Genomic DNA, 60,948 nt, shown 5'->3' with positions numbered 1-60,948 from the left:
AAAGAAAGACATATTCTAAATGCCTGTTTGCTGCAGTTGAGTTGTATTTATTTCCTTTCACTTCAAACATCAAGAAAATATGTAATTTCTTCAAGTAATTGCAAAAAACCTTGCTCTGTGTCCTCAAACACTTGATTTATAGACGAGAAAACTCCAATTAAAACTATGAATGAAACTTAGAACTGACTGTATTTAAAGTCTGTTCAGGTTCAAAATGGATGTTTGTTGTATTTTTTAAAAAAGGACAAACACCACAGGACAAAGACCAGAGAGAGAAAATATTATTTAATATTTCAGTACTAGCTGATAATGATGCAACACTGCCACCATCTGGTGAACTCAGGGACTGCACAGGTCTGGATGATGACACTGTTACATCTGTTTTGCTGAAGTACTTTTACATTACTTGAGTATTATGTTTTCTATAAATACTTATTACAGTTACTGTAACTTAACTGTTACTCATTGAACATCATATAAAGATGTTAAAATGAGCTCAACTCACAACATTATCAAGCTGCTTTCATGTTTATGCATCAGAGATAAAACTCCAATATCATAATTACACTGGTAATGATACATAAAGCTCATTACTTATGATATGCTAATATAATAAAAGACTTCGTTGATTGTCATGTTAAAGAAGCACAAAGAGAAATAGAACAATTCAAATGAAGATTTAAAAATAAGTTCAATAGAGACAACATTTTAATAAGGAATAGACAACAGTACCTGTGTCATATTAATGGAGTATATCTCTTTGTTTTATTGGTGTTTTTATATAAGAGATGTAACTATTTATTTTTGCAAAGCAACAACCTCTAGTGTTTTCATTTTATTCTACAATTCAACATCTTTCCCAAAAAGTTAATTATCAGTAGAGAAAGGAGAACTGGTGAATTTAACCAGAACTTAAATATCTTTTTTTAGTTGTTGTAATGTTCATTGTCCCTGAGGAAAACAGAAGAGAAGAGGAAAATGTGACTCTTCAATGTTCAGTTTTTGAACAAGGACTGAACTTTATGAACTTTATTTTTATTAAAACGAGACACAACAGGTTCTGGTCAAGTTTGCGATATTTTGAGCCTTTTTACTCGTCATCTTTCAGAGTAGAAAGAAAACATCCAACACTCATGTTCAGGTGTTTAACTACAGTTTGTCTGTTTGCTTCTGTAGGTTTCAACTACAGCTCAAATATTTAAAAATCATTTTCTCCAAATAAGTTTTTCTCACATTCTGACTCAGAAATCTTCACCTCAGTAAAGCTTACCTTCACCAAACTCTCCAGTTTTACTCCTGTTTTATTACCTCAGGCGAAAAGTAGGAAATTACTTAACTGGTGGAAATATTTTTTTTTTTCCACTGAAATCTTTATTTCTTCATTTAAAAAAAAAAAAATCAACAGTCAGCATCAGTGCTTCCTGTTTTTAGTGTAGTTTTCTTGCTGGGAGACAGAAATATTTTGAACTCTGTGCAGAGAAATGTGGGTTACCTGTTGTAAAACCTATACTGCTTCAAACACAAACAATGACCAACAAATTATGCAAAATGACGACAATGAAATTTATTTGGATAAAGGATTAAGTGGTTGATATGAGACGAAATTCAGTCACATATAAGCTTGGTGGAGTTTTTTCTGTTGGGGGGAGAGCAGTATTTTAGTCCTTTTTGTCTTTGTGTTACACCATTGTGCATTTTCGTTTATGGTGTCCATTTGATGACTTAGTGGTTCTGTATCAGGTTTGTTTGAGCATGAGGATTGGTTGCCTTCCTGAATGTTGGGGTCATGTGGTCCGGGTTTGGGCCTTGACACACAACTGTCTTGTGCACTGTCTCTTGTGTTTGCTCTCTCTCCCCTCTGGCTTCCACCTTGTTTGGTTTTGTTGTATTTTGTTGGCGTATACGTTGTTTTTCTTTTCAGTTATGTTAGTCAGTCTTGTTTTTTAGTCATATCTTGTGTGTCCCTCCCTCCTTTGTCCAGCCTTGAGCCAGGCTGTGACAGACTTAACAACAGTTCCCACCATGAACGGGACAGTGGAGAGGAATTCTCCCTTCTAACAGGAAGAAACCTCTGACAGAACCAGTCTCCGGGTGGGTGGGTCATCTGCCTTGACCAGTTGGATTGGAGAAATACTGGAAGAACTGGGAGGACGACTACTTTTAAATAATGAAATTATGGAACCAAGCGTATTCCATGTATATTCCACTCTTCTTCTAAAAGGACTCTAAAAAATCTGAAAAGCACCTGATTCCAACCACAAGGGGAGATGCGTCTTGTTATGTTGTGAATGAAATACATAACTCTTGCGAACACTCTGATAAGAGCTCTTCTAGCCATTAAATAATAAGGTCTCAGTGTTGCTTTGAGCATGGAAACAAAAAGTCTGACCAGGCCATTGAGCTGTTCATATCTTGCCTTTGCCTCAGAAAGACAAGTTGCCGTTACTTCTTGGGCCACAGAAAGAGCACCTGCAATTTGTGATTGAGCCCAAGAGCTAGCAGCTACAATTTTTGTCCACGCTGTAGAAAAATAAGCTGCACAGTTGGATTGTTCTGTAGAGCAAGTAGCTAAGATTCTTGATCCTGCCACAGAGGAAACACACTGTGGCTGAACAGCAGGAATTTCTGAGAAAATACCTGTGATTCTTACTCTGAACCAGGATGCAATAGCTGTAAATGCTGCTTTGGACAAAGAAAGAACACTTGAAAGTCCTGTTTGGATCCTGGAGATTCCTTCTCGGAGGTGAGAAAATACAGCAGGGCACATGTCAGATAGAGCCCTAACCAGGGAGGAAAGAGCAACACCTCCATGTATCGTAGACAGAGCCAGTGAGCCTACTAGTTGTCCAGATGACAAAATAGCTGCCCGGGCCTTAGGACTAACAGCTATGACTCCAACAACAGCAACTCCTGCTACAACAACAATAGTACCTGTTTGCACCCTGAAAAACAGTTGGTGAGATGAGGCACCGCGAGGGACAATCAGTCCTATATCATTTGACTGTGCAGCTACTGGATCAGCTGCAGTCGGGGGTCTTCGCTGGGTGTCGTCCTCCTTTCTGTCCTCCTGAGGGTGAACCACAGAGTAACACTGACTCATTTGGACAGGCAGAGGTTCGGACACAATCTTGTCTTGTTCTTTATCAGCGGTCATGTTTACCTCCAATGGGCTGCACACAGCAGAGAGACCCACTTCTTTTTGAGGTTTGTCACTCTGGCTTGTTGTCTGACCGTCTGTCTCGGCTTCAGGTGATGGACTGGGGTCTTCTTCCAGGACTGGTTCAGGAGAAAAAGGTACTGGGGAGTCAACTCCTGCTACAGCAACAGTACCTTTTGGGGTGTCGCAGGGGACAGTCAGTCCTTTAGTATTTGACTGTGCAGCCATTGGTTCAGCTGCAGTCAGGGGTCTTTGCTGGATGTCATCCTTCTTTCTGTCCTCCTCAGCATGAACCACAGGGCTTCGCTGTCTCATTTCGACAGACAGATGTCTGAACACAACCCTGTTTTGTATTTGATAAGCGGTCATATCAAGCTGAGACAGGGCGCAGACAGCAGCGAGACCCACTTCTTTGGGTTCTGCACTCTGGCTTGTTGTCTGACTGTAAGGCGATGGATCCAGGGTTTTCTTCCTGGACTGGTTCAGGAGAAACAGGTCTTGGAGGCTCATCCGGGGTTATCACTCTCGCCGAAGTGAGGAGGCTCCGTACCGCCGTGGTGATCAAGTTACCAACGACGGAACCCAAAAAGAGTATCGGCATTTTGGCGTAGGATGAATTTGAAGATAATGAAAAAATACGTGATTGTTTTGTTTCAGTCCACAACTGAAAACAGAGAGATTAAGTTCATCTGTCAGTACTGAGAAATGAGATGAGTTTTCAGTGCGGGAGTCTCTGTGGCTAATATAAGATCTGATCATTCTGATGCCTTTGTGTCGTCATAGCATCGATTGTGACGTTGGTTTATTGCGCCACTCTAATTGGAATGTCTTGTGACGTCATCTAGCTCGTGACATCATCTGACGTTCCATTCCTTTGGAGACGCAGCGACGTCGAACGCCGCTGAAGAGCCGTTTGACGTAACTGCGCTCAAGTTCGTCCCCGGGGAAGGTGTCACGTGGTGCAGTGACGCTAGACGAAAATGACCGAGAATCTCCGAAGAAAAACAAACAAAAAACGAGTGTGTGTGATTGTGGCTATACTATTAGGCTGTGTCCGTTTTTACCCACTTCTCAAGAACATTAAGGTTTATCTGAGTTCACGAATAACACATAAATGCCGTGATTCAGAATCAGAAACTTTATTCGCCAAGTACATGTCAAAAAGTGATTTGTTCAGGTGCACATCAGTTTATCAAAATAAAATTTTAAAAAGGTGAATAGAAATAGAATTTTGTGTCCTACAGGGTCCTGTACGCAGAGAGTCTGTGTTTCCATTTGCCATAATTGCTATAATTTGACAGTTAAGAAACTGGCTCAAGGGCGCCGTCTCTTGGATAAAGTGGGTAAATGCTCCCGGTAACTGTGAGGGGTTGCTGTACTTCTTTAAGAGCTAAATGTTCGAGTAACGGCTAAATTCACTCACGGAACTAGCTAGTTAGCCTCCATGCTAAAATAAGTAACTGTTGTTTGTAGCGTGCTGTGTGTGAGCTGCGTGTAACGAGCCGACTGTTCGACTGACCGGGACATTGTGTTCCTGTTCAGAGGATAAATGAGGATTATTAAAAACAAGAAAGTTTAACTGAGCTTCTCTCCAGCGATGCTCCGTTTTGAGGAAACGGTTTAGCAAAACCGTTTAAAGGATCAGCAGCCGCGTGTGTTAACTGTTAAGACACGGGTTATTTGTAACTTATAAATAACAACTTGACACACTTTTTCACACTATGGGTGAAAACGGATTTATATTTACCAAAGAAAAACTTTATCATCAGTCCAAAACATTTTAAACACTGTTGCTAAATTGTGGATCTTGAATGCAGCCCATGAAATCTCTTTTTTCTGTCTCTCTGCAGAGCAGCTGGAGTCTCCTCGGTGAAAAGGGGAAAAAAACAAATCTGAGGCGCAGAAGATCCACAGACTTTGAAAACAGCGTTCACTAAAATCTGTGTGGCTCCAGTGAACTGTAAAAGGACCTGATACAACAGTTCAGGACTCTGGATGTCCGCAGCGGGGGATGTGGTGTACAGCTTCGCGGAGGAGCAGGACTTCCAGCAGGTCCAGACTTGTACTATTTCAGTTTACATTTCCCTACCTTAAAGGATAATCCCAGTTGATTACAGCTCTGGTCTTATGAAGCAGTAACAACTGTGTGCACAAAGATAATAAACCTTTTAGCCTCATGACCTGAACATGGCTTCAACTGAAAAGAACTTTTCAGTGAATCATAGTCAGCCTCTTTTAATGCACATCAGATTTAAAAACACATTTAAGTCTCCTTGAGCTAAAGCTGCTGTGTTGACAGCTGTTAGTGTGTTCATGATGCAGGTCCTGAACATCTGCAGCAGTGATGACTTCAATGGGTTGGACTACATGGCTGTTACCTTTCACCGCTGGCTGAAGGAGCCTGGACGACTCGTCTTCCTCGCCAGAATGAACAACAGAGTGGTGAGGACGTCACTTTAAATTTAGTAAAATACAACTTAAAAGCTTACAACTCCAACATAAGAGCAGAAACTATTCCAAAGCCAAAGTGTCAAAGCTCACCTGGGTGTGCACCTGTAGGTGGCGCTGGAGTCTACGCTGCTCGTGGACGGTGGTCAGACAGTCGTGTTTCAGGGTCGCAGGGTGGTATCTGATCTGAGAGGTAGTGGCATCGCTGGTGCCCTCCAGAGGCATGTGACTGACTACATCCGCCGCCATTACCCAGAAGTCTCTGCTGTCAGGCTGAGCCGAGGAGACCAGCCTTCACCGCAAACACTGGCCAAGTACAGATTGATAGCTAAAGAGGTGCGTTGACGGCTGTGGTGACAGTGCTGGATAGATATAGGATACCTTTAGGTAACCCAGACAACCAGACTGCTCAGTTCTTCACTGCCAACTCTGAACTTCTGATGTTGACTGTGTCGCCCTCTGCAGGCCATCTTGTCTCTTTGCTGTGAGGCAACCGACCTTGGCTCCTTCATCAATGAGATGAAGTCCAAACTCTCCAGCCAGGCCGACTCTTCCCAAACTCCAGTGATTCTGAACCAGCAGCAGGCGGAGACTCTGGTCCTGTCCAACCATGTGGTTTCCAACTTGTTGCCTGGCAAAACCATCATCAACGACTGGGAGCCTCTGAAGCCAATGGAGGCTAATCTGGAGGTGCTGCGCCGCAGGGGGTTGACATGGATTGTAGATAATGAGTTTGAGCCCTCTGCCATCAGCCTGTGCACCCCACCGTACCCCGTCCCCTACCGCCATGACGCCCTGCACTTCAACATCAACATCTTTGGTCGTAGTTTGGCTTCAGTCTGCGCCGTGTTTCTGGCTCAGCTTGAAGCTTTGTTACCAAGTCTCCAAGGTTACCTGATCTTCCACACCTATGTGGACCCTGGGGTTTGGCCAGGGTTCCGCCAGTTCTGCCACAACAACGCCAAGGTGTCATTCTTCAAGGACTACTGGGAGGAGCTCATACTGGAGACAGACCTCTGAATTGTCTCAGCAGCGCTGCTTGAGATTGAGCATTGTACAAATATTTAATGGATTTTTAGGCTTTTTGAGATAGTTTTTTCCAGTGATTCCTCAGCAGGTTCAAAGGATCCTTTAGGGGTTCCAGATGTACTTGCTAGGGTTTCTTTGGGTCTCTGAGACCCAGGGTTTACAGCAAGTTTATGTTGTAGATTCTGGGGATCCTTGATTGGGCTCCAGTTGTTCATTAAGGGCTTGAGAAAGGCTCAGTTTCTTGGCTAAAAACGTTACGTAGACTGATAATTTTTGATGTTGATCAAGTCTTCAAAGTTACCTGATCTTCCACACCTACATGGACTCTGCCATTAGACAAGGATTACATGAGTTCTGACAGGCAGATGGCCGACCACCCTGAGTCCTGTTCTGCTTGAGGTTTCTGCCTCTTAAAAGGAAGTTTTTCCTTGCCACAGTTGCCACTATATAAATAAAATTGACTCGACTGACAGAGTAACTCCAAGATTTCTTTTTTCAAGGACTACTGGGAGGAACTCATAGTGGAGACAGACCTCTGAACGTAAGGTTTTTTGTGAGTGTTTTTCCATTGATTTTTCAGTAGGTTATACCAGAGATGGCAGCAGCAAGTTCACATATTACATGAATCAGCTTTGGCATTTACAGTAATCCTTCAATATAAATTAATCCAGCAGGTGTCACTGTTTAAATATCAGATGAATGAATGAATCAGCACATGCACACATGCTTCAAAGTTGATCAGGTTCATCTTTAAGCACTTTGCCTTGAAGAAGATTTTCAGGTTACAGATTAACAATGGATGGCAGTGGATGCAATAAATTGTAGGCAATAGAAAACCAGCAGAGAGTGTTTAAAAGGATGCGTTCAGAATCCCCTGTAAAGAATCTGTTTAGAGTTACCTGCTCCAGAAGAGTTGAATAATGCCTCCTATGCTCATTGTAAAGCCTTGGTTTGGAAGACAGTTGTAATGATAGTGTTCTCAATCATAAACACAAGAACAGACAGAAAAACATCAATTATGAAATGTCAGTTGCAAACTATAATTCTTAAACACTAAGCAACAGGATGTAGTAATATTTAATTATAGAGTCTAAGATGAATGAACTCTGCTAAAAAAGATTTCAGGAGTTTTTAACAGATGGTGATGAAAACTGATTATTAGTTTTTCATGTATTAGGCATCCATTTTTTAACGCAGCTGTTGTGGATCTTGAATGCAGCCCACAGTTTCCTTTCTTTTTTTCTTTTTATAATCATCTGACCATGACTTCCTAAACTGGAGTCCACAGTCCACAGTGACAAACATTTAAAATCACATCTAGAGGAAAAGAAACAGCGGGTACTTTTTCAGACTCAGGAGATTCAAAGACTTTGAAAACAACTTTGCACCTCAGGTCAGTCTGTAAAACCAGAATCGGATCAGCTGGTTTAGTTGAAAACAGGATCTGGATGTCTGCAGCAGGGCACACCTGGGATTTGGAGTACAGTTTTGCAGAGGAGCAGGACTTCCAGCAGGTCCAAACATTTCCTTCTTGTTGTCAATATACAGTTTATTAAGTGATTTCGTAACAGTTCTTGATGCTATTAGCAGCTATTTTTGTGTTAATGTGAATGGTAACCTCACAAAAACACAAAATATTAAGGCTATGCAAACACATGCTAGTTTTTATGTTGGCTTTAGCTTGTGATATGAGCATTACATGCTAAACATTAGCATATTGACTATTACTGGTTTAAAAAAGTAAAAAAAAAAAAAACTTAAGTCTCCTTGAGCTAAAGCTGTTTTTGTGATGCAGGTCCTGAACATCTGCAGCAAAGATGACTACAACGGGTTGGACTATATGGCTGCTGCCTTTCACCGCTGGCTGAAGGAGCCTGGACGCCTCGTCTTCCTCGCCAGGTTGAACAACAGAGTGGTGAGGACTGATCAAATGTGCCTGTTACAGCAGGTGTTCTCTTACTCGTGTCTTCAAAGCTCACCTGGGTGTGCACCTGTAGGTGGCGCTGGAGTCTACACTGCTGGTGGATGGTGGTCAGACAGTCGTGTTTCAGGGTCGCAGGGTGGTACCTGATCTCAGAGGTAGTGGCATCGCTGGCGCCATCCAGAAACATGTGACTGACTACATCCGCCGCCATTACCCAGAAGTCTCTGCATCTAGGCTGAGCCGAGGAGACCAGCCTTCACCACAAACACTGGCCAAGTACAGACTCATAGCTAAAGAGGTGGGTCGTACTGTTTACATAATACATTGTGGGAACTCTTCATATATTATAGCATAAAGACTTTTTGATTAGGGTACAGGTATGTTGATTGAAATACCCTGTAGGAGTTTTATGTAAACAAACAACAGTCATTGAATATTTACTTTCAGTATTTCTCACCAGAACTTAAGATACATCTTTTTAAGGCTTGGCCAGCACGTCGAACACATTTCTCTGTCATAAAACTTTTGCAAACCTGATTCATGTGTGCTAAACTTCAGTACATTTTTCTGCCTTTTCTGGCACATAGAGTGGTGCAGGAGTGAGTCCTCAGGTTAGTAAGTTAGCATTTTATCACTTCAGGGTCCCTTGTCCCAAAGTCGATAGTTTTTTGTTTAGATGCCTGAAATAAGGACTATTGCGAGGCTTCTTTTCACGTTATCACTGCCAACCATGTTGACTGTGTCGCCCTCTGCAGGCCATCTTGTCTCTTTGCTGTGAGGCAACCGACCTTGGCTCCTTCATCAATGAGATGAAGTCCAAACTCTCCAGCCAGGCCGACTCTTCGCAAGCTCCAGTGATTCTGAACCAGCAGCAGGCGGAGACTCTGGTCCTGTCCAACCATGTGGTTTCCAACTTGTTGCCTGGCAAAACCATCATCAACGACTGGGAGCCTCTGAAGCCAATGGAGGCTAATCTGGAGGTGCTGCGCCGCAGGGGGTTGACATGGATTGTAGATAATGAGTTTGAGCCCTCTGCCATCAGCCCGTGCACCCCACCGTACCCCGTCCCCTACCGCCATGACGCCCTGCGCATCAACATCAACATCTTTGGTCGCAGTTTGGCTTCAGTCTGTGCCGTGTTTCTGGCTCAACTTGAAGCTTTGTTACCAAGTCTCCAAGGTTACCTGATCTTCCACACCTATGTGGACCCTGGGGTTTGGCCAGGGTTCCGCCAGTTCTGCCACAACAACGCCAAGGTGTCATTCTTCAAGGACTACTGGGAGGAGCTCATACTGGAGACAGACCTCTGAATTGTCTCAGCAGCGCTGCTTATACACATTTGAGATTGAGCTATATACAAAAATTAGGTTGATTTTTAGTTTTTTTGTGATTGTCCTCTCTGGGGAATCAGATTCAAAGGATCCTTTAGGGATTTCAGAAGTTCTTGCTAGAGTTTCTATGGGTCTCCAATGAATCCCAGGGATTGCAATAAGTTTCTGGTTCCCTGTGTAGATTCTGGGAATCCTTGATTCGATTCCAGTTGTTCTTTAAGGGCTCGAGAAAGAAAAAAAATTTGATGCTGATCTGCTTTATAAATAAAGTGTATTGTTATTACTACAGTTGAAATAAATCAGTCGTGTGCAAATTTGACATTTGGGATGTGTTCTCTCTCCCTAATTTAACTCTTAGTAAAGATAATATCAGAGATGACAGCTGCAAGTTATCATGTATTTTGAGTCAGGTTTTGCATTGACTGTTATCCCTCCATATAAATGCAGTACCAGGATAAGACCAGCAGATGTCACTGTTTAGACTCTAACAGACAATGAATCGTAGATGGAAAAACAGGGGTGTTCTAAATCTGTTTTAAGACCAGTGGTGTGGGAGCAACATCACAAGAAGGCTTGACCGTAACATCGAGGCTGTGCAAACAATATTTTCACATGCTAGTGCTTGTGCCATACATGGGATGTCAACACAGGTAAGGAGCAGGCAAAAGCTTCTGTACAAGGCAGACGAGTTACAGGAATGGCTGGAAATCTCGACTAACAGGTTGTATAAAAACAATAAACTGAAAGGGGGAGAGCAGATACACAGAGGATTGATTGGCTAAGAGACTGTGATCTGTGGATGACACTAAGATGAAACACTGAACGCCAGGTTGTTTCTTTAAATATATGTCAGGCTTAAAACACATTTAAGATTTTTTTAAAGTCTCCTTGAGCTAAATCTGCTGTGTTGACAGCTGTCAGTGTATTCATGATGCAGGTCCTGAACATCTGCAGCCATGACTTTGACTGGATCGACTACATGGCTGCTGCCTTTTACCGCTGGCTGAAGGAGCCTGAACGCCTCGTCTTCCTCACCATGGAGGAACAACAGAGTGGTGAGGACTGAGCACATTAAAAAGACTGATTTCCATTTTGTTTCAAGGACTGTCAGGGTTTCGTGAGGTTTCTTGATCTGAGTTCTTATGGTGTTGAGGGTCAACCTTTTGAGTTTTCTGACAGTAGTTGTTCCTCCTGGATCCTGGAGGATCCTCTGCAGTCTTTAAGAGGTTGTCAAGAGTCTTAATTGGTTTCCAGACACCTTTTAGGTTCTATTTAGAGTCCCAGGCCTTCATGAAGGGGTTTCCTTGATCTTTTATGCACCGTTCTTCCAATCCTGTAAAAATCTCCGAGTTCTCAGAAAGTCAAAATAAAGGATTATATAATTTAATTGGTGACATGAGACAAGACAGAACAAATGTAAAACACTGCTGCACAGACAGACTTACTGTTCTTACTGTACTGTACATTGACCTTTGGCCCCAGACCCACACACACACCCATAAAACATAAACATAAGAAGATAAAGATCACCTTCATCATCAGTTATTCTACGTTAACTGGTGTTTAAATGATCCGTGAGGCCAAAGACACCTGTCATACACCTGTAAATGTTTCCACACAGTCTGGTTTGTGTTGTCAGTTTCCCGGTCCTCAGTCCTCCATTAGACTGGATGTCAGGGTTTTTGACCTCCGGCTGTTTGACAGTAATGAGTGATGAAAAGTGACTTTGTGCTGGAACAGCAACAGTTCCAGGATTCCTGATCAGCTGGTCGGTCCTCCTCCAGGCTGCAACACCATCAAGTTACACACAACACGACCGGATAGAAGGGTTTACTATCAAAATAAAAGCATGAGGAAAATCCCAGTCACCACTGCCCCTTTTAAAACTAACTGTAATATTCATATTGATTTATACTTTATTTACACAGAGAAAAATTATATTTCCATAACACCGCTAAAGGTGTGACACTTTATTTTATTTTGGAATGAACTGGTAACCCTTCACTTTGTTTGGCATTTAAAAACTATATTTAAACACTGGGTTATAATGTAGCTGTGAACAGACCTAAGTGTTTATAAGTGGACACCCATGAGCGGAAACAAATACAGACTGACACCATCACATCTGTAATAATATAAAATATGTTTTCATAGGATAAATTATAAATTAACAAATACTGCTCATTAATAGACACTTGAAAAATGTCCTTTTAGCTTTAAAGACATTATAATGACTTTTAAACCATTTAGAAAATGTTCCAAAGAATTAAATCTAACTAATTCGTAGTTGCAAAAATAAGAAACATGTTTACAGGTAAACCTACCATCCTATATATGTCAGGAATAATTTTACCAAAGATAAAATCACAATAAAATCATATTTGCTTGGGTTTACGTAAATCTCATAAACTGAACAGAAATATAACCAGAATCAATAAGAGTCTCTGTCTGCATAAATAAAACAAAATTACAAACGATTTGAGGACATTTCTTAGGAAATTACGAGGAAACTCCCTAAAGGCTTTTATTCTGTAAACAGGAAGCGCGTCGTGTTGTTGTGTTGAACTTGACAGCAGCTTCGACATAAGACGAGATCAGCTGATGGGAACTGACTCACCACTTCCCGGACAACATGCAGAAACTCATCGAGCCGTTTTCACCGTGAAAAGATTAAAACTGGATTTTACTCGTCTGACTTCAGTAGAATCCGTTTCTACTGAGGAGGATCAGTCGGAGCCGTTTGACCCGGAACCAGGTAGGACTGAAGACCTGATACCCGAGCGGAGAACACATTAAAAAAAACACTGAAGTTTCACCAAAGTTTCCACGTTTATTGAAATCACATGCGGTGATTTCTGTTTCCTTCATCACTTTATTTCCTCTGATGTGAGTTTCTAGTTTCCTGTTGTTTTATTTGTTGATTGTCAGAGTTTGATTTCTCACCGTCCTGTTAGAAAAGTCAGAGGTTAAAAATAAACAGAAACACTCGTCTGATTCATCTCAACATGTATCCTGTGACTGAACGTTTTTATGGGAATATTCACATTTTCATAGATTTAAAATTCATCATTTTTCTGTTTGTTTAGTTTCTAAACATAAAAAGACAGATTACTATGATTATCACTAAAGCCACACAGAACTACTACATTATGGATTATCAGAAAAGTAACAACTATAATTGAATAAATTAATACATAATATTGCTCATTAAATAATTAGAATGAAGTAGAAAATTAATATGAAGCTTAAAATGCGTTTTTCCCCTTTACCAGTTAATTTTCTAATTATCTTTTTTCATTTCTGTCTCGCCTGATGAACTTTAGACTCCCCTAGATAAAGTCAATGTACAGACGGTGACAAATTAAAGGAAAATTTCACTGAGCAACAACAACAACAACAACAAAAAGTACTTTCACAAAACTTGGGAGATTGTGTGAAATTTTCTGGAGATCTTGAGAAACCTGTCAAGAAATCTGTGCAAAAGTTTTGTGAAATCTCCAGAATCAATTTTCTGACCATTTGGGAATCCGCTAAAAAGAGGAAAAGGATATCGTGCACATGCAAAGAGACCAGGTGTGCAGAGAAGTTACAGAGTCCAAGAGGGGACATAAAGTTAAACAAAATAATAATAACGATAATCTGACAGTTGAAAAAGATATTTGCAAGATTTCTGCAAGATCTTCCATAAGTTTCTTGAGATCTCGCAAAACTGCCAGGTTTAAAAACAAATTCCACGTAACCACCTGAACGCTGTTTGAATGAACCATCACAAAGATTCTGAAGCTGATATTTTAAGGTCAAACAGTTTATTTGTATTTTCGAACATACTGCTCAGTATATTTAGCTTTTTAACTTGTTCCGGTGTCTGTCTCCTGTTGCCATCTCTGTCTCTGGTCTGTTTCTTTTTAAAAACTAAACACATGTCAACATTTCCATGGAGCATCAAACAGATTCATAGTGTGATAGCTGATTGGACTCCTGAGGGTTTCAGTATCTTTGCTTGATGTTTTGGTTGTTTCTTTATGTGGAAACAGCTGCAGTGACTGTGTTACTGTGGACCATGAATCTGTTCTGTATTTTCTGTTTCTGACAGACTCATCTCCCGTGTGAGTCCATGGTGGGTGTTTGAGATCTCCTCCCCCGGCTGCCTGACTCAGAAGTGACCGAGGAGGTGCAGAGGAACCAGATTAACGATGACTTTCGGAGGTAGACCGTCCTCCCCCGTCCTCTACTCTCCGGGGAGGGAAACCGCGGCGCTGCAGGTCAACCCGGCTGACGTCCCCGCCCTGGAAATCAAACTGGGAGCAGCTGGTGGTTCTGTTGTCCGTCACGCTGCTGTTTGGGATGGCCCCACTCTGCATCGTACGGGGGGCCGGGCGCTGCAGCGTGGACCCAGGTGAGGAACCAGGGGAAACTTGTCTTTGAAGAGGAGAGAGTTTCAGGGAAACTAAAGAACCAGAACCAGTTGGGTCTTGAGCCTGTTGACCAAGATCTTCCATGTTGAAATCGCAAATGTGCATCTACAAGTTGTCTCAAAAACACATAACACAGGTCCAGGTGTTGATCACGCAACATAACTTTGAGTACTTACTCACAAAGGTTATTTCTTGCACCTGCTGCCTGCACATAACTGCACTATGCTTTATTTGTTCACATCAGTTAACAGTCTTGGAACTTTTTGATTGCACCTGGTATAAACCAGGGGAAAATAGAAATAAAGTGTCTCTACTAATGACCTGTACCTACTGTTCATACTCGTAGATCAGCTGCAGTGAGTCTGCAGGAGGTGTTAGGTTGATCCCAGGTCTTGGTTTTGCAGATTTGCGGCGCCGGATGCTGAGTTTGATCAGCTGCTTCGCCGGAGGAGTTTTTCTGGCCACCTGCCTGTTGGACCTGCTGCCGGACTACCTGCAGAGCATCAACGAGGCCTTCAGCAACGCTGGGATCACAGTAAGACCACACAAGTCCAGACACCAGGCCGTTAAGTCTTGTCAGTACATATTCAGCAACATGAACACGGGGACCATCATTCACATGTCAGACAGCTATAACTAACACAAAGCTGAGCTGACAGAAAGAAAGTCATGAAGTCAGCAAATGGACTCAGAAATGTCAGTTATGCAACAGTATATAAAGTTAACATGAGATATTGGTCATACCAGATGATGTAAAGCTGAAGCAATCAAACCTCAGAGAGAAATACATTCAGTAAACGTTTGTTTTATTGCTTGTGAATCCAGCTTCTCTTTTCTTGGAGGAGGATAGTGTTATTTCCTCTTTCAAAAGTCAAATAGTTTGGCTTTAAAGTTCAGTAGGACACTGTCAGGAGCCACGTGAAATAAAGTACCATTTTCCATCTTCTGTACCAGACTCCATTGATAAAAATAGTAATTATAGCTAGCAGGGTTGCTGGTACACTGTTGCCTCCATTTGTTGGTTTGTTTGTGTTATTGTGTGACTTTCAGTGTTGGAAGAAGTAATCCGACTTGTTACATAATGAAAATATCACACACTAACACAAACAAACAGATGGAGGCAGTGGTATTCCAGCAGCTCCTGTGTTCTGCTCGGTAAAATTCCCATTTTTGTCGATGGAGTCTGGTATTGTCATATAAGGACATTTTAGATTAAATAAAAAGGTCTTTCCCTGTAGGAATCCTATGCATAATGTTAAATTATGTTGAAATAACTTGTAATTCACATGGAAAAGCAAAGATAAGAGGCAGGTCTAGAGAGAGAAAAGTATATTTATATGCAGCAGAAAGATGATTTTCCTGCCTTCCCGTTTGGTTGTTAATGCTATAACCCCTCAGATTTATCTTTATTTGAGATTTTGACCTGATGATGGTACTAGATGAAATGTTATGAGATCTCTGGTGATTCCTTTGAGTCACACTCAGACTAAAAATGTGATTTAATGTGGAGTTTGTGCAAACTGGGATGATTTTTCGGAGGCGGGTGGCTGAAGGTCAAAGCTAAAAAGAGATACTGCTGGGAAACCTGCAGAGTGTGTGTGTGTGTGTGTGTGTGTGTGTTTGTGTGAATAGAGGGGGTGTGTTTAACGGGAATCACTCTCCTCCCTCCCAAAACAAACTGTCGGATGAAATCTCCAGCAGCTTCAGTGCTTCCAAAAGAAAAAGTTAGAGATTGTATTAACACTCTGTGTGTGTGTGTGTGTGTGTGTGTGTGTGTGAAATCCTCTCCCTCCCTTTTCTTCCCGCACTTCCTGCCTTAAACCACATTGTATTTAATGTGTTTTTATGCTGCCTTCAGGCGCTTGTCGTCTTTCAGGAGGTTGTAAATCAGCTTGTCAGGCATTAAATTCATCTAATTTGGAAAAACAGCAGAATTTATGGAGCTTTTAATTAGTTTTATGCTTTTTTAAAACTCATAAATCATTTATTTAAGGTCTTTAAATATTCATGCGCGAATATTTTTTATAATAACAGTCGTCTTTAATCCTTGAGCAGCTAAAGAGGCCGATATTTCCCTCAGGAGGAGGTGAAGACCAAAATCCGAGCTAAAACAGAGGGAATCATGTTGCTCTCAACTTTCTAATGTAATAATACAGAGGTTTTGGTTTGTTGGCTTGTTGTGGAGTTTTTCTGGCCAAACATCATTAATGCAGCTTTAATAAATTCATTAGAAAACAGTTCAAACAAAAGTAAAGTTTGGATTTAAGGAATAAATAAAACTGTGTTCGTCGACCTCCTCGTGTCTGTTCAGGGCGTTAATTCATGTTTTTAAGACACAGATTAAACTGACTGTTTCTATCTGCGAGGAGTTTTTCTTCATCCTTATCTCTGATCTGAATCTTGTCTACATCCGCTGGTTTTCAGTCCTCAGCAGTTTGTCGTCCTGTGTCGACAGATGATGTGACAACAGTTTGATCTTTGTAACTTTACAACACATCGTAGAATCAGATGATTTAGAAAAACCACAGTGTACTATGTTTCTATCAGCATGGGCGTGTGTCGTAATGCAGACGGCTCTGTTGATTTGAGTTTTATATTAAGGAAATATGATAAAGAATATTTTGTATAATTTAGACTAGAAATTTCCTCTGATTTTAGTTTTTACATCAAAGTATCTGATGCTTCAGCTCCTTTCACTGCTCCCACCTCATTTCCGTTTCAAATATTTCAGACTTCACAAGAAATATTAGTATAATATTAGTTAATTAGTTAATTAATATTAGTATAGTATTAATATTATAACTTCATTCACTGCTAACGTTTAAACTGACTCCCTTTCAGAAAAACTTTCAGTACTTTTTTCTCAGCTGCCTCTTCAACTCCTTTAAAAGCTTTGACCTGCTGAGAACAGGTTTTATCTTCTTGTTTTAACCTGAACAAAACAAAAAGTGTGAAAACATTTCCCTCCATTTCAAGTCTTTATGCCAAGCTAAGTTAGCTACCTACAGTTGGTAGTATCACACTTTAATGTTTATTAAATCTCAGTCAGAATACAAAAAGAGCAGTGCAGTCGATGTTAGTTAATAGCTAACATGTTAGCTCTTGGAATGTATGCTAACAGCTATTTCAGCTAACGTTAGCTAACTGCTATGAGCCAAAATGGCGACTGAAAAATGTCTTCATGTCAGTGTAAAGTTCTCTGCTGCTTCATTGTAATCTGAAATACATTTCAGTGTAACTGTATATGGTTTATGAAAACTTTGACTTTATTTATGAGAATATGTTGCAAGATGTAAATGTTATGCTATGCTAGTTCCAGCCCTGAAGTTAGCATCAGCCTGGTTCCTCATTTAGACAACTTAGCAACAAGTTAGCAACCGCCTTTTTTAAGACACGTAAAAGCTTCAAACATCAGGAGTGGGGGATTTACTGACCCATTTTATGTTGGAGAATCAAACCTGAAAATGTCTTGAGCTTGTGTTAAAACCACAGACCTTATTTCAGACATTTAACCAGAAACACACTGACAACAGGAAGTGCTAACATGCTAACATGCTAACAGACTTCCTGCTTTTAAGATTGTTCCTGCAGCTCTGTATAAATCTATTTATCAAAATGTGAAACTTTCTTTTACGTTGTTTAACCCTTTGCCACATCAGTTCATCATTTTAAGACTTTTTTTCAACCATCAGTTTTTAATAACCTTTTCTAGGTCCTTTATTACGTTATTACTACATTTTGAGGTCTAACTGGTCTGAACTTTTCTTCTCTCCTCGCAGCTCCAGTTCCCTCTCCCAGAGTTTATTGTGGCCATGGGCTTCTTCCTGGTCCTGGTCCTGGAGCAGGTGATCCTGGCCTTCAAGGACCAGTCGTCCTCCTACCTGGAGGAGCGTCGGTCTCTGCTGGTGGACTCCAGCGTCCAGGCAAACGACAAGAACGGCTTCCATCACCGCCATCACGGATCGCAGGAGGCCGAGGGCGGCCACTTCCACGTGGACTTCGGCTCTCAGTCTGCCCTGCGCGCCTTCATCCTGGTCTTCTCTCTGTCTCTGCACTCTGTGTTTGAGGGCCTGGCGGTGGGTCTGCAGGAGGAGGGGAAGGAGGTGCTGGAGATCTGCCTGGCGCTGATGATCCACAAGTGCATCATCTCCTTCAGCCTGGCGTTCAAGCTGTGCCAGGGCCGGCTGCGGCGCTCTGTGGTCGCCGGCTGCCTGCTGCTGTTCGCCGTCATGTCCCCGCTCGGCATCGGCCTGGGGATCGGCCTCACCGAGACCAAGGCGTCCCCGCAGCACCAGCTGGCCCGCTCCACGCTGGAGGGGCTGGCGACGGGAACCTTCGTCTACATCACCTTCATGGAGATCCTGCCACACGAGCTCGGCTCCTCCAGGCACCGCATCCCCAAGGTGGCCATGCTGCTGGTGGGCTTCGCCGTGGTCACCGCCGTGCTCTTCATCAAACTGTAACCGTGACGTGAAAGCAACAAGCTCGTCCATCTGATGCCATGTATCAGAGATGACAAACCTTCATTCATTAGAGTCGACTAAAAGCTTCACAGATCAGGTCCAGATAAAAGATCCAGTCTTTTCAAGGTCTTTAACATGTTGGAAAACAACAGAGTCCCACAGTGATGATGTGTTTCTGTAGTCCAACCTGAAGTTAGCATCAGCCTGGTTCCTCCACTAAAAGCCAATGGGATTTTTTCATAGTGTTTTGGATTATTCCAGAAAATAAACAGTGACCAACTAAAGTTTCTGATCCTTCAGATTTAGTTGATCAGATCATCTTCACAGATGAACACCACTGTTCTGATGTTTGAAGTAAGAAGCTAATGTTAGGCTATAAACCAACTACACCACGGTCACATGACGTCAACGTGTTAAAACCACAGACCTTATTTCAGACATTTAACCAGAAACACACTGACTTTGGGATGAGGGAACAGTAAGTGCTAACATGCTAACATGCTAACATACCTCCTGGTTTTAGGATCAGTCCTGCAGGACTCTATTAAAAATGTTTTTTACTCTCTGTCTGGTTAAATCTCAGTAAAGCAGACAAACCTCCAAGTTTGATAATTTGATTAATCTCAAATTTAACTAGAATTTGCACCAGTGAAGAAGAATATCAGCTGTCCTAGTCCTGTAGAGTTGTAAATATCTGTTACAACCTGTGTTGTAGTGTTAGAGTCCAGGACTTGGAACTCGACCCATCAGGACTTGAGCATTGACTGGAAACAAGGACTCAGACTCTGACTTTTTCTGTAATAATTTAGCATAAGATGTTGATCGCTGTATTAATACTTTAACAGGAGGGCAGTCAACTCTGAACACCTGTGACTTGAGACTTGAGAGTCAGACTTGAGGTTTAGTGATTTGACTACAACACTGGTCACGACTTCTGACACTGCAGAGTGACGTTGGACAATCTGAAACACTAAGACGTTGCTGGACCCAGACAGTGTTAGCTGTGTTAGCATAGCTGCTAACTGTGTAGCTATGCTCACATAGCATGTTAGCATCAGATTTGTGTCTTTGTGGACAGAAAAACAGCTCATTAGCATCTACAAATCTCCTCCAGTGTGACATGTGACCACATCTGTGTGAAGATGTCGTGTTTTTACCGCCCCCTGTTGGTTAATCGTTACAAAAACAACAAAGTTCTGTAACTGAAACAACAAAAATTTAGTTTGTAGCTGTGAAAATGTTTATTCAGATGACGCTCTGCAGAGAAACTCAAACATAACATCCTGGTTGTTCAGCACAGGTGGGTTTAAACCTCACATCACCTGATTTTAATTTATCTTTTTCTTGCTTTAACTGGATTTTATGAGCTGAAAAAAGAAAATCTTCTTCAGTAAATCCTGAAAATATGGAGTCGATGTAACGACAGTGCTTAGAAATGTATTTTTGTAATTAAATCACCAAAGCCTTTGATCCAAAGTCGTTTTGAGAGCCACAATATTTTAATCTTTGTGTTGAATGTAATGAAATATGTGTCACTATATTTTGTATTGTGATGATTCATGAAAAACTGAATTCAACATTAAATAGTTTTTCAGATCAGACTGAGATTCTGAATTCTGTTGGTTTCAAATGGAAAGTTTTGACTTTTGCTTTCAAAATAAATAAACATTATTGTCGTTATTTCTCTGTAATTTTCTCTTAAGTGAATTATAATTAATCTTAATGATTAAGTTTAATTTTTCCAGCTGTTGCTGAAGACCTGGAAATGTGGTTGAAAGCTCCGGAGAAAGTTATTATTTTATTTTACTGTTACAAGGCAAAAGAAAACAACCACAAAGAGACAAAAAATGATCAAAAAGAGACATAAACAACCAAAAAAATTTTTTAAATATTAAATAAAATAAAATAAAAATGTAGGAAAACCAGAACCTTTACACCTTCTTCTGTTTTTACTCACTCTCCTCCTCTGCTTTCAGGCTGAATCAGCCCACACACTCTCTCCAGGAAATTAATGTGTTTTTCTGTTTTACCCACTCATTAACATAGGAAGCTGAAGGAACCAGACCCTGACCTCTGACCTCTGACCTTCCTGTAGCAGAGGCGGAGCAGGTGAAAACAAAACTCCCCCACCCCACCACCCCCAACACCTCCGCCTCCACCCAGCGTGGATTTCTAAAGAACTACATTTTAATCGCGACACTATAATTAACGCAGGAAGTTGACTTCTGTGGTTTGAAGTGTTTCGCGGTGCAGTACCTGGAAGCTGCCGCCAGGTGGAGCGCTGCCACTTTCACTCAGAAGTCAAAGCTCGTCTGTGTTTGACAGGATGACTCACTCCAGAGCTGTTAACACCCCTCCCCACACACACACACACACACCTGAAAGTGGGCGTTCACTCCTTGTTCTTATTTGACCTCAGACGGACTCTGCAGGTGAAAAGCTGTTACCATGGAAACCAAACTAAACAGACCTGAAACAAACGTGCTCTCCCCTGACATTTATAGATGGGATTTTTTTAAAAAAACACTGAAACAGTCATTTAATTTATTTTTTAACTAAACCGATCATAAATTTAATTTACATTTTGCCAGTTTTCATAATAATTGTTTATTTATTTATTTTAAATCATGAATCGAAACAGTAACAAAAAACAGTTCAGTTAATTTTACTTTTATTTATTCAAATCTGTATTTTAATTTTTTTATTTTTATTATTTTCAACTGTTTATTTTATTTTTAGCAGATTTTTCCTCCCTAGCATGTTAGGACATGTTACGCCTTTTTTTATTTTATTATTTTTGTTTGATTATTTATTGACTTTTACGAACATAATACAAATCTATCACGCCACAGAGATTTTTCTTGATATTATGGGCACCTGGGCATTAACCTGAGGGTAAATTTAATGTTTACATTTTATGCACCTAGTATAATTATTTAAAGCTTAATTACTGTTTTCAGTGTGAAATGATCGTGTGGGCACATTTTGGTGAGTAGTGAGCGGCTGACGTTTCTGGTTCCCATAATTAGCAGCGGAGTGAGACCTCTTCGCTGTGTCTCCCCTCTCTGGTGAAAATCATTCCACTACGTCAAGTCGTCCCGTCCGCTCGGTGAAGATGTCTGCGACGGGTACAGGCGGCTGTGGACCCGGACCCGGACCCACCTCGGGCACCGGGTCCGGGGCTTCAAACCCCCGAAAGTTTAGCGAGAAGATAGCGCTGCACACCCAGCGGCAGGCCGAGGAGACAGCCGCCTTCCAGGAGGTTATGATGGACATCACCTCGACCAGGGTAAGTCTGAGACGGAGGCAGGAGGAGGAGAGCTGCCCGGAGGAAGAGAGGCCTTGCCTGGGCTTGTCGGGCTCCGAGATAACGTTATCTGTAGCCTGTACATGGCGCTCTGCTTAGATTTGGTGCATTTATAGCGAATAACAACTTACGACGACGAAGTCTGTGTTTTTTGTCGGACGTACGTTGTCAGCAGAAAAAGTTGTCGCCTCTTGTTGTCCATTTCCGATACGTCGTTAGCGTAGTTAGCAAGCATTAGCTACGGCGGCTAACTTGGCTTGTTTACTATGTTACGTGAACGTCGCTGTCACCCTGCTAGCTGCGATACGCTCGGTCCGCCGCGGAGAGAGGGTCCCGCTGAAGTCCGTTCAAAAATCTGGAACTTCAGTGCGGCGTTACTCATTCTGACACATATATTCAACAAGTAGAACATAATTTGATATATTTTACGAGCAATACTGTTCTTCTGGTTAATTCGGCGCTCAATTTGCCAACTTTAATGTCATGACAATCAGAGCTAACTTTTAAAACGGTATACGCCTCTTCTAGTACAGCTAACTGATAGCGTTAACTTCTCCTAATATAAATGTGCATAAATGTGTTGTCGTTATTGGAGCCACCCCGTTTTAATTGATAGAGTGAAATGTTGTACTGTAAAGGCTTTAAGTTGTGATTTATTTGGTAAACATCTCCACCAAGGCTGCAAATAATTTATCGTCAGTTTTTTAAATGGAATTTGGCGTGACGGTTTTTGCATGCAGGTTAGGACGTGATTATCAGGGCTTTTTACTCAGCTATCTTAATTCAAGTCCGTCAGCTTGCACTTGGCAGTCATTTAGCTGTGTAAACACTGAGTATTGAACAGTTGTTATCTCAGTTGGCTAAACCAGGATGCGTTGGGTTGAGTGTGTAGTTATCCACCTGTGGATTTCGGGCTTCTGCAGAAACAGTCAGAATACATCTTATTTTATTTTTTATTTATGACACTACTTAACTGATCAGGGCTTAATCTTAATAGCAGATAATGTATAGGTTAGGACAGGCAGTCCAGACCAGCTTTGGTCCTCATCAGGATTATTAAAAGGAACATTTATGTTCATTTACTGTAAGTTTAGCTGTGTGTTAATATTAAAGCTTTATTTTTGTCATTTATCAAGTAAAAACTAAATCACATTTTCTGGTTAGAGTGAAGTGTCTCTGCTGGTTCCAGTAAATGGATTTTGTGGGTGTTGCTGACGTTCAGTCGATGTGATAAAATGTCTGAACAGAAACACTGAGAGTCTGGTTTCAGGATCTGTTGGAGTCTGGGTCTTTACTCAGGCTTTATTTTCAATATATGTTACTGTTCCTAATTTTCTGAGCAGGACTGCAGAGCAGACTCCACACACTCAGTCAGGTGTGATCGTTGTCGTCGTCCTGTGATGCTCGACAGGTGAACTGCTGGACCAATCACAGCCTGTGTTTACCTCGGCCCGCTGTGATTACCTGCAGCTGTGGCTTCAGGCGAGTGTGTTCATTTATTTTTACTGCACAGACAACAGACACGGAGACGGACATAATCCTCTTTGCATGGAGTCTTATTTGGATTAATATGAACAGAGTTTGTGTTGTTTATATTTAGCTCAGGAGTGCTTGCTCTGCCTTTAATATCTCCGGGTGTATTAGAGTTTTGGATGTTGATACGATCTTTGCATCAGTGTGATAAAGTGCTTTGATGTGGCGCGTATTTGACTAAAGCAGACATGGCTGGCTGGTTGTTTTATCTGAAAAGAATCAACAGAAAATGAATCAGCAGCTGTTTTGATAGTTGATTAATCACAGATCGATCTGCAGCCTCTCAGTTTGGAGGATGTTCTGTGTTATCTCAGCGTTTCTGACAAGATGTTTGAAGATACAACGGGCATTTTCACTGTTATGTGACATTTTATTGATAAAACAGCTCATTTACAAGACAGTTAATTGAAGAAATATGAATTAAAAATAAGCATTAGTCCCAGCAGAAAGTTTTCAGACCTTCATAATTTCACTCTATGATTTATTTGATGCATATTCCTAAAAAGCTGCGTATAAAAGCTGTATGTTTTTGCAGGTTAATCCAGACAGGAGTCCAAAAACCAGGCTTTTCCTGGTTGAACCTGAGATTAGGATGATATGTGCATTACAGGGATTTTTCCACCTCTGATTGATGTGTGTCACCTGACGTTTTCCAAAAAGGCAGCGAAGGCCTGACGTAACTTATCTGATCAGAGAGTGAGCAAACATGACCGAGACTCTGGATCTGACTGAACCTCCAGCACCTAAACCAGTTTTCAGTCCTGGGTGACAGACGCCGGCGCCCGGGCTCGTAAATGTTTGTGATCTGAGTGTGAAGGAAGCGATGTGAGTTAGTGTTTTAGTCATGAATCGTGCAGCTGAACGTCTGGAAACACGTGTTTTTAGTTTCAGGCGATCCACTGATATTCAGCTGGTGTGAGAGAAACTGACTTCCTGGATGATAGTGGAGTTTTATATCAGCAGGTGAAGTGTCAGGCGATGATTTTCATTAAGACTGCAATCAATATCACACTATTGATTCAGACATTTTCCAATATTGATAGACCGTGAACAGGTTGAGGTGTTTCCAGTGTTTTCTTCATCTCGTTTTCATCTCTCATGGAAACAGAAAGTAAAGTTTGTTTTAGTCATTTTTTCTCAAAACCATAAATCTCAAAATCCTGGTTCCAGCTTTTTTTCCTGTTTCTCTTTGTTTTGTTTCATTGGAAACTGAATTCATTTTATATTTTTGGACAAAACCAGACATTTGGAGACTGTTACCAACACTTTCTAGTTTCACAGATCAAATCGATAATGAACAAACAGTGACAAACAATCAATCAGCAGATATTCTGATAATTGAAACCTGTCAAACTCTGGCTTCACCTCCTCACATGTGAATATTTGATGCTTTTTGTTGCCAAATATGAGAATAAACAGAGTGTGCTGATTGTAGAGATTGACTGATTAATTGATCAGCTGATTAATCAGGCTGATATCTGATATCTCAGGACGTTGATATAAACTCTGCAGTCGACTGAAACTTTGCAGGACAAAAACACAGATGCTGCTGTGAGTTAACATCATTTATTATTTATTTAAATAAGTTTATAAATGTGTGTTTTCTCTTAAACAAAGAGAAGCTGCTGATAAAAACTTTTTTCATTATTACAACAACAACATAAAAAACTGTATTAATAATTCTTACTGCTCTTTTGTTATTTAACAACATCATAACAATGTTGTTATGTAAATATGTCAAATTAACTGAACAACCAGAAGAAAATTAATCAGCAGCCGTTTCATTGATCAAATAATAAAATACAAAAGAATTCCTGGTTCCAGCTTCAGATGCAGATTTGATGTTTTATTTCACTGTGAACTGAATTTATTTTATATTTCTGGACAAAACCGGACGTTTAGAGACTGTAACAGACATTTCACTGTTTGAATCCATACAGAGCTCACAGACATCAGTAGTCACAGCTTTAACTGATCAGGTTAATCAATAATGAAAATGATTCATGTCTCATTTCACTTTCAGTGTGTGAAAGGGGCTTCTGACACATAAATACCACCTCCCTCCTCCTCCCCCTATTTACTGACAATACCACCCTTTTGGGCTCCATCTCTTCTGGGAATTCGTCCTTTACACACACACACACACACACACACACACACACACACACATGCGTGTGCAGCAGGAGTGTGTGGGTGGTCCAATCAGCTAATAGCATCAGGGTGTGTGTGTTGGTGGTTCAGTGTTGATATGCAGTTTCTCTCAGACTCTTGAATTTTTCTGCTGCAGAAATCAGAGAAACACGACTTCCTCAGGGCTGAATAACTGACGTGTGATTGGTTTATCAGACGCTGTGCACAGGTTAGAGCCCGATCAATACATCAGCTGTCGCCTGGTTTCAGGTTACACCTGTTAGTAATTTAAATAAGGGCTGTACCAGGTAACCTGACGATTCATTTATGACTGATCCTGGCAGGGATGATGTGTTTCTGTAGTTCAGTAAGAAGCTAATGTTAGGCTATAAACCAACTACACCACGGTCACATGACGTCAACGTCTCCACCACTAAGCTTCCAACTGGTCATTTCATTTAGCTCTGAGCTCTTCTACAAAAGCCTTTCTTCTTAGAAAGTTAGTGAGAGTTTGAAAGAGCGTGAGTAGAAACACAACGAGGCTGTAAAGGTGGACTGGTGAGTAGATGGGTTTTCATGTTAACGTCCCCGACAACCTCTGTAGTCTCATTTAGACACTCGTTAGCAACCGCCTTTTTTAAGACACGGAAAAGCTTCAAACATCAGGAGTGGGGGATTTACTGACCCATTTTATGTTGGAGAATAAAACATGATAATGTCTTGAGCTTGTGTTAAAACCACAGACCTTATTTCAGACATTTAACCAGAAACACACTGACAACAGGAAGTGCTAACATGCTAATATGCTAACTGACTTCCTGGTTTTAGGATCAGTGCTGCAGCTCTGTCTTCTCTTACCACATTTTCCATGTCATTAATGGAGGCTGTTGTTTGTCGCCATCTCCGTCCTCTCTGTCCAACCTGGAGAATAGGACACGCCCACTGATGATGTCACAGTTCACACCTGAAAACATGTTGTTTTTGGGAACAGAGCCATTTTATTTTTGGTTGAAATTTAGGTTCAGGAACGAGAATGAAACCTGGTCCATGTTGGTGGAGTAGAAGTACCTGCAGGGTGCGTTAGTTTAGGGTGCGTTTGATTTGAGTTTTCTCTGAGTGAAGCTTTTAAAAGGTGATCTCATGTTCATTTAATTGTAGGAAGCCAATTAGTAATTGTTTGTCTGATTAACAGTCCAAAAGTGTTCAGGTGGTCAAAGACAAGAAATCGTCACATTTAAGAAGCTGGAACCAGAGAAACTTAAAAAAACATCAAACCCTTTGATCCTTTGATATTTAAGAAGCTAGAAGCTGCACAGTTTCTGCATTTGGGCTCAAAAAAAACAAAACAAAACAAATATGTTTCAGTTCACACTCACACTGGACTTTAAAACGTAAAAAGCTCATGTGCAGTAATATAATTATGAGTACAGTCGACACAAATGCTGCTCTGTGCATTCAGATATTTACATTTTCATCTTTAGATTTATTTTGATATTTTTTATGTTATTTATTCTTTGTAGTCAAATGGAAACGAGATGCGATGAAATTTGTCTGTTGTAGTTTTTGATTGATGATAAAGACGTTTGAGTTTAATTTAATAATAATTTAATTTTTAGTTTTAATTTTCATAGTTGCAGCTTTAATTTAAATTCCCTTGATGTTTAATGTTCATCTACTTCATGATCATTAAGTTTATTGTTTAATATTTATATTCAAGCACATCTCACATGTGTGTTGATGATAAAGTTTAGGAAAGTCTGACGACTGATGATAGAAATCAGGTGTAACGAGTTTCTGTGGTTCAAAATACGACTTTATTAATCATTACAGTCCATTATTTCCAGATTTAGTTGATTTCCTTTAAGTTTTCAGATGAATTAAAGACGCTGGTTATTCTGAAGTCACAGAATCAGTAGCCAAACTCTATTTTAAGAGGTTTATCTTCTCACAGGACTGTGGTAACTGCAGCTGCAGGGCAGAATACTGACTTCTGCAGCCCCAGGGAGGAACAGGGACTTTCACTGGTTTTAGCTGAGCTCAGGCTGCTGTGTTTGAATCCTTCTGTCCTCGCTGCTCAGAGAGGAAACTGTCTGCATGATGTGGAAAAGCCGGGGGAGAGTTGACTGTTGACTGTTGACTGACCAGTATCCGACCACATCCTGCAGGTCGTCCACGCCACATCACTTTGATGCAAACGGCTCGGCTGAGTCAGTTAAAGTGTCCCAGTTGGAGCTTATCACAGCTCAGTGGTTTAATAACTCACGCAGGATTTTATTTTATTTCTTTTATTTTTTACAACTGGAAAGTTACGGCGACTGTTTTATCTTTTGTCACGATGATCTCGAGGAAGAAAAAACAGCAGAAACCCATCGTCCACGTTACAGAGTAATCCAGCAGGAATGCATGTTTGCCAGCTGACGTCACGACGCTCTGCAGCAGAAGTTAAACCTGGTTTTACTGGAAAAGCTCCGTGACTGTTGATCCAGGATTCATGTTTAGAGAACGTTTCTTAATCTTTAATCTGCTGCGGGTCCAGGTCAAGCTTAAAGATGAATTCATGATTTTATTAGGGATTATTGCTCAGTGCAGCTCGGACACAGTGATAAAAATGTGACGTAAATGTCAATAATTATTATAATAGATGTCAAAATATTATTATTTCTTAAGTGTAAAGGCTGATTTTTGCGCCTGAGTGAGAGTTAATTGTTGAACATGACAAACAGCCGACAAACAAAAAATAAATTCTAACGATAAAATCTTCTGTCTAATCTTCTGTGCATGGAAATTAATTATACTGAAGATTTATCAACTATTTTTTAGATTTCTATGGAGGAAAATGACATTATTTTCTATGTGTAACTGTGAAACTGGTGTAACATTTAATTCTACGTGGTGTTAAAGCTGAAGTTAACGGGCTACGGGAGCCTGGAGGCGCCAAACCAGTAAGTGACTGGTGAACCTGCTGCTTCCATATAAAGCTGATGAGTGTCAGTGCTGGGAAATAAGACGGCGTCCTGACACGCTGATGTGCTGGTGTTTTAACGTGATCAGAGTGTGAGCATACGTCATGACTCATGGAAAGCGTCATGAGGTGAAGGAGAACTGATAGGGAATTAAGAAAACAGAGAATCTGACTGCACTTAAAACTAACTTTAAACGCTGCTGCTGCTGCAAGGAATCATGGGACGCCATTGTCTCCTTTGATAAAGGAAGGTCCAGTGTCTCCCCTGCTAAAGGACGCCGGGCGTAACCGTAGCAACAGCGATGCGTTTTAAAACTAACCTGACTCACCGAGGGAAAGTGAGTTTTCACAGGTCGCTGCTGTTCGACGTTTCCTCGCCGTGTCAGTTGGTGTTTGTCACTTTGACAGCGTTGTGTTGCTGTCGCTGCAGGCAAACAGTGGTTACTGTCTGTAGCTCGGGTTGAATGAGTCACGGTGAGTTTAGTTTTTTTTTTTTTAGAGAAGCTGCAGCTGAAACCATCCTCTGTTTTTGTGGCGGTGATAAATCCTTGAATCCCCTGATCTTTGTTCAACATGTAAGGGCATTGAAGTCTGTTAATAGAGGAGAAATAGACCTCCCTATCAGCTGTAGTTTGATGAACAAGTTTTCTGGTGTTTTATTTCCTGGCACCCTGACTGAGCTGGAACAAGTGAGGACAAGTGAGTTTCCCGTCTGTCGCGTAAACGACGAAGCTCCTCAGTAAAATGACTCAGCTGCTGAGATTTCTCAGCCTCTCCTGAGTCGACACTTTTCTCTGAGGAGGATTAAACCTGAACTCGACTCGGCAGCAGGAGTCAGACGCTAACGTGCGTTAATGAAGCTGTTAATTTGAGTTTGTGACGTCTCCTTAATAAACAGGACTCTGCAGAGATCCAAGGATGGGGACAGATCGAGGACAAGGACAGGAGAGACTGGAGATTAAATGAGTTCATCACACTCCAAGAAACTGGGCCAGAGCCTCTGTGTGTACGAGCTGTTAATATAAACCCGTATTTATAGGTTTGCAAACTCAAACAGTTTTTATTTCTTTGACCCTTTGGAGCCCAGTGGAAAGAACTGTACAAGTCCAGTACTGCAAACAAGTGATTTCATTTATCATAACACAACCTGGGTTATTTGAATATGTATGTTTCTGTGAAGCCACATGACGTTATAAATAGTTCTAAGACCATAAAACCAAAAGTTAAACTGAAACACAACTAGAATTTATAAACTCTTATTCATTTATCAACAGAAATAAAATGATGTACCAGTGTTTGGAGTCTTTCTCCGTGAAGCCCAAACAAACATAAACTGAAGTGTCTAATGTGGACACAGGCAGAAATATTTACATTTATATCTGTGCATTCACACTTTTTCCACTCTGCACAGTTTCTGTTTCTCTATAACACGAATACTACGTGGCGTGAATGAAAGCGTCACAATCACACAGACTGTCAGAGGCGGTCGCCTCCGCAGCAGGACCTCAAACTGTCCCACAAACATCCTGAAAATACGTCCACAACCGGCCGCGGTGCAGCTTCAGCTTTTCACAGTTTCACGTTCTATATTTGTGTCTCGCTGTTTGTAAACACACACTTCACTTCCATTGCACAAAACTGTTCAAACTATTGTTTCTATTCTCTCCAAAACGTCCACATCCAGAGTCTCTAAAAACTCCCTGCAGGCGTCCATGTTATTCTTCTTTCAGATTACTCTCATGCTGCATTAGATTTCTAAACGCTCAGGACACAGAATAAACCTCGCAAGTCAAAGTTAGAGTTGTTCTGATGGTAGATAATAAATTAATTAGGACGCAAAATGTGGATTTATCTTTTTTTTTCCCTCTGGAAATACAGAAAATTAAAACCAGATTCTACGATAGATTACAAAACTTAGAATCACTAACAATGGCTCAACAGAGTGCAGCAGGACAGTGTTTAAAGTAAGTCCCTCCACCAAACCATTACAGAAATATTCGTCCTCGACTGGAGGGACCCCAGGAGGGTTTAACGGTGTTAAACAGCTTCGTTATATAAACAAGACCACAGCAGTCGCTTCATTTGTTGTGAGGAGAGATCAAAGGTCAGAGGTCAGAGGTCGGCTGTGACACTTGTTTTGTCAGTTTCTAAAGCTCTGTGGTCAGAAAACGTCGCTGCAGAGAAGAAGATCTGCGACTGCACCAATCAGTCACTGACACAATGCAACTGGTCAATGGAAACTTAACTGGAGCTGCGACGGTCGATCGATGAATCTGATCGTGAAGAGATAAGAAACTCACGCTGTTAGCAGCAGCAGGGACAGAAAATAGAAAAAGGCATCAATAGACAAGCAATAAATATCAGTAAAAACAAAACAAGATAGAAACAAAACAATCTTAAAAAATAAACAGTTTGAACAATAGAAGTAACATTTTTTTCTGATTATTTGTTTTGGCCGTAAAAATGATCAGAGGCAATAAAATAAAAACTAAATAAAAGTCTGAAATAAAATACCAGGAACACACATATATACAGATACAGTACATTCCCACACAGTGTTTTTTGTCAGATTAATAACAGTTAGAGTGAGTTGTGAAAAAGACTTTGAAGAAGAGGCTGATTTTTCATGTCTGTAGGTGTAGTTTGTTGTCAGATAGAGCACAGAAAAAGAATAAAATAAAAAATAAAGTGTCAGCTACAGTAAAATACAAACAAATTTTAAAGCTGGATTGTTTTATATTTTCACAATAAAAGCAGGACACAGATTTAGTGGGTTACTACAACAGACTGCTTTTATTTTGGAGTCAGGGCTCAGACCTGATCGGCCTCTACACGGACAAAGTCCTCTACAAAGTTCCTGTTTTTTTCTTCAGCACCGTGACCTCTGACCTTTTGTTTTCTGACTGGGGGTTACGTTTCTATAAGCCATTGTTAGCTGTGTGACGTGTGTCCGACACGGTGTCCTGTGACCTGTGTGGAGTTGTTAGCCTCGAGCTAACGTCCCCCTGAGGCGACGTTGAAATGACCTGACATCTGATTTAAGCTTTATCTCTACAGCACAATCCATGCATGAAATTCAACAGTGAACTCAGCGTTTAAAATGACAAGAGTTAATGAAACATTTGTTGGCAGTGATTATAGACTTTGTTGGAGGTCACATACAGAGTCTATTAAAACAAGGGAAGAGTTGAATAAAGAATGTGTATATATAATGCCATGAAATGCATCTAAAACAAATCAGAAAAGAGTAATTGACAATCACTAATAATCAATAGTTTTATCATTTAAGAGGGTTTTTAATGTTGAGACATAAAGTGAGAACAGATGTGAAGTGTTGGTGTGTTTTAGTTTTAAAAAGAGCTTTACAATCTAAAATAATTCAGGATTCTAATGTTTATTGATTAGGAGTTTATAGGGTCATTCATCCATATAGGAAAAGATCAGTACTTAGGAGATGGTGAAAAGATAAATACAATAAAAAAACTGAGAATGTAAAAACAACCACGAGATAAAAAACACTTCAGGAGAAAGAAAAGCAAAGAATAATGAGTCCTCAGAGTTTCAGGCTGTAATTCACAAACTAAAACTCCATTTTACCTCAGTAAAGATTTAACCTTCAGGGTTCTTCAGATGAATCCTGTATCACCGGTCAGTAGTGGTTTGTGTTGTGTTCAGGCGTCACTTGTCAACACTCTGCTGTAATCTTCGTTTCCTGACTGATTTTCTGAGCGACTCGTATATTTGTTTAATTCTGTGTTTAATCTTCTAACTGTTCACGTCTTTTTTCTTTTTCTTCTCCTCTGTCGTCGTTTTCAGCTTCAGGCTCAGAAGCTCCGTCTGGCCCGGAGTCAGGGTCCGTACTACGGCGGCTCGCTACCCAACGTCAACCAGATCGGCAGGAACCCGCAGGACTTCCAGGTGAGAACCACCGAGCTCTCACTTCTCATTTACTCACATCCTCGCCTCCTGAAGTTAGCATCAGCCTGGTTCCCTCCACAAAAAGCCAACAGGATTTATTTCGCCCCCGACAACCTCTGTAGTCCTCATTTAGACACTCGTTAGCAACCGCCTTTTTTAAGACACGTAAAAGCTTCAAACATCAGGAGTGGGGGATTTACTGACCCATTTTATGTCCAAGAATAAAACCTGAAAATGTCTTGAGCTTGTGTTAAAACCACAGACCTTATTTCAGACATTTAACCAGAAACACACTGACAACAGGAAGAGCTAACATGCTAACATGCTAACTGACTTCCTGGTCTCAGGGCTCATTCCTGCAGCTCTGTATCAGGACTCCATCTTTCACTACTACAACTACAGATTGTACTACCACTGGTATTACTGCCTTACTGCCTCTGATTCCTCTTTTACTCCTACATTGTGCAGTAGTACTTTAAGTCTAATACTTCTCTTAGCGCTAATACCACAACACCCACAACAACAACCGCTGCTGTTGCTCCTACATCAGTGTGAAGAAGAGTAAAGGAAAAACACTGATGAGGCAGAATAAGTTGAGTTGCTATCGTTGTGGAGACAGAAGTCGAGGTGTTGTGAGGACACGGTCTGCTGTGTCACTGCAGCTCTTCACCTCTGAGTCATCAGTTATTTCCCATCAGCCCTGCAGAGCCAAACTCATTCTGTAATGGAAGTTTTTCATCAATATCATCATCTCTCCCTTCCTCTCCTCCTCCTCTGTCTCAGACCCAGATGAGATTAATTTGGCAGCAGGTAGCAGGATGTTTTTGGCTGCTCTGCTCCACCGAGCAGAGGAATTCGGGAGGTCGAAGCCTCCGCGCCGTGTATCGCATTTCCTCTAGGTTTTGATTATTATTTTTTTTGTCCTCTTCAAGAAAATCGTCTGTGAAAGCGACTCTGTCGAGGAGCAGAGCTGGAAGAGTGGTCCGGATGTTGGACTCTCACCAGCACATGGATGAAAACATTTTAGTTTTGACTGAAAAGAAAATCGTCTCCACCAGATTTCAGCCAAATCTGACGCATTTTTAGACAGTGAGAGAGAGAATATAAAACTTTCTTCTGGTCATTGAAAAGTCCTGGAAGATGACAAAATTGCTTGGCTTGTCCTGGAAGAATAATTGCTGTATTTTACCAGATGAATTCTTTGTCCCCACAGCAGCTGGCAGCTGAAATTAGGGCTGTGTTCAGGAACCAGATATAAATCATAGGAGCAGCAGCTCAGTTTTTCTTCCCTCAACACCCTCGAATATTAACAGCCCACCAATGTCCCTTTAATCAAAACACAAATGCAAATAAATGGGTTTATCGCAGGAAAACTAGATTGAATTCTTAAAAAGAGATGCAGCTCTGATGAGGATATAACAACAGGTTCCAGGTTTTCTGTAAGAATTAAAACATTTTCAGCCGACCACGTTCTCAATGTTTCAAGTCACTTTTTATAACATTTTAACTCTGACCTTAAACCAGATGAAGGATTTTAGTCGTCAGACGTCTGGATCTTCAGTAATCAAAGGAACAAGCTGAGCTAACAGCCTCAACATCATCAGATTTTTTAAAGTGTAATTTTATTTTTATGATTTTTTAAGTATAACATCAACAAAAGTATTTTTAAAAAGTGACTTATACATGATTATATGTTTAACAACACAAAACACAACAAAAAGAGGAAAGAAACTAACAGCAAATGCAGCAGTGTGTTAGGAAAATAAAAGAAGTAGGTACATTTCTATAAAAGATAAAATAAGTGAATAAAAACAGTAACCAGAAATAAGAAATCTGTGCAAATGCAACCAAAAATAGGGGCACAAGTACATGGTGCAAGCAAGAGAAGCAACCATCCATCCACTTTAAGAAGCAGATGTAGGAAGGAGTTGAGTGGTTTCCAGATTCTCCAGAATTTGTCTGATTTATGACCAAGGTGATGAGTCAGTGTCTCCAGAGGGAGGAGCGCTGATATCTGAGATGACCACATACTGACTGTGGGAACCTGTGGAGTGAACAAACTTCTCAGCCAGACGTAAAAGAATTAGCAGTGATCATGTGTCTGTATCAAACATTTTCTGGAATATGGTTCAGTAAATAAAACACAGAGACACAACAAACATTTTCTGGTGCTGTTGAAAACATCAAAATGTTCACGTATAGAAATCAAAGTAAATCTTGGAACGATTCCATCACAAATGTTGGACCAGTCCGCAGGACTAAGTGTCACCCCCAGATCTCGAGAGGAGGAGAATTCAGCTCCTGAACCATCAACACTGAAGGAATCTGAACCTACAGACAAAACACAGTCACTCTGACTTAACCCAGCTGGATCTGAAATGTTAAATAAATGTGTATAATCCCTCTCTCTCTGTCTCCGTCAGGGCTCCTTCCCCTCCACTCTGGAGTCCAACCGGTCGACTCGGCATCACGGTCTGGTGGAGCGAGTCCAGAGGGACCGGCGTTTCATCTCGCCGGGCCGACCGTACCGCAACCGACAAGTATCCTTTGGTTTATTTTCAATATGAAGCCCTTTCGGTTCCTACTGAAGACTTAACTCTTTGAAAACAGCTCGCAAATATGAAGTTTCATTCCTAAAAAACACTTGTGCATCTCCAATAAATGCACAACTTCCTCCTGTTTGTTTTTGAACAGGAGGGACCATTTTCAGCAGCAGATTAATCCACATTTGAGGCAGCAGAGCACTTTTTAGGAAACAGAGTTCTGGCTCAGAGAAATCAGATATCAGAGTCAATACGTGTCACTAGGAGATATTAATGATTTAAGTCTGCACATGAGATCTGTGGAGAAGAAGAATAATACAAGACAGTTTCCCTCCTCGTTTAACGTCAGAAAACCTCGATAGGGAGTCGATTTTCTACCTCGTTCATCCCTCAAACACCCGGGGCTTTAACACTCCCTCAGTCTGAGAATTCCCCCGTCAGTTCCACCTAAATCTTCAGACAATGCTCTGCTGTGAAACCTCGTACAGAGATGTTATTTTATCTCATGTGAAGTTTGTGACATCTCGTCAGCAGGACTGTTGATGATCTCCGTCGCGGTCACGCCAACGACACAACGTGCTCCCAGCGCTGATCTGGACTCGACTCGTTCCCTGTATTAAATGGATTTTAAGGAGCAGCAGCTTTGATGTTGATCACTGAGGGGAGGGCAGCGTCTGTAGAGCTGAAAGTTGTCCCAGGGAGTAGTCTGTATTAATGGGATTGTCGTCGTACAACAGGCTATGTCAAATTAAAGGAGGGATTTTCTGTCAAATGAAATAAATTTGAATTGATTTGAACTGCTCCTTATGGGCTGTGGCCAAAGTAATGTTAACATTAAAGGAAAAGCTATAGGAAATTACATTCAATTTGCTGGAGATCGCGGAGGAGCTATTCGCTGTTTAGCTACATAGCTAACGTTACCTGGCTAACGTTACTGGTGACCAAAACAGCATCATAATCTCAGAAACATTTAGATAAACGTCAACGTTAACTAAATAACTGAACCCTGAACCCTGAACGTTCTTTCCCCATTTTGGAATGTCTGGAAAAACGCAGGGCTCCCCCTTGTGGCGACTCAAAATAAATCAATACAGGACTGTGTGCTGAGTTGACAGATTTTGGTGAAGATATTAACAATTATCCTGATGACGGAAATTCACTACGATCAGCTTATTGTGAGTGTTTTTATCGTGATGGACGATAAAATCGTAAATCATCCCATCCCTAGTTACGACAGATTAGTCCCAGAGGACAGTGGGAGGAAACAGACCTGTAAATCTGCAGCTGTGGAAAATCTAGCTTTAAAAATCGTTTTGGTTTTTATGTAGACGTGATTCCATTTACAGATGAATTAAGAGTGAGGGTTTGTTTCTCCTTTCTTAAAAAGTAAATGGGAGTGAAGGAACAAAATGTAACATACAGTAAATCCAGTGGTTCTTCTTTTGTTTCCGCTGTTCTCTGGCAGCTCAGGAGGTGAAGCCAACACTTCACACGTCACAACAAGGACGACAACAAACTGTAACCACCACCATTTTACTGCTTTGACTGTAAAGGACAGTGGACAAACAGAGACAGTCAAAACAGAGCTGAAAAAAATCCAAATATGGACAGGATTACAGAAAAATCAAGGCTCTGATTTATCACCTGTCACCTGGTTTGTTAATTAATTGAAAACTGGGGATGTGCAAGACCAAAACTTGACAGGTGACATTTTAAAATGGGTCGTGGTTTGTTATCTGATTTGTAGGTCTTCACATGAAGCAGAAAAACTGAACACGTTGGGTAGGAACGAGGGTTTTAAAGAGGCAGTTTGGTTTATTCTTGCTCTGGGGCCTTTAGCAGATTAATCTGGACACTCGTCTCAAAATCACTGACTTCACCCACCTACTGAGAAACCCATAGCAGAGATACGGTGGTTTGTAAAATACAGCGGAAACACAAAAGAAGAACCACACGCCAGAGTCTCTGAGTTCTCAGGAAATTCAGGTTGTGGGAAATCCCAGGGTAAAGGATGTGAGGTTCCTGCAGTGAACAAAAGAGGATTTCTAACACCAAATAAATATGTCTGTAGTCTTGATTTAAGCCCAGACAAACACACAGAGTCGACAGTTAAAGGAAGGGGAAGCTTAAAATTTCAGCATCAGCCTGAACACGAGCTTTAACCACGGAGTCTGTTCAACAGAGCTGCAGGAGAAAGTGTGAAAATGTGGAACTGGAAACAGTCTGAGTGTGAATGTGTGCGGTTGGAGCTGAAAACTGTTGGATCATTTTCAACTACCCCTTTATTTTTCACTTGAAGACAGTAAAGAAAGAAGAGGAAGAAGTTTATGTATTAATAGAGTGATAGTAAATGAAAGAGAAAGGTTGTGAGAAGGATCTTGTGTTTCTTTAACCCGTCGTCTCCTCAGGTGGACAGCTCGCCGTACAACTCTGCCTACCTGTCCCCGCCCCCTGACCCCAGCTGGAGAAGGTAAATCCCACCCCCCTCCTCACCCCTCTGTCTTCGTGGAGATGTCTTGCGGGGATGCTTGTTTGTTATTTCCAAAGCATCTTGTTCAGGGCTCCTCTGCTGCTCCCGAAGCCTTTCTGAAGCCTCTGTCTCGCCTCAGATGGTTTTAAAGGGTGAAAGTGGTTCATGAATACATCACAGCTCGATGAGAGGAAGACGGCAGTGTGAAAAAATGGTGACAAAAGCTTTAAGAACTATCAATACAGAACTATATATATATATATATATGGTTCTAAATGCAACCAGCCAGCAAGAACCTAAAAAAACTTAAAGACTTTTTGTTTATGCAGAAACAGCTGTTTTATAGCTGTGTTCAAAGCCACCAGACTCCATTGACAAAATCAGGAATTTTACCGAGCAGAACACAGGAGCTGCTGCCTTCATCTGTTAGTTTGTTTGTGTTATTGTGGTTTACTTGTAGTTATGTAAAGTATCTGATTACTTCTTCCACCACTGAAAGTGTAAACACACTAACAGATGGAGGCAGCAGCTCCTGTGTTCTGCTCAGTAAAATTCCTGTTTTTGTCAATGGAGTCTGGTACTGATATAAAGTGATGTTTCTGGTTATTTTAACTTACACCAACTGACATTTTTAAATAAATTAATTTAAATGAACTTAATTGTGTTTTGTATAATATCATATTTATTTATTTAGGTATTCTTTAGCATCAAAATACTGAAAAAACAAAACAGAGACTAACTTGAGGTTTAGTTACAGGAAAGTCTGTCCTTCAGCTGCTGAAGTGTCCTTGAGCAAGACATTGAATCCCCACCAGTTTCAGGGCTGCTTCCCTCCCCACATGAGGTGACTCTGAGGCTTCATAAAGGTTTTACTGGATTCTACTGAGGCTGCAGCTTCGGTTCATTTGCCTCTGCAGCAGCTACACTAACCCTCTGCACAACTAACAGGAAACTGAGTTGACTTTAGCTGGCGTCTTTCCAAACCTGAGTTGGTTTTGAAGAGCCCTCACTTCTATTTTTTTCTTTTTTCCTCCTCTTCTGTTTTTTTGCCTTTTCTCCTTCTGGGAATCTCATTTTTTCTTTTTCTTTTTTGGCCTTTTCTTCTGTTTTCTGCAACGTTCCAGTCGTTTAATTTTCGCCTGCCTGCCTGCGTTCTTTCTGGTTTTCTTCTAACATAACAACAACTGCCCTTCAGAGAGAGACTGGCCTCGGTCTACGGTCACAGAACAACACAACACACACACAGACACACACATTAGGCTGGCAAATGACCTCCAGCCGTTTCCTTAAATCGGAGGTTTAGGGTTCGACTGCTGCAGCTGTCACTTTGTCAGGACGCCAGCCTCCAGTTGGAGTTTCTCTAAACAACAAGTTTTCTGGTAAAACAAGTCAAAGTTGTTGGAAAGTTTGAGAGAAATCCCACCTGTACTTTGTCTCCGTCTGTCTGTGTGGGAAACGTTTTCTGTCACATTTTTGTTTCGGGTTCATTTAGTCGTCCGTCCGCCTAATTTCAAGAGAAGCAGAGTTTGTGGACGAAAAGTCAAAGGGAGCGTGTTGATTCAACAGAGATTTGGTAACCGCTCGCTCCTGCCAGGTTTGGAGGTTTTTGGTCAAAACAAATGAGAGTCCGGTTCTTGTAACTGAGGCAGGGTGGAGTTTGTCCATGCTCTTCTTCTGTGGTGCTTATGTCAACTGAACAATATAAGTGTGGAGGTGTTTTCAGGTCGTTTGTCCTGTATCAGTAACACCCTGAGGGAATTTCTTCAAATTACACAACCGTTAACTTGATGAACTGATCAGGAAAGAGTGGTGCGAGACGCAAATTAGCATGTTAGCACTTCCTGTTCCCTCGTCCCAAAGCCAATGTGGTTTTTTTATTTTGTTATGTCATTATTTTTGTTACGTCATTAACGTCCTGCTCTGCTCGTCTGTGGAGTTGCCTTTTTCAAAGCCGACAAACAGCCTTCTCTTTGTTCGTGACTTTGCGATGTTCGGTGTGGAACCCAAAATACTTCCACACTGCTTCTTCGATGTTTAGGTGTCGTGATTGTGCGCTCAGGACGGCTCTGCCTGCTATCACAACAAAACAACACGGCATTATCGTTAGATTAGTTTGCTGATAGAGCGCCCTCTGCTGGATCACAATGCAAACTACTTTAGATGGTCATTACAGCCTTGAATATGAACTTTTCATCCCATGTTCGTACTCCCCTGTTGACAAGAGTATTAAAATCTTGAAAAGGTGCATTTACAACAGATAAAAAATATGATTAATTGCGAAGTTAACTATGGACAATGGTGCGATCATTTGTGATTAAATATTTGAATCGATTGCCAGCTGTAATTATTTTTATTATTTTGGATATTTTGTGCCTTTTTTTGGCAACACTAGACATATGCCAGGAAAAAGACGGTCCGACCGGCCGGATATGCAGTTTGCACCCTGAACATTCCTCCATTCGTTCTTAATTATAAAGAAATGCCATGAAAAGACCAAACCCAACAACGTGTTCATGAGGCCAACATTATCCAAGACGACTGGCAAACCTGGCGGAACTGAAGCAGATCATAAAACAGGAGATTTCTTACTAGAATTTCTTGTAGTTATAAATCATAAAACTTTTCTTGTCTCTAATATAATAAATAAATAAGACAAACAAAGCTCCTCACTGTATGATGATTTACAGTCAAACTATTTGAAGCTTCTGAAACTAACAGCATAAGATGGTAAGAGGCCAAATGATAATAACTAGAAGACAGTGAAACGTTTGCTTTGCTTAAAAGGCTGAAAATGAGATGAGCTGTTTTTAGTTTCACTCACTGCTTTCAGCACAGTGAAGGTTTTGTCTTTGAATTAAAGTGAAACCGAGTAATATCTGTCTCTGCTGGTTGCTGTTGTCTGACATCATTGTAAAGTGAATATTTTTGAATTCTGGTCAAACATCACGTCAGAAGACGTCCAGAGATGTTGATGTTATCAGTCTGGACACATGTTCGTACACAAAAAACTTCATCTGTGTCGTCAGGTGAAGTGCCAGCCTCCCTCTGTCCTTCGCTCGCTGCCTCCATCTTCCTCCTCCGCTTGCTTTCCGAGCCCACGCTCTTCTTCTACTTCTTCCCTCCATTTTTTATTTTTACATTTTTTTTGCCCCGTTTTTTTCGATGTTCCTGCTCGATGGAAGAAAATAACTTTTTGTTCTTGTCGATCATGAAAAAGGAATTGGTCCGGAAACTTCCCCGGGGATAAAAGCCAGTTGTTTCGTCTCCCCACCACTGCACTCAACAGGTGAATCCTCCTCATCCTCCTCTTCTTCTTCCTCCCCTATCTCCTTCCTCTTCTGCTTCCTCCCTTCTTTTCCTCCTCCTGCTGGCCATCCTCCAGCTCCCACCTTCACAGTGGAAGCGACTCTTGTACAGAATATAAACGTGGGTGAAAACGATCTTACTTTGGATTTTATTTCTTCTTTCTTTGACATTTTCTGCCTCATAAATCTTCCATCCTTTCCCTAAAACTTTTTCCATCTTTTGTTCACTCGTCCATTTCGTCCTCCCATCAGCCTCTGTTTACTCCACTCCTCTTTTATCTGCAGCACCTGAGCTGTTTTAAGTAAATATTTCTGTAAAGTCTGGGACACACCAAAAGTAAAATCAGGCACGTCAGTTATCGGCTCACTTCAGCAGACCAAAGAGGTAATTTTCCTGAAGCGGAGTCTGAACAGAAACAGCTGTGTTTTCAGTCACTGGGCGACTCAGGAGTTTCTGGAGGAGGAGAATGAAATGTTTTTAATGATTTTTGTGTTTAAAAACGTGCACAGAAGCTGCTTCTGGTGTGTTTTGGTAACAGCAGGCTTTCTGAAAATATGAATCGTCCTGATCTCGTGTGTGGACAGATAGAAAACGTTATTTCTAACACTCAGCTGTGGTTTGTATTTTCTGTTTTACCTTGACGACTGAAGACTCACCCAACCTTCGCCTCTCTCTCCTCCCTATTTACGTCCTTAAACTCTGTCTCTCTCGCCCCTCAGGACCAACTCCGACTCAGCCCTCCACACCAGTGTAATGAACCCTCCCACAGGAGACCCCTTCACCACGGGAGGACCCACCTTCACCCCCCAGAGCACCAGACGCACCGGTGAGAGAGCGAGAAAAACACACAACACAAAAACCTGCCTTTAAAACCTGCAGGTTGAAACATGTCGGTCAGGTTTAGATTCTGATTCTGTGGTTTGATTTCCACAACAACAAAGACAAGAATAACCAAAACTCCCAATCGTCCTGAAAGAGAATTAAGGTTGGTAAACATGGAGCAGCTGAACATGGCACATAGGAAAAAGCCTGGTTTTAAGAACAGATGTGAATGTGCAGTTGGAGCCTATTTGATGCATCAGATTTTTTACACAACCAACAACTGACTTTTGACAAATATTTTTACAGTTTCAAAGGCTGGGTGGAGTGGTTTCTCGTCAGTAAAATGATGTATTTTTGTGAAGATACGACTAAATGACAGCGTCTTCACATGAAAGAAAAGATGTCCAAGTGGTGATCCCTGTGGGACGTCATGGGGGACGCCCACAGATCGTGATGTGACTCCCTGCCTCTCAGAAACGTTGTTAATAACTATTAAAAGTATGTGTTATATGCATGAATAAACAGCTGCTGTGTCTTTCTACTTTAAAAACCAGAGGCAAAGACCAATAAAAGCAGGAAAAAGTCAATCATCTGCTGTCATCTGCCTCATGCTGATTCATATGGAACCTCTTGAAACCACAATGACGGAAGTGAAAATGGTGTGATGTCTTAAGTCACTCAGTGAACCCAAGTTTTTTATTTTTTATCTTGGATGTAATGCTGCGACCTGTTCATTGTTAAACTGACTTTTCTAGCCCTGACTATAAACGGCTCACAGTCCCTCAGGATAAAGATCTTAGTCTAAACAGGTTTTTCCCTCCAGCTGCCGGCAGACTCAGGATGTTCTGAATGTAAACTGATGAATATATTTCCACCTCATTTCTTTCTGATCCTGCAGGTCAAAGCGACGGAGAGGGCAGAAGAAGTGAGTTATATTCAAACACATTCACACAAACTCTGCTGTCAGGTCTCCTAAACTGAAGGTTACATTTCTGAAACTCAAACTGAATCTCCTGGACGTTTTATTTATGTGTTTTTATAAGAATTATTTTCAAGGTATGGTAGACTATGACAGGGCTCAAATCAGAGTCTGCAACATTCTGAGTTTGTGAAGTGAAGTTATTTAAAGCCTGTAGTTGTGCATCAGTCCTTGTAAATGTAAAGAAACTGATATGATATGAGCTCAGAGTCTTATTTGTGCTGATGGAGCTAATTAAAGCGACAGTAACTGACCTCTACCTTCTCATACGTAAAGAAAAGCTTGAATATTTGTTTATTGAAACATATGTTCAGAATAAACCTCTGTTCTTTTGTCCCTCAGTGTTTCCGTACCCAGTTCCTCCCATTGAAGAGAATGTGTTGGACGAGGGGAAACTGCTCAAACCCTGGGACACCAAGAAGGTAAAGTCAAAAAAATCTGATGTATTTCTTCTTAAAATTATGTCTTTTATTAATTTTCTTAATTATTCCTCACCTCAGGTTTCATATTAGTATATTATTTCTTCTTGTAGGAGGTGTGTTATTTGTCAAGCTGCAAAACAAAAACTAAATTCAAGACTTAATCTCCAAATATTTAACATTTTACTTCCTGCAGTATCTATAGATCGGAGGCTCAGGAGTGCACACAGTTACCAAACCAACCCTGCAAATTAAGCTAGAATTATTATGGTGTGTTATTTTTCTGTCTCTAGTTGCCTCTGTTGTCGTCCCGACCCAAGTCCTGTGAAGTCCCTGGCATCAAGTGAGTCCAACACATTCATACACTGCATTATGTCATCACCCTTTAACACTGTACTTTTCTTTGGCCTGAAATCAGATTAGGGTTACTCCTGACTCCCCTGCAGGCAGGACTCAGTTCCTCTGCTCCTGCTGCTTTAGTTTCTCATCTTTAACTGGAAAGTCACCAGAAAACCAAATGGTGTTAAATGTCAAATGTTCTCTTCAGCCTGTAACCAAAGAAAATTACAGTACTGAGAAAACGTCCGAGGCAACACAGCGGACTCAGTGTTTTTTGAAGAACACGGCGGCTGTTAGTCGAGAGATAACTGAATTATATTTGACCGCTGCCTGTGATATTAATGTACTGAATTATATCACATCTAAATTATTGTTTCTTCAGCATCTTTACGTCCCCGGAGCAGCCGTCCACGCCGGCTCACGGCGTCCCCTCGGCTCTCAACACCGGCGGCTCGCTGCCCGACCTGTCCAGCCTCCACTTCCCCTCCCCGCTGCCCACGCCGTTGGACCAGGACGAGCCGGGCTACCCAGGATCTTCCTCCCTGAGTGGGGGCAGCAGCACGGGGAACCTGGCCTCCACCCTCACCCAGCTGGGCATCAACGCCGCCAACGCGACGGGGGGCAACGGCAACTTCCATCACCACACACCAGGTCGGTACGAGTCTGCAGGAGAGTGAGTGATGACTGAGGGCTTCAGGCGAACGCGTGTTAAGACGATTGGGCTGATTTTAGTTGTGATTTCAGGGTCTCGTGATCGGACGAAGGTGGAACGAGTTGGTTTCAGTGTGGTTTAGTTGGCGTTGAGCGTATACACTCCCAAATATCATGTTGTCTTTAGAGCACCATTACTCTGTGATGGTTTGAGGTAGAGACATGCTGCTTTCTCACACTTAGAGGATCTGTACTTTCCATCCAGCCCCAGTTTGTCTGTCAGTCGTTTATTTCTGTCGATAAACTTTAAAGTTAGAAAAGACTCTGATCGTCTTTTGCGTGGTGCGATCTGTGTGTTTTAGAAAATCAAGACTGTATCGTTACTTAATTAACCCTCTGCTCTGCAAAACACAAAGGTATGTAAGTGTTACCGTTCTGGTTGACTCTCACGGCTCTCATGGTGTCGTTTTCGGCCGCAGCAGGCCAGGTGTCTTCAGGGAAACACCTGTAAAAAGCCACAGTTCACTTCCTGCTCAGCAGCAAACAGCAGACAGACTCAGTCAGAGAGCAGCTGGTGAACAGAGCAGCTAAAGATCCAGGTATTTCCCTCAGGAGGAGGTGGTGACCAAAAACGGAGCTAAAACAGAGGGAAAGGAGGAAATGAGCAACATATTGACATAAAAGGTGATGCCAAGTCAATGTTGTTGTTTCTGCTGCCCCCAAGTGGCCAGGAAGTGAGCTACGGCCCATGACTCCATCTGTGACTGCTGTTTATTTAATATTTTTATTTTTATGGCTGGAACTTGGATCTGCAGCATCACAAGTGTAAATGGAGCAAAATAAAAGTAGATTATTGTTCGTAGACACAGAGAGAGAGAGAGAATTTATCGTTGCAGTGATCAGAACTAATTGTTTATGAGAAAACCTCCTAATTTTTTATTCTGAATGGTTCTTAAACATTCATGTGTTCCCAGAATTTAGGAGATGGTTTATAACACAGTGTGTTTTGTTTACTTTTCTCAGTAATAATAACTTTGTATGGGGGTTGAAAACAAACCAACAGTTTAAGCAGTGTGTAATGTGTGTACTGTTCGTACCCGAGCTGTTCACAGACCCACTTCCTGCATCGGCTTTGATCCACTGTATTTACTGTAGGTGTGTGCACACAGTTTTCCTGTGTAGTGACATGTACGCTCTCATATTCAGTTTGATCTCCAAATAAAGAGGTTCACAGATTTTTTTTTCAAGTTTCCAAACCTGTCAAACTTATTTTTAGATCTCAGATATTGACTTATTTTTAGTACAATGGAATTACTACTAATAGAAATTACAAATCAAGACCTTACGTCAGAATAACTTGTTTTAAATTACACCAAAATTAAAGGATGACGAACCTTGGTCTCGTTTTCATATGTTTTTGGGTGTAAATGATTGATAGCAGCAACAATCTTTGGAATAGGTGCAGTATTGATCAGGAAAAGTGTACCCAGAAACATCATTCTATATCAATACCAGACTCCATTGACAAAAACTGGAATTTTACCGAGCAGGACACAGGAGCTGCTGGAATACCACTGCCTCCATCTGTTAGTGTGTTTGTGGTGTTGTGTGACTTTCAGTGGTGGAGGAAGTAATCGGATACTTTACTGAAGTAAAAGTAACAACACAGTAACACAGACACACTAACAGATGGAGGCAGTGGTATTCCAGCAGCTCCCATTTAAATTAGTGTTTTTGTCAATGGAATCTGGTCAGTCATTTACACCCAAAAACGTGGAGTTATCTGTTTGGCCTTTTGTTTTTGGGCTTGATAAAGAGACCTCTATTGAGAGGCTGTCCTGTAACCAGTTGCTGTAAACCTGTCTGGATGAAAGGTTAAGGCTAAGTGACTAATGTGAAGCTTAGCGGAGGAAGTATGTGGGTGAGAACGGACAAAATGAAACAACGGGGATGTACGGTGGCGGGGCGGCGCTCTAAATTTAGCCACAGAGAAGAGACAGGATTTTTTTTTTTTTTTTTTTTGTGGGTGGAAAGTGTAGCTGTAGCTTTATCGTTGTGTGAGGTGACTGTACAGACCACAGGTAGGAAGCTGCTGTCAGGGCTGCAGCCGCCTCTCCAAGACCTGAGTCTGGATCTTTGTGTCTTTATAAGGCTGTAAACCAGGTGGTCAGGTGAAGAGAACTGCTGAAGTTGACAACTTTCATTGTGAAAGTCTGAGGCAGATTAGAGATGTCTTTAGAACTTTAATAGCGTCTTTAAAAATATGTGACATTTGATGAAGTGAATAGAAACCGACTAGATGAGCAGATGAAATCTCCTTAAACCAGCTGCTAAATCAAAGTCTAACCTACAGTCTTCATGAACAGAAAACAGCATCACAGTGGAGCTAGCACACGAAGCTAGCTTCTCAAACTGTCAATGAAATGGTGTTAGCTAGCTTACATTTAGCATCTCTGATTTAGCAGCTAGCTACTGTATAAACACATGTAGAAGTATTTTTTGCTTGTTAAACTTTAACAGCACAGATCAAATATATTGAGCCCAGTAATCTGAGAATCCACACCTGATGTTTGTTGGAACTAATGGTCGGTGGAAGAGTCTTGGTGGTTTATCAGTAGGATTCATTCTGCCCAGAGGATCTCTCTCTGTCCGTGTTGGTCATCTTATAAACGCTCCTCCGGCGCCTCCTGCAGGACGAGTCAGCTGATCATCCTGACATTTGGGTTTTTGGTAAATCCTCCTCTGCAGCAGCAGTTTCACCCAAAATTCAGACCAGATGTGAGACAGAGGTGAATCACCAGCGTCTCTTTCCTCAGAAGCAGCTGTAAGGACACGAGGATGACAAACTGTCTCCACCGCTGTCAGACTCTGTGAGGATTACACAGGAAGAAAACTGCATTGTTTTAATTCAGTGACTCATTTATTTTATTTCCCTGCCCAACACAGCTCTGTTTCACCTGAATCATCATTACAGATGAGGTTCACTTGTTCAAAACTCAAAAGTAGGAACTTTGTGCGAATGGCTGCATCTCGAGATTAGTCTTCTCTAAGCAGCACTGAAACAGAAAATAGATTTGGAGCATTGGAAACTGTGATATGATGTATAACGTGGACTGATGCATACTGGGCTTATAAACATTTAAAATAAGACTTTAAGAAAGTAAATCTACATTTAAAAGACATTAAAAACAAATAAATGAGATTAGAAAGAGGTTATATATGTAATTTATTGGAAACCATTTCTGCTCAAGGAGGTTTGTTTCTTAACGTTAACGTCATGTGGAAAGTACTCTGTGTGTTTTTGTGATTTGTTTTCAGAATCTGATCATTGCCTCCTGTTTTTGTTTTTGGCTCTAAATATTGTGGTAAAATAAAGTCATTGGTCTGTAATGATCTCTGGACTCGGATCCAGAAGCTGCACAGAAGCACAGGTAGTGGGTGGAAGTGACCTAGTGAGGATGTTTTCACCTGCTCTGATCACCTGGGAAGGGGCTCAGGTGAAAACAGGCCGCCGTCTTTTCTCCCGTGGGGTCGATTCCCTGAACAGAAACAGACGACGGTTTATTTTAAACTGAGGACACAGAAAAAGAGAAAAGTAGAGGACTCATATGAAACATGAGTTTTTACTGTGTGGACGTTGTTTTTTTTCTTTTGAAGCAGGTGTTTAGGTCAGAGTTGTGTTAAATTAAAAAGTCAGCCTCTGATTTTTAGATTCAACTTCATGGACGAGCATCAAAGATTTTCTCATCATTTATGGTGATTATTGTTATTTTATCAGTGCTTGTTGTTGGATAAAGACATTTGAAGTCATCATCATTTTCTGAAGAATCATTAAATTTATCAATAATGAAAATAATCTAATTCTACTCTAGTTCTTATTAAATCTGTGACCTTTGACCTTACGTCTGTGCTTTAATAGTTTTCTGTTTTCCTCTCCGTCCTCAGGTCTCCTGGCGTCTCTACAGAGCACGCTCAGTAACCCCTCCCTGCAGTCGTCGCTAAGCAACCCCAACATCCAGTCGTCGCTCAGCAGCCACTCCTTCTCCAACTCCCTGAGCTCCGCCTCCCTGCACTCGTCGCTCAGCAACCCCTCGCTGCAGTCGTCCCTCAGCTCCTCCCCCTCCCTGCCGTCCTCCCTCAGCAGCCAATCGCTGCACTCCTCCCTCAGCAACTCCTCCCTCCAGTCGGCGTCCAGCGGTAACCCCGGCTACAGCAGCGGCGGCGGCTCCTGCTCCTCCTCCTCCTACTCGCCGCTGCTCGGCGGACAGGGTCAGCCGTCGCTCAGCACGTCGCCGCGGAGACGGGCGCAGCTGTCCCCGCTCATCCTGCCCATGGGAGGGGAGTCACGGAGGCATCACTCCAAACAGTTCTCCCCCACCATCTCCCCCACCCTGTCCTCCATCACACAGGTGACACACAAGAAGAAAATCTGTCATAGAAAATGTAGAGTTACAAGTTCAGGTGACGTCTTTACTCAGAGTTTTTCCTGTTTTATTCAACAATGAAAACAATAACTCCTGGGAAATTCATGATGGACCCTGAATGCACCGTGAATACATCTGCAGCACTGACCTCAGACAACCCTGTCAGCTCATATCAAATGGATAGATAAAGGACAGAACTCAGTTTTAACCAGTAGACAGATCCTCTTTGTCTCTCAGTACAAACAGCTGTATGCAGATGTTTGTTCACGTCCTTACTGTGCAGCAGACAGAGATTTAAAATCAGCCTTTCTTCACGTGTTCATTCTCTGCTGCTTCTTATTTCCTGACCTGAAATAATAGGAAAAAATCAACAGTATTTGTGGCCTGTGCAGACGTTTGGTCACCATAAGACACGCTGAACTTCATTAACTCATCAGGCCTTAATCGACTAATGAGAGCGGCTGTTTGCTCGGTTTGTTTCTCTGATTATTTAAGATCCAGACGACGGCAGAAATCCTTCATCTGGTTTAAGATTAGAGAAGGTTATAAAATAATACCCGCAGCAGACGAACAAACTGAACTGAAGGAGGAGAAGAGTTACAGATGTGTTTTCCTAAACTCACTGACTTTGACTTTGAATCTTTCAGAACAGATTCGACAGAAAAATAAATGTCCAGAGTCCAGTTCGTGTCTGCCGCTAACATCCCTCCTCCCTCCCTCAGGGCGTCCCTCTGGACACCAGCAAACTGCCCCTGGACCAGAGGCTTCCTCCGTACCCGCTCAGTCAGTCCCACCAGCACCAGCCGGGCTCCCACCAGCCTCTCCCCGGTCTGCCTGGCTCCCAGCCCGGCCAGCAGCCTCCACCTCCGCTGGGTCACCACCAACAGCTGCACCGCCTCCAGCAGCCGCGGCCCAACGCCCAACAACAACAACAGCAGCAGCAGCAGCAGCAGCAGCAGCAGCAGCAGCTCCACCTGCAGAACCTACGCAACCAGCACATGCAGCAGCACTTTGGAACGGTAAGATTAATCCAGTGACTCGCAGCAGAGTTCACGTCACACTTTAAACCTTTAAATCCGAGGAAACTGAGCGATAAATCACAAAACTTGATAGAAAAGAAACTTCACTTCCAGACAAAACCTGAATGGAAGTTTTTTTTTTTTCTGGCAGTAATTTCAACAGCGTGCTTTCCTGCCAATATGGTGGTGTTTTGATCTTGACTGTTGCATGCTGGGATTGCATGTCACAATTCGATTGGATTATGATTCAGAGGGCTGTGATGCGATGATAAAAAGATTTTTCTCTACACAGGGTTTGTTTTTTCTCAGTATTTGTAATGCGCTAACTAATTATGTTTTCAATCAACTTTGTGAATCGATTCAGAGTCGTCCAGTCGGAGCTCTGTAGACGACACGGTTGCATGAAGACGTGTGATTTCTGATTTCCTTCTGTGATCACGTCGTGTTTCCTCTGCAGCAACAGAGGCCGATGGGACCGCACATGAACACGACGAACACGTCGCTGATAAAGAGCGAGGGCGGGTTGGATCAGTGCGTCCAGAGCTCGTCGTCCTCTCAGTGTCAGGTCAAACAGGAAGCAGAGCAGCAGCAGCAGGTGGAGCAGCAGCAGCAGCAGCAGCGAGTCGGCGGCCTCCCGCAGCTCCAACAGATCAGCCACAACCTGGCCACGGACCTCTACAACGTGAGTTCACTACGACATGGTCCAGAAAATACCAGAGCCTGTTTGACTCCACATTCAACAGCCGACAAACTTCAGAACTTTGTTTAATAAGCAGCTTTAATCTGTTTTGGTCTGTTGCAAAAACACTCAGTCGTTTGAGGACGTGTTCTCTATTTTTGCTCTATTTTTAGTTTGTGGAAGTTTCTTATTGGATTTAGCTGATTGAATAATTTTTATTTATTTGGTCCAGCTTCATGTTGTTGATGAAGCACAAAGCAGTTCAGTTGTGTAACTCAGTCAGATGTGATCACTCCTGATTCATTTCACCTCTCCTGCAGCTTGTTGATGTGTTTGTCTTGTTTTTAGATTTACAGACCAGTATTTACTCAATTATGTGCCTGTGGGTGCCACTTAGTTACATGACCACATGCTAATTTAGTTTAACCTCCTCTGAGAGTCTGAAAAATAACAAAAAAATAAATATTGATGGCTCCGATTTAAAGATACACCGTCCTTATCTCTCAGGATCAGAGGTGTGGTTGTTCTCGGTGTGATGTAATGCTGAGGCGAAATGAAAGACAAACACCTGCTTCTATTTCTGGACGTCTGCTCTGTACAAGTCATTGTGCACCAGAGAGAGACGGTGACATTTAATCAGACACCAGGAGGCGTCCCGGCTTCTCAGGTTGCAGCCTGAGGGATTCACCTGGAAATTACAGAAGCATTTTGCTGCAGAAAAGACTCAGCTGAGAGTTTTGAATCTGCGTTAGAGAATCTGTTTCGTCTCGGCCCGTCAGTTCACACGCTGGGTAAACAGGGGATTCCCCTTTCTAAGATGTGGTCTGTGGAAATTCTTTACCGGGAATAACCCTTGAGATCTTGTTTTTAAGGGCTTCCCCAGCTACAGGAGTATAACAACTAGAGTAACAACAGGATGATTAAACGACGCCAAAGAGCAAGACAGGGCTTTTATTCTGAAAATACAGTAGACTCTCTGGTTTCCTCTGCGTGGTTCGGTCAGTTTTTCTACACCGACACATTAAAGCTGGGGAATTTTACACCGTTTAGTTTGAGATAACGGTGATTAAAACAGAACAGCGAGTGGAGAGAAAGTTATGTTGCCTAAAAACTGCGAACAAGCAGAGGTGGAGAAAGTACTGCATGCACCTGTTGGTCATATGACAGGGCAGGTGTGTTTGATTTAGGACACTGGCTGTGGTCGCCGGGTGGTGCAAAAAAAAAAAGAAAAAGGACCAAATCAGCAGCTCGGTCTCGGCTGCAGCTGCTGCCTTCTTACTCAGTTTAAACTTCAACCTTCAAGTCGAAATATTTATAGTTCTCTGCACAGTCATCGTTTCATGACGACAAGAGTTTTCTGATGAAGCGAACTGGGATCCTAAGAAATGAGAGAAATGAAAATAAAGCCAGTTCTGTTTTCTGAGCTGGATCACTGAGTTAAACTGAGTTAAACTCTGTGAATCCAGTCGTTAAAATAAATTAACAACAGTTAGAAAACAGGAGAGAGTATCTGTAAAAACCTGTTTGTTTTTCTTTCTGTTTTCTCCCAGGATGCCTTGTTCAACTCTCTGCTGGACGACCCGTACCTGAGTCTGCAGCTCACCGGCAAATCCAACCAGCAGGTATGAGCTGTAAATAACGCTGGCCGAGGGGACACTGGTGTCGCCCGCTGGCGTCTGAACCCAGTCGCTGCGTTCAGGAACATGATGTCCCTGTTGTTTTCTTTGGCATCAGAGCAGCAGCAGGCAGATGGCAGAAATGTCCACGTTATATTCTCTGCAGAGTCGTCGTCTTCTCGCTAATAAGACACAAAAAAAACCTATATTTTCTATCAGCTACACTAAAGAAGACGAAGGTGAACGTCCACCTTTCTGCTGTGGAGCAGTTCATGTGTCCTTGTAGCACTGGAGGATGTTTTATAAAAGGCACCTGAACCCAGGACGATTCCTCAAAATCTGACGTTGACCTCTGATGGTCCTAGAAACAGGACGAGGTTTAACAGCAGCTCTGATGTCTAGGATCTCAGTTTAGTTTATTGGTCTTAACGTGGGTTTACGTCGCTCCAGAGTGATTCCTCTAATACCAGAGGATCTGTGTTCACTCTGGAGCCTTTGTTTTATCTCTTCAGTCTCTTATGAATTTCTAAATCCTACATAAGCACGAGGTCGTCTCAGGATTTCAGAACAAACCCTGACTCACGTCCCCTCTCTTCCTGTTTCAGTTCACGGCTGAAAACCAGGGCGACGGTCTGTCCCTGAACCACAGCGGTCTGAGCTGCGGCAGCACCGACAAGAACCAGTTCCCCTCCAACACCCAGGGGCCCCTGGGCCTGCAGGACCCCGGAGACCAGCAGCTCCTCAACAACCAGAACCAGAACTACAGCGGCGGCGACGGACGACACAACGTGCCCAACATCATCCTCACAGGTCAGTATGAACGAGATATTAAAACCAAGACTACACATTGATTTAACTGAAGATTCTTAACGTTAACTTCTGTCTTAGTCGTTAAAGGTTTTAGAACATTTCCAGGTTTTGATGCTTTATTGGGGGATTAACCTCGTCTTTAAAGCCTCCGTGTCTCAGAAACTAAAGAAGATAGAAGCTGAAATTTAGATTTTTTATTTATTCACATGAACTATGAATCAAATCCAAGATCGTCAGTCAGGAAGATTTTCTAAAATCTTTAAATCTGACAGGGAATAGACAGTTTTTGATCCTCAGTGCTGTTGACACAGATTCAACATTCAGACTCTTGTTTTTGCAGAATTGTCTTTTCTATCCTTCAGAAACCTGCAGCAGACACTGCTCAGTTAAACTAAATGTTGTCTGTGCATCTGGTTCCCTCTTAACAAGGATGAATAAATATCATAAAAGTCTAAAAATAAATCTAATATAAAAATCTAAATGTGACACGTGAAAGTAGAAGAGAGACAAACTCAGGTGATAAACACGTGGAAAAGAAGGAAAAGAATCGTCTGTAAGTTCCTTTAAATCTTGTTGAAAATCGCTCCGAGATGTTTGAGGAAGTGAAGACGAGGTGAGAGTCGTTAAAGAGAAGTGGATCTGTGAATTTGTCTGAATTTAAGACGTGAAGTAGTCGTGGAGTTTCCCTTCTCAGCTTTAACCAGTCTCCCCCGTCCTCCCCCCCTGCAGGAGACTCTCCCCCAGGTCTGTCCAAAGAGATCGCCAGTGCCCTGTCCCACGTCCCCGGCTTCGAGATGGACCCCTTCTCCCTGGACGACCCGCTCAGGATGGACCCCCTGGCTCTGGACATGCTGGACGGCGACCTGATGCTCGCCGACCCGGCCGTGGAGGACTCCTTCCGATCCGACCGGTTGAAGTGATCCCTCCCCGCCACCGCTCGGTGGGGAAAAGGAGACAGACGCCACCCGGGCGGAGGTGGAGAGGACGCCGCCCACTCACCACTCCCCCACCCACCCCCTCCCCTGCAGAGCGAGGCGAGGATCGGATGTAACTCGGGGAATCTCTTCTTTGGACGTCCGGGAAGAGACGGACCTGAGGTTTGGGTCGTGTGTCGGGACGAACTGAAGGAGGGGGAGCTTTTATCCGTCGAAGGCACTTAACTGAAAAACGCTCTTGCAAATGCTTGAAGTCAAGAAAAAAAACCAAGTTGCTTCTCTTTTTCGGCATTAGCTTGTACGAGTCTTATCTGCATGTTAATGAAAAATGCACTCGCAGGAATGAAACGCTCGCGTGCCTGACGTCGGCTTCGTGTAAGAAAAAAAACAAACAAACCAGCAACTCGCTTGGAAGATCTTGAAAAGCATTATGCATCTTGACAGACCTTCTTGAGCTTTCTGACTGTTTCCTGTCGTCCTGCTCCGCCGGCAGACGTGTCGGCCATCACTCCGCAGGAAGGACGACCTGTCGTTTGGTCTGTTTCCCTCTAAACTGCCATGAGGCCAACGCTTTGGCTTTCTCTGCTTTATCAGCCACTTTGACAGGAGCTTAGCCATGACTTAGAGATTTATATATCTGGAAAAACAAAGCAGTCACAGATGTCAAGTGTAAGAGATTCTCCTCAGGCCTCACTGGTCTGTTCTCACCTGCAGAAATCAGTGGAAGGTTTGAGTGTGTGTCGAGATTAAAACCCCCCAACCTGCTGCTTCTGTTCAGGTCATAACGTTACAGATCAAAGCAGCTTTAAAACATTAGATCACGCTGTGATCACACAGGGCGCTCGCTCAGGACCTCCAGGCTCCGACCCCGTCACTCCCCCGAGACGCTGCAGGGGTGATTTTCAACCCTGTGGCTGAGGGAGAGATGAGGAAGTTTCCTCAGTTTAAAAAGAGTAAAGGTCTTTTTGCAAATGTCAAACACTCGCTCTGGAATATTCAGGAGCTGAAGCTCCACCACGTCTGGATGTGTGAATTAATTGCTTTAGAAAAACGTCCCCCAGAGTGAAAAGGCCAGACCAGATCGAGTCCAAGTCCAAGCAGTTCCTCTGAGATCAGAGTCCAAGTGGAGACCAAGATAAGTTCAGTCATTCAGGACTGGTTCAGAAAGTAAAATATTTCTACTAAAGATAAAACGAAGAGAGAGCTGAGTTTGGTCTGAGACTGAAACGAGCCGCAGGTCCAGGACGATTTAAAAACCATCTGACGTCCTGAGAGCGCCCCGTCTGATCACAGACCAGCGTCACTGTTACACCTTCACCGAGCCGCGATCTGAGGCCTGAAACGAGGAGGACATCGTGTTTTTACGCTCCTGCGTTCTCGGCCCTGACGCGTGTCGCTCGGTGGCGGCGTGTTTCAGGCTTCAGACGGCGGCCGGTGTTTCTGAATCTGTGGCTGTGGATTCAGTCGTGTTTCAGCCTCGTGTGCCTGCTGTCTGTCTGTCTGTCTGTCTGTCTCTCTGTCTGTCCGTCCGTCCACATTCCCTCTAACAGAGAGAAATGTTTAGTGTCTTGCTGAAGAAGAATGCGCTGACAATACATCGGATGCACTTGCCTGTAGTTATATCTCTCTCTATATATATGTATGGATCGGCTGCGTTTGTAATTGATGATTATGCATTGCAGTGGTGGAGACGAATGTGTTGGATGAATCGAGCCCCGACGTCGCTCGTCTGCGCTGAAACGTTCGTACGGCGGCTTTAGTGCAGCTTCCCCTCAGGCTTTAAAGCTTTATCGCCCTTTCAGGTCAGGATTTTAAAGGGCAGTTCCACCAAGTCCTGAAAAATGACGAACCCTCTGTTCACGTAAAATATAAAGAGTCGGAGTCAGCTTTTAAATCCATAAAACTCAACTCAGCTGTTTTCTAAAGTCACTCAGCAACAATAGAAGTGTCTGACATGGAAGGATTAATAAATGAAAGCAAGAAAACAACAAATAAAATCAGATCAAATCAGTTTTAAAGAAGGAAAACAAATAAAATGACACTTTAAACGGTTAAAAGTAAAGGATTAAAGACAGATTAATTCAGTTACAGGTCGAATCATGATTGTAATTAATTATATAAAGAAGTTTTTAGAGATGATTGAAGGCAGACTGAGGTTTCTGCTCTGGTAAGCTGTGACAGAGGGGCTTATGGGAAACAGTGTTCTTTAAAGGTTTCTAACAGCACAACCGGATGTGTTTTTTTAAAACGATTTTTAATGAATCTGGAAGCTTCAGTTCGACTTTTTTTATCTTCACACACAGAAAAATATTGATTATTGAAAATACAATCCTGCGGCATCAAACACGCTCATTTAAACGCTCACTTCCTGCACCTTTGTCACCATGAAAATGTTGTTTATCAAAACACGATGATCGTCTCCTCGCAAAATAAAATAACTCTAATTTGTAAATTCTAAATGCAGTTTTTGGTGGCACTGCCCTTTAATTCACCCCCACACAGTCACTGTGATTGACAGCCCTTAGCCCCGCCCTCTCTGCCTGCACTTCCTGCGTCTGCAGCGGAGCATACTAACGTATTTTTGTGTAACAAAAGTTTAAACAACAAAAAAATTATTAATATTAATATTCTGACTTATAAAGAAGTTTTATTTTTTAATCCAAAGTGGTCTAAATCTGTATGTATATAATTTCTCAGATGCTATCTTTAAAAAAAACAAAAATAAAAAATAAAAACAGTATATTTAAGATGAGAGAAGAAAAAAAAACAGCTTGTAGACGTTGGAGAGTTTTTGAACAACAGCTTGTGAATTTAGCTGCATGTGTCTGTGTGAGTATTTACATACATGTTGTCTTGTTCCTCCACTCTGGAAATACTGTCATGAATTTTCTCTTATGGTCAGTGGCTTCAAATCTGAAATCTTCTTGTCTTTCTCTGTCAGAGCGTCCGGATTTATCAGCTGTTTTTCTTCAGTTCGTCGAGTTACTGACGGATCAGAGGAGTCGTTCTGATCCGAGCAGAGAAATTGGTTTTGGTTGTGGTTTTTTTTGGTTCCTCTCATGAAGAAAAATCTAAATTTTCTACCCTGAAGCTCAACTGGTAGATGTTACACTGTGCTCTTATTTTGAAGTGCATTTCCTGTGAAGGTCTGGGAAGTTCTGGAAGCCAGTTTAAGGTCTGAAAATTCTGGAAAACTCAGGAGAAGTAAAAGTTTATTAGACGGGTTTTTAGCTTTAATGCCGCTAAAGGTCAAAGGTCAGAGGTCTTGTTTGATCAGGTGAAACGATTCGTGTGCCTGAAGCTGCAGGTCAGAGTGGGTGTGTTGAGGTGATGCAGACAGGAAGACAATCACAAACAAACTGAGGGCTGAGGAGAGGTGAGGAAAGTGGAGTTGAAGTGTGACGGCTCCCCCTGCTGGTCAGTCCAGGCTACTGCAGCTGCAGAGTCACTGCAGGTTCAGAGACGTCCCAGGATAAAATAAATCTCCAGTCGTCTGCACTGTTTGACCTCTGAATCATCTCCTGTGGACACTTACAGTTACAGAAGAGAAGAAAAAGCTGCGTTTACCTGCAGTGTTTTCAAGAAAAAGAGTCTGGGAATCGAACCACCAACCCTCCGATTACAGGACTAGAGAAGCAGTCCTTATTCTAGAGTTTCTTATTCGACTGAGGTGTTTCTGAACCTTTGAGCTTCTCTGACGTAAATAAAAAGCCATCTGATAGCAGTCGTGGTGGGGTGGGAGGTGATCGTACGATGTTTTCAGGGCGAGTTATCGGGACGTTGGTCGTCTGGTTTCGAGGTTCGTCCAGTCGGCGCCGGCAGCCGACGACATGACACAGGAGGTGTAAAGGAAGAAGAGTCGATCGTGTCTGTCGTTGTTCTGATGAAACCAGGAGGTGAGGAGGATTTTATCACTGCAGCCATGTTGGATGAAAATGTTACAGTTTGCTCTCCGTTACAGTCTGAATCTAAGAGGTTGGATGTGATTGTGATGTTTGATGATCAGGTTTCCTCTGATCAATCAGATCAATACATCAGCAGTTTATAATTCAACAAGCTCCTGCATCCTGCATCTTTTTGTTCCATAAATATCACCTTTTTAAATTTAACATGCTAACTCACTTCCTGGTTTTAGGGTCAGTGCTGCAGCTCTCTGTTGACCCACAGTACTTTGCAGTTAAGGTGACATCTAGTGGTCATAGTGATAATAACAGGAACAAAATAGGTGACGTAGAAAGTTGACGTTCGGAGGAGGTTGTGGTTTTCTTGAACATAACCGAACTGACGTTAACGACTGATTGGGAACGACTGAGTTGGAGTCACTTGTAATATCAGGGTTATTTTCTCTGACTGGACCAGAACCAGAACCAGGACCAGGACCAGGAATCTGATTTTTAATGAGTAAAATCTTCTGGAGTGACTCGACTCTTCACCTTCTCTCCTTCCTTTCTTTTCTTTTCTTAGAAACACTGACTCTCGTTTTTAGTAAATCCCTTTAAACAAGCAGAAGCTGCACTGGAAAAACCTTATTTGACCAAACATCTTTGCAGAGTTTTATCTTCAGGACAGAGTTAGTCGAAGTGAAATGAAGAATTTCTGAACTGAAACGTGTCGGATTAAAGACGTGGATGGAAAAGAGCAAAAAATCAGATGTAGACGAGTGAATGTGAATGTGAAAGAGATCAAATCAGTGGGCAGCAGGAGAGAAAATATCTTTAATTTCTGTCTTTTCTTAATTTAAAAAGTAACTTTTAAAAGCAGAATAATTTTATTTTTTCGCTCATTTTTATAAAAACAGGCGTCGCTCAGAAAGATCAAAGAATCAGACACAAAGTTTTAAAAATCATCCTTTCCTGTGTTTTCCTGTGTTTGTTTCATCCTCTCCACCTGTGTGTGTCTGTGTTGTTGTTATGCAATAAACCTGTTGTGAGCTAACATGCAGTTCCAGACTCTGCCAGTAGGGGGAGCTGTTGACCAGCGAGGTAGAGTGAGTGTGTGAGTGTGAGTGTGTGTGCAGATTAGGGATCAGTTAAAGGCCATATTTCATATTTTTTCATATTTTTTATTGATGTATATTAATTTCTCTCATGTTATTAATGTTATTTGTTAGTTTTTTTTTGTTTTTGTTTGTTTTTAGGCTCCAGAGAATAAACTGAGCGTCCCGCGTCCTCTGCTTTGTATTTGAATAATAATTTTTGTTTTTTGTCGTCACTCAGATTTTTATTTGAACTTTGTAATAACCAGGGAATGTCGAGTGTGTTGTACATATTAATGTTTTCAAACCAGAGGTGCTTCTGAAGCTAACAGGAGAGATTTTTAAAGAGACTGTACCTTCACATTATTTTCCAGAAAATAAACAAATGAAACCTGGAGCAGCTGCAGCCGCTTGTTTTATTCTTTATTTACTCTTTATACTGCAGGACAGTAACATTTCATTTGGTTCTTCTTCTTTGTTTTTCCTTCTATTCTGTTACATTTTAGAGGAAAATATTCAACTGTTTACTCCACTACTTTTACCTAGCAGCTGTAGTCACGAGTTACTTTACAAATTAAGGTTTTAATGTAAATGTTCAAATGATCCAGTTTCTCCCAAATATCAGAGAAAAAGTCCAAAGACTGAATTTCTTTCTTCTGTTTTTGCATTGAATGAAACAATAGAACAAGTTTAACTCGCTGTTGTTTTTCCTCCACTTCAGTTAAAACTTCACGAAGGTTTAAATTAAACTTTTCAGGGTTTACTGGGAGTCAACAGGAGTCTGAGTCAGGGTCACTGGGTCCAGGTCAGACCAGAATGTAGTCTCTCTTCTTCTGGTTCTGAAGATCAGCAGATTCAGTTTGAAATAAAATAATAAATCAACATTAAAGAACAAAGTCTGAGCTTTAATATAAACATACACACCAGATGCTGCCGTGTGATTGGCTGATTAGATATTGGTGTTAACGAGCAGTTGAACAGGTGTACCTAATAAAGTGACCTGTGAATGTAGGAGTCTGAAATCTGTACATTTTCTGTTTAGTTTTAGCAGATTAATAATACTCTATACCACAACACAAAGTACACTGTAGAATACACACAGTACTGTGTCTGATGCAGTAATAAGTATTTGTACTTTATTAAGCTGAACGAACACATGTTGTTGTTTTATTGTTTATATTTATTGTTGTTGTGATGAAGGTGATGATGATGATGGTGAGTCTTTAATCATCAGCAGCGTTTCACTCTCAGCTCAGTTTCTCTCTGACAGCTGCAGCTGCAACAAGCTGCACGCAACCACACCGGAAAACACGGTGCTGCGACTCCAAAATAAAAGCATAAAAACCTGTCGCGTTTCATTTTATTTTGCAGCTTTGGAAAAACAAAACAAACAAAATATGAAGAAGAAGTTTGTTAGAAGAGCAAATAAATGTCCATTCACACCCTGATGTATAAACTGCACATTAAACTGGGGCTAAAATCCAATTATTAAACATCATCAAAATAACTGTTTGTTTCTCTTTGAAAATAAAGAGCAGAGGCAGATTTTTATTCTTTTGTGACTGTTTTAGTTAAAACCATAGAAAACAAAATTAAAGAATGTTTTCTGTCTGTTAATTACTTTATAATCAGAACAAAATGAAGTTTAATAAAACACAACAGAAGCTGAAAATAAACTAAAACAATCAGCTGATAAAAGTAAGACGAGGCCACAAGATGGAGATGTTTTACTGCAGAAATACAAATATCTGACTAATCTGTCATTAATCAAAGTACGAAAACCTGGAGCTTTGGGAAGTTACTCACACACACAGGTAATCCCAGAGGTGGAGGAAGTATCAGATCTTTTATTTGAGTAAAATCAGAAATACCACAGTTTGAAATACTTAGTTACAAGTAAAAGTTCTGCATTTCAAACCTTAAATAAAAGGATGTAAAGATAAGCAGCAAAATGTACTCAAAGTAAAAAAGTAATTTATTACACATTAAACCAGCCTGTGTCAGCCTGTTACTCTACTGTTACTCTACTAGAAATATTCTTACTGATGTATTGATGTGTAAGCTGCATTTGAACAGTGTCAGTGTGTGTTATTATATTTACTGTATAATAATTCATTGTATTTTGTTTTATTATCTACAACATGATTGGCTTTTAGCGTCTTAAAGTAACTAGTTACTGCAGCTGCCAGATAAAGGTAATGGAGTAAAAGTAGAAAGTACCAATACCTTCGAATTGTGCTTGCTGTACTTGAGTAAATTTTAGTTACTTTACATTACTGGGTAATGTCTCTGACAGCTACAGATCAGAATAAACACACAGGAAGTAGAATTCTCCACAGCGCTT

At 41.6% G+C, this 60,948-nt stretch overlaps 3 protein-coding genes across 10 annotated transcripts; all 3 read left to right on the top strand.

Annotated features, from left to right (window-relative positions):
- The first annotated feature begins 4,894 nt into the window (after nt 1-4,894).
- nat16l (N-acetyltransferase 16, like) lies at nt 4,895-10,208 on the top strand. Of its 6 annotated transcripts, XM_018678726.2 has the most exons (5): nt 4,996-5,209; nt 5,480-5,599; nt 8,430-8,549; nt 8,632-8,856; nt 9,314-10,208. In XM_018678726.2, exons 1-5 carry the CDS (start codon nt 5,153-5,155, stop codon nt 9,866-9,868), a joined length of 1,077 nt encoding a protein of 358 aa, XP_018534242.1. In that variant the 5' UTR covers nt 4,996-5,152; the 3' UTR covers nt 9,869-10,208. The 6 variants fall into 6 exon arrangements, with proteins under 6 accessions (XP_018534247.1, XP_050932317.1, XP_050932316.1 ...); XM_018678731.2 differs by lacking the exons at nt 8,430-8,549; nt 8,632-8,856; nt 9,314-10,208 and adding exons at nt 5,717-5,941; nt 6,071-8,086 and having other exon boundaries at nt 4,895-5,209; XM_051076360.1 differs by lacking the exons at nt 8,430-8,549; nt 8,632-8,856 and adding an exon at nt 5,717-5,941 and having other exon boundaries at nt 4,978-5,209.
- Nucleotides 10,209-12,476: 2,268 nt separating this feature from the next.
- Nucleotides 12,477-20,368, top strand: LOC108884693 (zinc transporter ZIP1). The gene is given in 5 exon segments (XM_018678733.2): nt 12,477-12,644; nt 13,983-14,196; nt 14,198-14,285; nt 14,709-14,839; nt 18,084-20,368. Coding segments are annotated over 4 exon segments (1,017 nt in total). The 5' UTR covers nt 12,477-12,644; nt 13,983-14,082; the 3' UTR covers nt 18,768-20,368.
- A 1,455-nt stretch (nt 20,369-21,823) lies between these two features.
- Nucleotides 21,824-59,001, top strand: LOC108884694 (CREB-regulated transcription coactivator 2). 3 transcript variants are annotated; one of them, XM_051076353.1, is made up of 16 exons: nt 21,824-22,056; nt 32,516-32,617; nt 35,041-35,157; nt 37,569-37,630; nt 40,848-40,916; nt 41,656-41,762; nt 42,657-42,683; nt 43,080-43,159; nt 43,450-43,499; nt 43,878-44,146; nt 48,092-48,555; nt 49,293-49,589; nt 50,053-50,271; nt 51,819-51,890; nt 52,490-52,694; nt 53,424-59,001. In XM_051076353.1, exons 1-16 carry the CDS (start codon nt 21,883-21,885, stop codon nt 53,612-53,614), a joined length of 2,505 nt encoding a protein of 834 aa, XP_050932310.1. In that variant the 5' UTR covers nt 21,824-21,882; the 3' UTR covers nt 53,615-59,001. The 3 variants fall into 3 exon arrangements, with proteins under 3 accessions (XP_050932310.1, XP_018534251.1, XP_018534252.1); XM_018678735.2 differs by having other exon boundaries at nt 21,825-22,056; nt 50,047-50,271; XM_018678736.2 differs by lacking the exon at nt 40,848-40,916 and having other exon boundaries at nt 21,825-22,056; nt 50,047-50,271.
- The last annotated feature ends 1,947 nt before the right edge of the window (nt 59,002-60,948 follow it).

The sequence above is a fragment of the Lates calcarifer genome, linkage group LG15 (genome assembly GCF_001640805.2).
Source record: "Lates calcarifer isolate ASB-BC8 linkage group LG15, TLL_Latcal_v3, whole genome shotgun sequence".
In the NCBI taxonomy this organism is placed as follows: domain Eukaryota; kingdom Metazoa; phylum Chordata; class Actinopteri; family Centropomidae; genus Lates; species Lates calcarifer.
The sequence above is the reverse complement of the archived record's forward strand: the minus strand, read 5'-3'. Positions and strand labels throughout refer to the sequence as shown.

Excerpts from the sequence above, each read along its gene's own strand:
- nat16l (XM_018678726.2), top strand. The coding sequence starts at position 5,153 with ATGTCCGCAGCGGGGGATGTGGTGTACAGCTTCGCGGAGGAGCAGGAC. Across the intron at positions 5,210-5,479 it reads AGGAGCAGGACTTCCAGCAG|GTCCTGAACATCTGCAGCAG; the intron begins GTCCAGACTTGT and ends TTCATGATGCAG. Across the intron at positions 8,550-8,631 it reads CCAGGTTGAACAACAGAGTG|GTGGCGCTGGAGTCTACACT; the intron begins GTGAGGACTGAT and ends GTGCACCTGTAG.
- LOC108884694 (XM_018678735.2), top strand. The coding sequence starts at position 21,883 with ATGTCTGCGACGGGTACAGGCGGCTGTGGACCCGGACCCGGACCCACC. Across the intron at positions 37,631-40,847 it reads CCTGACCCCAGCTGGAGAAG|GAATTGGTCCGGAAACTTCC; the intron begins GTAAATCCCACC and ends ATCATGAAAAAG. Across the intron at positions 44,147-48,091 it reads CTTCCATCACCACACACCAG|GTCTCCTGGCGTCTCTACAG; the intron begins GTCGGTACGAGT and ends CTCCGTCCTCAG.